This window comes from Silene latifolia, chromosome Y, assembly GCF_048544455.1.
Source record: "Silene latifolia isolate original U9 population chromosome Y, ASM4854445v1, whole genome shotgun sequence".
In the NCBI taxonomy this organism is placed as follows: Eukaryota; Viridiplantae; Streptophyta; class Magnoliopsida; order Caryophyllales; family Caryophyllaceae; genus Silene; species Silene latifolia.
In genome coordinates, this window is record NC_133538.1 from 31,001,972 (window position 1) to 31,074,060 (window position 72,089).

Below are 72,089 nucleotides of genomic sequence, written 5' to 3' on the forward strand. Positions count from 1 at the left end.
CATTTACGCCGCTCTCGTTGGCCGTACTGCCGAGAGTTGGTTGCTATCCCCTTTCGACACCTCTCTCGTTGGTCGTCCTGCCGAGAGTTGGATGTCTTATATGAGTAGTAAATGTCTTGCTTGGTTATAGATATTGATATCTATCTTTTATGCCTTGTGTTGTTAGTCTTGGTCCTATCGGATACTAGGGGTGAGCCATAGGCCCTCTAGTTGCGATAAGGTCATCGGGATCGATGTTCCCATCCGTACTTATGGTGAGATGTAAGCCATAAGTATGAATGTGACATTAATAATCCCGTTCTATGTGCTTGTTTGTTAAGAGGTTTTAAAAGTAACGGCTACAGTTTCTATTTGATCCCTTACTTAACTGCTTCACATGATTCGGATTCTAATCTCATATCTATGTTGTATTTCCTTGAAATGCGTGCTTTTGTATAAATGACCGTATTCTTGTCTTTCATATTATTTAATTGTCTCACATGATTAGTTGAATCTCCATTATGCTAATATCGATCTATCATATCCCATCTCATTTAATTGTCATGTTCAATTATGAACTTGATATTCATATCTTTCGTAAGTGTCTTACATGACTTACCTGTTTTAGTTCTTTGTTATGCTCGTTTCGACATATTGTGGCTGGGAGAACCTTGAGTTACTCCCCACTGACTGTGGCATTCATGTTTACATGAATGACAGGTTGTGAAGACGCTTACGTGGGGAAGACGTGTGGGCTAGCGAGAACTAAACCTTGGACCTTAGTTTGCTAGTTTAGAAACCCTTTTTTGTTTATTCGTGGGATATCTTTTCCCCGCTTTCTAGACTTGGGTTGTAATAACCTAAGTTTGTCTATTGTTGTATTTGTTTCTTTTCATTTTTGGCACCCGCGTGTTAGTATTTAACTAGTAATCTAAAAGTTTTTAAAATCTCATAAATTTCCGCTTTAATTTATTAGTTATGTTTCCTCGTTATCGCGGGGTGTCGCAACTGTGCTTACTGCTACCTCTGTGACAGCTAAGTAAAGGAACAATGGTTCTCCTGGCTCCGATTTTGATAGTAATGGTGGACTGCTGAGGTAGCGATTCAGCTCCCTAAATGCCTGCTCGTGGTCTGCAGTCCACTCGAACTTCTGGCTCTTCCTCAGTATGTCGTAGAACAGTCTGCACTTGTCCGACGATCTTGAGATGAATCTGCTCAAAGCTGCTACCTTGTCAGCTAGCCTCTGCACGTCCTTTGGCTTTTCTGATGACTCCAGCTGTAATACGGCCTTAATCTGCTCGATGTTGGCTTCTATGCCTCTCTGGGTTACAATGTAACCCAAGAACTTTCCGGAGGACACTCCAAAGGTGCATTTGGACAGATTTAGCTTTATTTTGTATTCTCTGAGGGTATTGAACGTTTCTGCCAGATACTGCATATGACCTGTAGCTTTTTCTGATTTCACCACCATATCATAGATATATACTTTCATGGTTCTTCCTATTTGTTCTTTGAATATACGGTTGACCAGCCTTTGATATGTGGACCCTGCGTTCTTCTAGCCGAATGGCATGACATTTTAATAATATATTCCTCTCTCAGACATGAATGCTGTCTTTTCTTGATCTGCAGGATCCATCTTGATTTGATTGTAACCACTCCAAGCGTCTAGGAATGTTAACATTTCATATCCAGCTGTTGCGTCCACCATTGCGTCAATGTGTGGTAGCGGGAAAGGATCCTTGGGACATGCCTTATTGAGGTCAGTGAAGTCCACGCACATTCTCCATTTTCTATTCTTCTTAGGTACCACTACTACGTTTGACAACCACTCTGGGTAGTTTACCTCTCTTATTTTGTTTGCTGTCAGCAGGCTGTCTACCTCCTAGTTGATCACCTTATTTCTCTCAGCTGCGAACTTTCTCCGTCTCTGCTGGATGGGCTTGCATTTTGGGTCCACACTGATTTTGTGTGTTATGATGGACGAGTCTATTCCTATCATGTCGTCATGTTACCATGCAAAACAATCCATGTTATCCTGTAAGAATTTGATTAGGTGCTACCTCAGGTTTCCTGTGCATCCGACTCCAATTAACACAGTCCTCTCCGGGTGCAGCGCGTCCAGGTTGATCTGATCTAGCTCCTCATCCGGAGGCTCAATGTATTCGCCCTAGACGTGCTGCTTCTGTAATTGCTATGCTGGGGGGCTGGCAGTGCACTTTAGTGCTTTCTTGTAGCAACCTCTAGCTTCCTCCTGGTCTCCTCGTATTGTTTTTACTCCCCACGGCGTGGGGAAATTTATGCATTGATGGTATGTTGAGGGAACTGCCTTCATCAGGTGCAATCATGGTCTTCCAAGAATGACGTTGTAGGTAGAGGGTCCATCTATGACTAAGTACATGACTTGTTTGTTGACTCATCCCACGTAGGTTGCGATCACTATCTCGCCCAATGAGTTAGTTGTCTCTCCACTGAACCCTACTAGCGAGATGGTCTTCTTCTGTAAATCCTTCTCGCTGAACCCCGTGTTTTCTATAGTTTTTAGCATGATCAAATTGACCGAGCTACCAGTGTCCACTAGGACCTTTCTAACTAGGCTATTGGCAATTGACAGTGTTATGATGAGTGCGTCGTGATGCTCTTGCCCGTCACGTATATCTCCTTCGTCAAAAGCAACCGCAGGTAGATCACTATGAGTAATTCTGCAAGAAGTTTCCGGTCTGTCTCCCTTATCTCAGTAGCCCGCCTTTTGGCTGCTGAATATGTTAGTCCATTTATATCCAAGCCGCCTGTTATCACGTTTATTATCTTGGTGCATTTGGGTGGAGTTGCAGGTTTTGTGGAGCCTACCTTATCCTGCTGTTTGCCCCCACGTGGTAATAGGTGGCTAAGCTCTCCCTGCTCATATAGGCATCTGATCTCTCTGCGTAGCGTATAGCAGTCCTCTGTGTTATGTCCGATGTCATGATGGAACTCGCACTTCTTCTTCCTGTCCTTTCGCCATGCCTGTTCTTCTACTGGTGGCCTGGGCCACCTTACCCTGTCTCCCATCTCTCTGAGTGCTTTTAGGATTCCTCCGACGCCAGTTGTGAATCCATATTCTGCCAGTGTAGGGAGCTGCTGATTTTCTTCTCTATTGTATATTCTGTTGACTCCCCTACCGTATGGCATGTACCTTTCGTCCTTCTTGCTAGTGGGTTGCTTTCTACTTGACTTTTCCATGGCTGATGTGCTAGATATGCTTGGTGTACTTGGAATGCTGGCTCTGGCTAGGATATCTTCTTCTTATCTTATCGCAGCTGCTGCCTTTTCTTGTAGTGCCTCAAAACTATGACAAGGGTGCATAGTTAGCTGCTTGTACAGGTCAGATTCATGGTTGAGGCCCCTCCTGAAGGCTTCCACAGCTGTCGATACATCATACTCCCGTACTGCCACCTTCTCGTTGTTGAATCTGGTGTTGTACTCTCCAATGGTCTCTCCAGCTCCCTGAACAATTCTGTACAAGTCTCCTGCATGCTTCTGTGGCTTCCGGCTGCTTGAAAATTGCTGGGTGAATGCATTTACCAAGTCAAAACGTGGATATTGACTGTTAGGCAAGCTTACGAACCATCGAGTATCGGCCCCGACAAAGTGTGGATCCAAACCCTTACACATACAAAGAGGCTTCTTTTTACGTGTCCTACACCAATTCTTGTCATCATTTTCTGCTTGTACTGGCTCATGTGGTCAAAGGGATCTGTAGTGCCATCAAAGAGAGTCATTTTGGATTTGTGAATCCCTTTGGCAGGGCAACGATAGATATGGAATCTATAAATGGCGAGTTAGCATAACTATTCGGCGCTGCCTTCTCAAGTGGAGGTGGCAGTCCTGGGACTCTACTCAGCATCTCTCTTAGCTCCAGGTACTTCTGGTTGGTCAGGCTTCCTGAGTCCAGGGACCGTCTGCCTGCTACCTGCTGACTTGGTGTGCTGCTCCCAGGCCTGAACTCTTGAAGGTTCTGATGCGGCGTGGCAGCTAATGGTGTTGAAGTAACAGGTGTTCCTTGATGTCGGGTCACCTGCGGGCTACGTGCGGATCCTACACCAGGTGTCTGGTTAGTTACCACGAAATTATCGACTGAGAGGTTACCTGGTTGTGCTTCCACGCGGCTGGCTGGCTGCCAGCTATCTGGTGTGAGATATCCTAACCCCTGTGGGTTTATCCTTTCTTCGGCTGATACTGCTGTCAGGTCTACTCTTGTTACCAGCTCGGCTGGTATTTGTCGAAGCTGACTCCTGCTGCCTGATGCCTCCTGGGTAAGATCTACTATTGGGGCCCGGCCTTCATTCCTCGTGCTGGCTGGTGTGCTGAACTACTGCTTCAGAAAGTCTATCTACGCCCAGAGTTCCCTGTCCCTTCTCTTTGCTTCAGCTTCTGCCTTTCTCTGGTTTTCTCGCATATCTTCCATGACCTTTTGAAGGTTCTCCGTACCATTAAGCAGGATTTGCGTTGGACTGGGTGGTGGAGTAAGGCCTGAACTTGCTGTGCACCTTGTCTGATCTAGGTTAGGCCGCTACAGCAGGAGTTTTGGGAGGTAGACTGACTTTGGTCATGGATGTGGTTCTTGGGGTGTGTCCGGGAGCCTGAGTTTGTGTCGCTGATACTGGGTTTTGAACTGGATTGGGTGGAATCGACGGCTGACCGCTCCGTGACACGGCTGCTGATGCTTGTTTATCCATTATACGTCTGAGTTAATCAACGATTGACGACCACAATGCCCCACGGTGGGCGCCAAACTGTTTTGGTAATTTTTACCGGATTAGGTTGTATGAGGTCAATGTGGTCTTACTCGTTGCGTATTGTTCATACGATTATGTTTAGTGCTAAACAAAGGAAATTAATACGTGAATAAGGATTTGACACGTGAGGTTTTATGACGCGGAAAACCCAATGTGGGAAACGACCGCGGGAAGGGAGGCACCCTTCCAAATATTGCACTAGCTTGTTAATAGGAGAATGAGTACAATGGAGATGGAATGTAAATCTAACTAGCACAATGTATTATGCGTGTGATCTTGAATGCCTTTCTTGTTTCCTTCCTTGGCTATTTATAGGGTAGGAACCCTAGATATGCTCTACCTCGTTTATGGCAAGGAATATTACTTCTACTGTAATTCTTTCCATAACAGGTCACTTGCCTCTATTCTCCCTGATCTCCCTGAATTCTCCATAAGATCTCCCTGAAGGCTTTCCAAAAACGCGGACCTGCTTTATCATCAGGCCTTCCCTTTGCTGCATTCTCCCTAGCCCAACTCCTCAGACGGATGCCACCTGCCTTTTGTGGGAAATAAATCTGTATACTTCCCTTAAACAAGAAGGATTATAACGATTTAATAAAGATGATCTAAGGTCATAAAATAAAATACATAAACATAAGTAAAAAGATTTAGAATTAACCTTCGGTCTTAGCAAATATGGCCTAAGAAAAATATCAAAATTGATATTCGCCTATTAGTTGCACCCAAGACGATCTGAGATATGCCCTTTGATTATGCTAGAAATCAATCTAAAATTTTCTGTAAAATTTAATTGTCTTTGTGTTCTTGTGATGAGAAAGAGGAGGCTAGGTCAAGAAAAAGCATTAGGGTAGAAATAATTCTCTACCTTTCTTTTTATACAGACCGAAATTTGGAGTCAATTAGGAAAGATAAAAATCTCCTAATTTTCGTCCAAGCTAACCGAAATAAGGAGTAAAATTCTCCTTATTTTTCGTCTTTCAAAAAATATATAAAGTGTGTTAAATTATCATCTAGTGAAGATCGAACCCATGACCTCTTGGCTTGTGTACCCTCACTATTACCACTATGACACATTCAACTTGTTGATATTAAATACAATTGATTATATTTAATTACGAATTAACAGATTAATTTGTCCAAGCTAACATTACATATATTTAATTAAATATAACTTATATATTTAATTTACGAATTGACAGTTAATTCGTCTAAACTTAATATTATTTAATTTTCATTAAATAATTATCTCATCAACACATTGACTAACTTTTTAGTCATTTTGGGCATCAATGTAATTATATTTCTATAACCACATTTCTCAAACACGTCCTATAGGTGTGACCTTTAGGGACCAGTTGATCACCGCCATCTGTATGATAATAACGTCAAACTTTCTAGCAAGCCAACCGTTATTAGGTAAACGTTAATCAACTGATTAAATATACTTAGTATACCCTTGTGAACCTGTAAGAGATTTACAAATGTTATCACACTAATTTGTGGAGGACACCAGCTCCAACAAACTCCCACTTGTCCTCACAAGTGTATGTGCGATAACCGATTCTCATATCCTATAAAATTTCTCCCACTCAATGTAAAACAATTTGCAAATCCGAATTCACAAAGGTCGTATTTTACAAGCGATCAGTATCAAGAGTGGTTTTCCCGACTAGAGAGTAACTTAACTGATAAACGAATCAACATTCGAGCATGGCCATGCATTTCAGTTACAACTCCTCGAGTGGCCTTGAGAAATAACTATACCTGATAAGGGTTGGATATTTTCTTCAACTCGAATCCTGCAGATTTAAGCACAGTATGAAATGACCCAGAAAAAATCTACTTAGCCCCAGTTACGGTAGACCGTGAGAAAGAAACCAAATTCACCCAAAAACTGCCTTAATCTCAAGAGACAGTTGATAGTCAAAAGAATCGACTCTAGGAACACAATAGATGTCCTATCCACGACCTGGCATCGAATGTTATTAAACATTTAGGACTCCATTACGTTGTCACAAAAAGTTGTCCTACGAGGTATCGTCATAATCTCGTATCTGTGATCGATTAGTCAACCGTTTAACTTATGGCTCGTTGAACCCACCATCAATCGACTGCACAATATAATAGCCGGAGTTATCAGCTCACATTGGCGATTACGGACCAAAACAAATATAATGCAATTCAGTTCACTTTGTAGCGTTCAATGTTGTCAGTACAATCCACATGAAAAACAAAATATTATATATATAAAACGATGAAGTTATAAATAATATATGAAAAAGATAATGTATCAAATCCATAATCAAGTACTACAACTCTGGAACATGTTTAATTCCCATGGAATTAACATGCCCTACATGCTTATCATAATTCAATGGTTTGGTGAGAGGATCCGCGATGTTATCATCCGTCGCAATCTTGTCAATCACTATCTCTTCTTGCTCCACGTAATCACGGATCAGGTGAGCTTTCCGAAGTACATGTCTAGATTTGTTGCTAGACTTTGGATCCTTAGCCTAGAAGATGGCACCTCTATTGTCACAATAGATGGTGATCGGGTCATTCGAACTAGGAACTACCGAAAGCCCTTGTAAGAATTGACGCATCCATATCGCTTCCTTTGCTGCCTCCGAAGCGGCATAGTACTCGTATTCAGTAGTAGAATCTGCTATAACACTCTGTTTGGAACTCTTCCAGCTGACCGCAGCACCATTAAGAGTGAAGACGAACCCGGACTGAGATTTTGAATCATCTCGATCCGTTTGGAAGCTAGCATCTCACAGAACCGGTTGCGCATAGCTTAGTATCACCTCTATAAGTCAATACCCAATCCTTAGTCCTCCGTAGGTACTTGAGGATATTTTTGACTGCTATCCAGTGTGTTTCACCTGGAGTCTTTTGGTACCGACTCGTCATACTCAATGCATATGCCACGTCTGGACGTGTGCATATCATGGCATACATGATCGATCCTATTGCAGATGATGCATAAGGAACACGACTCATGCGCTCAATCCTTCAGCGTCGTGGGTGATCGAGACTTGCTCAACTGCATCCCAGTCGTCATAGGAAGGTTCCCCTTCTTGGAGTTGGTCATGCTGAACCTCTCAAGAACCTTATCCAAATAAGACTCCTGACTAAGTGATAACGTATGTCGTGATCTATCTCGGTAGATACGGATTCCCAAAATACGTTGTGCCTCACCCAGATCTTTCATCTGGAAATGGTTCTTCAACCATTCTTTAACCGAAGAAAGGAGAGGAATGTCATTCCCAATCAAGAGTATGTCATCGACATACAATATCAAGAATACAATCTTGCTCCCACTCGACTTGATATATAAGCATGGTTCCTCGACCGATCGAGTGAAACCATACTCTTTTATCACTTGGTCGAAACGATGATTCCAACTCCGAGAAGCTTGCTTAAGTCCATAAATGGATTGCTTAAGTTTGCATACCTTGTTAGGATGTTTAGGATCTATGAAACCTTCGGGTTGCACCATGTACAACTCTTCCTCCAAATAACCGTTTAAGAAGGCGGTTTTCACATCCATTTGCCAAATCTCATAATCATGAAATGCGGCAATCTCTAAGATTATCCGAATGGAACGTAGCATGACTACAGGTGCAAAAATCTCATCATAATGCAATCCTTGCACTTGAGTGAAACCTTTTGCCATAAGTCGTGCCTTATAGATATCTGGTTGCGCGTCTTCAGAACGCTTTATTTTGTAAAGCCATTTGCACTGTAGAGGTTTTACCTTATTAGGTAAATCAACTAGATCCCATACGTTATTCTCATATATGGAGTCCATCTCGGATTGCATGACTTCGAGCCATAGCTTTGAGTCGGAACAGGCCATAGCACCTTTATAGGTTGCGGGTTCATTACTTTCTAGAAGTAAAACGTCATTCTCCTCGACCATACCAATGTATCTGTCCGGAGGATGAGAGTCTCTACCCGACCTCCTAGGTTCCTCAGGAATATTAACCGTATCATCAGTTGGAGGTACAGCTTCCTCCATCTGTTCCTCGGTTGTTGGTTCTGGAATCTCCGACAGCTCGAAGGTTCTATTACTCGACTTGTTCTCGAGAAATTCTTTCTCTAAGAACGTCGCACTAGCCGCAACAAAAACTCGATGTTCGGTTGGCGAATAGAAGTAATGACCAAATGTTCCTTTTGGATAACCTATAAAGTATGTCTTGACCGATCGCGGGCCAATCTTATCCTCGTGTCTCCACTTGACATATGCCTCGCAGCCCCAAACCCGAATAAAGGACAATTTAGGTACTGTTCCCTTCCACATTTCATATGGAGTCTTGTCGACAGCTTTAGACGGACTTCGGTTAAGTATAAGAGCAGCTGACAAAAGAGCATAACCCCATAATGAATCAGGCACTATGGTGTGACTCATCATGGATCGAACCATATCAAGTAAGGTTCGACTTCTCCGTTCGGACACACCATTCAATTGAGGTGTTCCAGGTGGAGTTAACTGCAAAACGATTCCACAGTCTTTTAGGTGTTGATCAAACTCATTTGAAAGTTATTCGCCACCACGATCTGAACGGAGTGCTTTAATCTTTCTACCCTGTTGGTTTTGTACCCTATTCTTGTATTCCTTGAATTTCTCAAAGGACTCACTTTTATGCTTCATTAAGTAGACATATCCGTATCTACTTAAATCGTCCGTGAAAGTGATAAAATATCTATAGCCATCTCTAGCGGTAATTGACATAGGTCCACATACGTCCGTATGTATGAGTCCTAATAGGTCACTAGCGCGCATTCCAACACCTTTGAAGGAAATTCGAGTCATCTTGCCAATGAGACATGATTCACACGTGCCATATGCAGAAAATCCGAATGAGGGAATAGTCCCATTATCGACGAGTTTCTTTACGCGTTTCTCATTTATGTGTCCCATTCGACAATGCCATAGATAGGTTTGATCTTTGTCACCAACCTTTAATTTCTTATTATTCATGTGTAATATTTCCGTGGTTTGATCTAAGATATAAATTCCAATCATGGAAACTGCTTTGCCATAAATCATTTCATTAAAAGATAAAATACAACTATTATCCTTTATTGAAAATGCAAAACCGTCTTTAGCTAGTACGGAAACAGAAATAATGTTCTTAGAAAAACTTGGTACATAGTAACAGTTATTTAAAGATAACTCAAAACCACTAGGGAGTTGGATTACATATGTTCCCTTCGAGGCAGCAGCTACTCGTGCTCCATTCCCGACTCGCAGGTCCACATCACCTTTTTCGAGAGGTATGATGTTCTTTAGGCCTGGAAATGATTACACAGATGAGAACCATAACCAGTATCTAGTACCCAAGTTCCGAAACTTGCATGGTTAATCTCAATCATATGAATATAAGATGACATACCAACAGGAACGACGCGGCCTGCCTTGATGTCCTCACGGTAGACGGGACAGTTCCTCCTCCAATGTCCAGTCCTGTGACAATGGTGGCACTATATGTCACCGCCCTTGCTCTTTGTCTTGCCCTGTGAGCCACTAGTCTCACCAGGCGCACTCTTACCGTTTCCTGGCTTCTTAAACTTTGGCTTACCTACAGCTAGGTCGCCATGAGCCTTGCCCTTACCTTTACTCTTGTTGTGCATCGTGAGAACATCCTGCTTCATGCTCCCACTCAATTTCATATCCTTCTCGGTCTGTACGAGAAGGGAGTGTAGCTCATGAGGACTCTTTTTCAAGTCATTCATGTAGTAGTTCGCCCTGAAAAGGGCAAAACCATCGTGAAGAGAATGAAGCATTTGGTCAATGACAATGCTCTCACCGATTCTACAATTCAATGACTCGATTTCGACATTCTCAATCATGTGAAGAATGTGTGGGCTAACCTAGTTGGCCCTTCTCGAGTTTCGCATCAAAGAAGCGACAGGTATGCTCATATGTAACGATTCTCGGTGCCTTTGAGAACTCGTTAGTGAGCGTGTTGAAAATCTTGTTTGCACCTTGGGCAATGAAGCGTCTCTGCAAATTGGTTTCCATTGCAAAGATGAGTACGTTCTTTATCGCACCTGCTTCCATAACGAAATCACTATAAGCGAGTGACTCGTTGATTCCCCGTATTTGGGCCTGGTTGACCGGTATTGGCTCGATTAAATACCCGAGCTTACCGTCTGCAGCGGCGCATTCCGTAGTGCCGCCTCCCGATCCGCAAAAATTGGACCCATCATTCTTCAACGAGTGGACGATTCATTTGGTCCATGAACATTTTAAGCCAGGACGAACGATCTAGTGTGGCACTAGGCATTGGGATTGCGTTATTTCCTACCATTTGTTGTAACAGTATTATTGATAATAAGCGTGTTCTACACTGCGAAAGAAGAATAAAATAATAAGCATGCATCGTTTTTATTTTAAGTCTAATGAACTAATGTCATAACGCGAAGACTCAAAAACATTTATACAATTGACCTCCCTCAAGAATTATATAAATGACTCCAAGACTCAATTCTCTCAGAATTGATAAGCTAACCTGTTAGCTAATTCTACCGTTAGAATTCCCGGTCGATAAATTTCTCAGAAATTCTATCTTTAGCCCATCATAATCACGAGAAACTCTTCGGACTATGATGTTGAGCTAAACTAAGTCAACACAACTACTTACCCAACGTAGAAGGGGTCATATTAGGCCTACCGACGAAGAAGGGACTCATTGATGTTTTCCCTTATAAAGACTAATCTCAATTTCCGTTTTAGAGGAAGATCCCATCAACTATTTTTAATTCATTTTAAGTGAACTATAATCTAGCATGCGAGAATGATTTAAACTAAGGTGATGGCTTATAGACTGTGACATCTGCATGTCCATGAAAACTAACATACAACTATATGAGTCAATTTTCATGCATTTTAGTAGTAGGTGGTTTGGTTTTAGGCGGAATATGATACAATTACTAGCATGTGAATGAAAAGCAATAAAATGAAAAACGTAAAAAAAAAACAGTAAAAGTCCTAGTGTGGCCTATCCTATCAAAATGAACAATAAATACAAGTTTGGAATCCATCCTTGGACCCGAGAAGCTTGTCTTGATGTTCCATCTCGATCCATGTAGCGGGGGTGAGCTTGAATCTTCATCTTTAGTCTTCTTTGAAATTACAATAAATAAAATTACATAATTGACCTATTAATTACATTCTAATTTCAAAACCCAAAACTAAAAAAAGGAGATTCGAGATCTCATAATTACATAAGAAATCATGTTTCCTTCATTACGAAAACATAATTTGACTAAGGCCACACTAAGTATTACAAAATACAACCGATTGCAAAAATAAATACGTAAATAAAATTCATTCATTCGATTCATTCAACAAAAATAAAAGCATCAACTAAAATAAATTAAACATACATAATACAATACATTAATTATGTTGATTAATTTATCCAAACCACCTATTTAAATTAAATTAAGTGACAATTCCGCAATTTAATCACATTAATTTCATACTTAATCCATATTAAACTTGTAATATGAATTCTATCCGTCAAAATTTTAAACTGCTTTAAAAAAACTCGGTATCATTAAATTGTGAACCGATTCACAATAACTAATTGGCCAAAATAAAAAACAAAATTCCCCTTTTTTTATTTTTGTCTCGGCAAAAAAATAAAACAAAATTTTTTTTTATTTTTTTTATTTTTATATCACGGCCGAAATAAAAAAAACAGTCAATTACCTTTTGTTTTCTTTCTTTTCGGCAATTAGGAAACCCAAAAAAACTTTCCATAAATTTTCTTTCGGCAATATGGCAAAAAAAACAAGAAAACAAAACTTTCCTTTTATTTTTTTTTTCTTTCTCATTCTCGGTTTACCAAAAACAAAACAAATTTTTTTTTTTTTCCGGCAAACCCTAAAATCGTTCCCCTTTTTTTTCTCTTTTTTTGCGGCAATATGCCCTAAAACAAGATTTGATGACTAAATTATTTACCTTTGCTATTAGAACATGATTAGCATATGAAACAATAAACATGATTAATTCATATGCCAAAAACTATATAGCAAAAACAATCTTTTTATCATAAACATGACGATTCCATTTAATTTTAACTTAATCTGCATTAAATCAAAAACTACTAATTCTTCATATGATAATTTTAACTGATTATAAACTATAATATGAAAAATAAAATGGAAAAATATCATCAAATTAAAAAGAAAAAACGGCAAGAAAAACGGCAAACAAAAAAAAAATTTCGAACCAAAAAAAACCGAAACCCTAATTTATTCGAGAATTAGGTTATTGTTTACATACAAATTTTATGAAAATCATCAAAATTAAAATCGTAGCCTAAAGCTCTGATACCACTTGTGGGAAATAAATCTGTATACTTCCCTTAAACTAGAAGGATTATAACGATTTAATAAAGATGATCTAAGGTCATAAAATAAAATACATAAACATAAGTACAAAGATTTAGAATTAACCTTCGGTCCTAGCAAATATGGCCTAAGAACAATATCAAAATTGATATTCGCCTATTAGTTGCACCCAAGACGATCTGAGATATGCCATTTGATTATGCTAGAAATCAATCTAAAATTTTCTGTAAAATTTAATTGTCTTTGTGTTCTTGTGATGAGAAAGAGGAGGCTAGGTCAAGAAAAAGCATTAGGATAGAAATAATTCTCTACCTTTCTTTTTATACAGACCGAAATTTGGAGTCAATTAGGAAAGATAAAAATCTCCTTATTTTTGGTCTTTCCAAAAATATATAAAGTGTGTTAAATTGTCATCTAGTGAGGATCGAACCCATGACCTCTTAGCTTGTGTACCCTCACTATTACCACTATGACACATTCAACTTGTTGATATTAAATACAACTGATTATATTTAATTACGAATTAACAGATTAATTCGTCCAAGCTAACATTATATATATTTAATTAAATATAACTTATTATATTTAATTTACGAATTGACAGTTAATTCGTCTAAACTTAATATTATTTAATTTTCATTAAATAATTATCTCATCAACACATTGACTAACTTTTTAGTCATTTTGGGCATCAATGTAATTATATTTCTATAACCACATTTCTCAAACACGTCCTATAGGTGTGACCTTTAGGGACCAGTTGATCACCGCCAACTGTATGATAATAACGTCAAACTTTCTAGCAGGCCAACCGTTATTAGGTAAACGTTAATCAACTGATTAAATATACTTAGTATACCCTTGTGAACCTGTAAGAGATTTACAAATGTTATCACACTAATTTGTGGAGGACACCAGCTCCAACACCTTTGGGCTGCCCGTGATTGACTTACCTCCACGGCCCAATTCTCTAAACATAATTAAGTGAGCTCATCTCCTATTAGGCTATAGTACGGATTTTAGCCCAAACATTACCTGAAATTACTTTTGATGATACCGATATGCAGGGAATCTCAGACATCCATGATGGCCTGGTTATTACTATACAAATTGGCACTGCACGTGTCCTAAGAATCCTAGAAGATGGTGGTATCTCAGTCAATTTAATCATGTTTGATGTCCTGAAAGCCATGAAGATCGATGAGAACCGGATCATAAAGAAGTCAAATGTCTTGGTAGGATTCAGTGGTGAAACAAAGAACACTCTATGAGAGATTTACTTACCAACCTACGTCGACGGAGTCTGATCATATGAAAGATTTGGAGTCCTAGACTGCCTCTCATCCTACAATGCAATCAAGACTGCATCTCATCCTACAATGCAATATTAGGCATACCTTGGATCCATAATGTCAGAGCCATTCCTTCAACCTACCCTCAGTGCATCAAAATACCAACAGAATGAGGAATAGCAACCATCAAAGGTGAACAAAAATCTGCCCAGGAATGTTGCACTGAAACATTAAAACCTTCCAAGGCAGGTAAGTCTCTCGCTTAGCAATTACAGTACCCTATTAGGAGCACTTATGTGGCAGAAACCTAAATGGAAACAGATCAAGTAGTACTAGGCCCTGAGTACCCTGACAAGTATATACTGGTGGGATCTGATGTCCCTGATAACGTCAAACCAGAACTAGTAAACTTTCTTAAAAATAAGTCTACATGTTTTGCCCGGTCACACTTTGATATGATTGGCATAAATGCTAATATTATTACCCATAAACTCAATATTGACACTTCTTTTAAGCCTGTATAGCAGAAAGGAGAAAGTTTGCCCCTAAACGCAATCCTATCATTAACGAAGAGGTAGACAAACTTCTAGACATGGGAATGATCAGAGAAGTAATGTACCCTGAATGGCTGTCCAATGTGGTCATGGTGCAAAAGAAGAATGGCAAGTGGAGAGTCTGTGTAGACTACACAGACCTCAACAAAGCCTGTCCAAAAGACCCATTCCCACTCCCTCACATTGATGCAATGGTAGATGCTACAGCTGGGCATGAGCTACTGACGTACATGGATGCCTCAAGTGGATTCAACCAAATCAAAATGCATCCAGCTGATCAGAAAAATACTGCATTCATCATGGAAAGGGGCATATATTGCTACACAGCAATGCCCTTTGGCCTGAAAAATGCAGGGGTAACCTACCAATACCTGGTTAATATGATGTTCAAAGACCAAATTGGCGACATAATGGAGGTCTACATAGACGACATGGTGGTCAAATCAAAGAAGGCTAAAGATCATATGAAGGACCTGGAAGTAGTCTTCAAAATCCTGGAAGAGTTCAATATGAAGCTCAACCCCTCCAAATGCCACTTTGGAGTGTCATTGGGCAAATTCTTAGGGTACATGGTGACCAAAAGAAGGATTGAGGCTAGCCCAAAACAAATAAAAGCCATCCTGGAGTTAGAATCTTCTAAGTCAGTCAAAGATATCTAGAGATTGACAAGAAGAGTTCCAGCCCTGAACAGATTCATGTCCAGATCATATGAAAGATGCAGATCATTCTATGACCTTCTCAGGAAGAACAAGTCGTTCAAATGGATGCCTGAACATGAAACAGCCTTCCAAGAGTTAAAGACCTGCCTGGCCTCTCCTCCACTACTGGACAAACCTAATAAAGGAGAACCCCTGACGGTCTACCTATCAGTCACTGAGACAGCAGTAAGTGGAGTCCTGACCAAGGAGGTTGAAGGCCAACAACACCCCGTCTCTTATGTAAGTAAAAGTCTCCTGGATGCAGAAAAAAGGTATGGATTACTTGAAAAAGATGTACTTGCGTTAATTGTATCTTGCACAAAACTCATACCTTACTTTGAGAATCACCCAAAAATAGTCAGGACCAATCTTCCTATCAAATCTGTCCTCAGAAAACCTGAACTTTTAGGTAGAATGGCAAAGTGGTTAGTACAACTCGGTACTTATGACATAACCTTTGAACCTAGGACAATAATTAAATCCCAGGCTTTAGCAGACTTTGTGGTTGATTTCAGTCCCAACCTAAAACCAGACCTTATAAAAGAGTTTAATCAGTTAGACACCCAAAGATCAGGCCAAGAATGGACCTTACACGTAGATGGAGCAACCAATATGAGGGGAACTGGCCTAGGATTAGTACTAAAATCACCATAAAGGGATTTAATAGCCCAGGCTATCAGTTGTGAATTTAAAGCAACAAACAATGAAGCTGAATATGAAGCCCTGATAGCTGGACTCAAGGTATGTATAGATCTTAGCGTGCAAAATCTCAAGGTAAAAACTACTCACTTTTAATTTCCAATCAAGTCAAAGGAACCTACGATGCAAAGGATTCTAAAATGATTCTTTATTTAGATTATGTCAAAAACCTTTCCAAAAAGTTTAGTTCATTTGACATTGATCAAATACCAAGAGACTTAAACACCCAAGCTAATACCCTAGCCAGCATGGGATCAAATTTCAGCCCTGCTATCTTTGATTAGATACCCATTGTTCACCTGCTCGAACCAGCCATTACAAAACCTGACCAAACTTGTCCTATCATTGAGGACATAAACTCCTGGACCAAACCATATTATGATTGGTTCTTACAGGGGATCTTACCCAAAAACATGTATGAAGCAAGGGCCCTTAGAATTAAAGCTTCCACCTATACCATTATAAATAACACTTTGTTTAAAAATTCTCAGGCTGGACCCTACATGCGATGCCTGGAGCCGCATGAGGCCAAATAAGTTATTGAGGACATACATGATGGATACTGTGGAAACCACAAACACTACAGGAAAAACGCGGGAAACTGACGGAAAAATAAAGCCCATACTGACGGCCTTTCCGTCGGTATTTCAATTTACTGACGGAAATTCCGTCAGGAATCAGGGGTCAGCTTATTTCGTCAGTAAAATACTTGTACTGACGGAATTTCCGTCAGTCTTCCAAAAAACTGACGGATATTTGACGGAAAATCCGTCTTTATTTATAGGTACATAGTGACGGAATTTCCGTCAGTGTTTAGCATTACTGACGGAATTTCCGTCAGTTGTGTCTGCCACGTGGCATTCCACGTAAGTATCTGAAATCAAATTAACAGAGGACAAGTGACGGAATTTCCGTCAGTTTTTTAATTTTACTGACGGAAATTCCGTCAGTTTGTGGGACACGTGGCAGTTTCTAGTTAAATCTGGAAAATGGGGAGGAAAACGCAGTGACGGAAATTCCGTCGGTAAAATAGAATTACTGACGGAATTTCCGTCAGATGTATTAAATAACAAAGCCAGAAAACAAGAAACAGGCTGCTTTGCCACGATCGTTTTTGCATCGTTTCAAATACAAAAATTTGCCGCCACCACGATGCCTATTTGCATCGTTTCCAATATAAACAAAACCTGCAAAACACATCCAATCGTCGACCGCCAAGCGGGAATCCATTTTCACGTCGACCGCTAATGCGGGAATCAATAGACAACAAAAGAGAAGGGGACGCAAATTGTTTTACATAAAAACATAGTCAAATTTGTACATTGTCTTACAAATTAAACAGAGAATTGTTTTACCATGTCTTTCATACTTACTAGACGACAATACTAACTAAACTAAAGTTCTAACCTAAAGGCTCTAACCTAAAGGCTCTAACTTAAAGGCTCTAAGTGTTTATAGGGTCAATAAAACTACCACCAATACCTCCAAACCCGTCATCACCACCCCCAAAGTCATCCCGTCTATGTGGAGTAAATTGGGAACACGTGTTTGGGGGTTGAGATGCTTGCAAATCAGCCCAAGCCTTTCTCATTGCCGCCATTTCTTCAAATGTGTTCACGAACCTTTTGTCTTTCAAGAGCAACTCGAGCGGATCGCTCATCATTCATTTGGATGGAAAGTCAGAAATCATGCTAGGAGCATAAGATAAAGACCGTCGGCCAGCTTTGTTAGGAGGAAGATCATACCATATTTGGGCCCCTGTAGGTCCTGTCCCAAACATCCGGTTCTTCTCGTCAAATCCTCCTACAGCCTTGTAGTAGGCCTGAATCTCGTCGTGAGACTGTCCAGGTGGCAATGGCTGGCTCATCTCCTCTTGGAAATCACGCTGAAAAAATAGAAAATCGTCAGAAATGATATATATATACCTATCTTTATAAGAAAGAGATTATCGTTCTTTGTAATAAAAATAAATATTAAATTAAATTCAAGAATTTACCTCAACATCAGCCGCTCGAGGGTTAACCCACTCGCCTTTCTTATTTTTCTTCGTCTTCATGAACATCTTGTGGGGGGTGGCCTCTTGACCCTGAAATTATTATGGAAACAAGTAAAATCAAGTATATTTTTGTCAATCATATATATTAACCACTTTTTAAAAGCAATATAAACAATACTTACCAATTCCTTGAAAGCATCGGAGCAACTCTTCCGACCAAGAGTGTGGGTGCCCAATGCTTTCCCATCTTTCCCACCCGACTTCCTATTTGCCGTGTTGATTTTCGAATGTTTGGCAAAAGTAGCATCATTTGGCCTATTACTAAGGTTCTCCAACCAAGAAACAGGCACCCACTTTGGCGGTTTCTTGTTATATTTTATTCCATTGATAAGAGTGGTAATCCGCCTCGTTACCCTCGCCTTTGCCACTCAGAATAGGATCATACCCACGATCGATGGATCTTACATGAGTCTGTTTCAAAAAACAAGTGTGAAATTAGTTATATAAAACTTTGGAAAATTCTTATAAACTTAAGAAAATTATTATAAACTTAAGAAAATTATTATAAACTTAAGAAAATTATTATTGAAAAACATAATTACCGCAAAGTAATTCCACATCTTCCGACGCTGTGCGTTACTCGCTTCACTCCACCTAGTGAAGTACTCATCTCTGTGTTACGGAAATGACCAAGTAACATATTTCTTGATTGGTTCGTCATCCCACCTGAAAAACACATAAATATTTGAAATTAAAACTGTAAATGTTAAGCTTTTTTAAACTTAAGAAAAATTAACATAAACTTACCAATAATGATCTGGCCGAGCACGGGCCTCTGAGAGAATCACCTGCATGTTCTCCTGTCTATCTGATGGAAATTCAGGATTTTCCTCATCCTCAACCTCGTCGTCCTCCCGATTCCGTTGGGATGCATTTGCCTTACTATTGCTCCCAATCATACGGCGAAAAATGTTCGGCATAATCACTGCATGTTAACAATTCAAATCGTTAGTTCAAAACAACCATTTCTGCAGGGTATATATAAACAATTGAAAAAAACACTATGGAAAACTGTGAACTAATTACCACTTGCCTCTTCTTTAATGCATTTTATTGGGTGAATTGAGAGGTTTCTTATAACCAAATCTTGAAAATTGAAACACACTATTGATGTTAAGCTAAAACGACATGTATAAAACAAAAAACCAAATAGCTTAGAACGATAATTTTTGAACGGGTACTAGGTCAATATGAACAATAATTTTAACAATATTAAAAACAAAACATACAACAATGACTACTTTTTCAATTAACAAAAACTAACATGATTTACTTTTCATTTTACATATCTAGTCTAATTCATATTTATTCTAATTAACATTTAACAATAATCTAATTTTTAATAATAAAATTAAATATCTATTTTAACTCAACATGCATACATTAAAAAAAAAATAAAATTATAACTAATAATCTAAATTAACAACATACATTAACAACATACATACGTCACAACATTGGCTTCTATCCTAAGTCAACATGCATCAACACCAACCCTTTTTCAACAAAAATTAAAACAATAACTAATAATCTAAATTAATTAAACTAATTAAAAAAATTAAAAAGAGTAATATCCGTCAGTTTTTCACAATTCTCACGGAATATCCGTCAGTAGAAACCTCTGACGGATTAAAACAATAACTAATAATCTAAATTAATTAAACTAATTAAAAGGAGTAATACCTAATTAACTTGACAAAAAAAAAATGAAAAAGGAAGTGTAGTGGCGGTGGGCGGTGGCGCGCGTAGGGCGCGGCGCGGGTGACGGCGCTGATGGGAGGCGGCGGCCTACTATTAACAAAAAAAAAAAGATAAATAAGAAAAGGAGAAGGAAAAGGATGAAGGAGAAGGAAAAAGATAAAGGAAATAGCAAAAAAAAGATAAAGTTAATTACCTTATAGTGATGGCGACGGCGTGGTGGTGTTGGTGGTGGTGGTGGTGGCGCCGGAAGTGGAGGAGGGTGGTGGTGGTGTCGGGTTTTAAGGAGGTAAGGGGTTAAGGCGATTTTAATTGATTTGGGGGAATTTTAGTAAAGTGAAGGAGGATCTCTTCGCGAGTTTCAGTTAATAGAAACCACTGACGGAAATTCCGTCAGTTAAATAGAAATCCTGACGGAAATTCCGTCAGTATTCTTATTATACTGACGGAAAATCCGTCACTGCTCACTTTATTAGAAAAATAATGCAAGGACTGTACACGTCAGTTAAAGTAAAACTCCTGACGGAATATCCGTCAGTTGTTTCAAATTACTGACGGAATATCCGTCAGTAGGTCAATTATTGTGACACCCTGTCACACACTACCACCAACTAATAATTGACCAAGTGACGGATATTCCGTCAGTAGGAAAAAGTGATTTCCAGCTGTAATCCAATTTAACGTGCAAAGACCATTGACGGATTTTCCGTCAGTATTATAAGATTACTGACGGAATATCCGTCACAGTTCTTTTGGCGCCTTTGACTTGGTCAACGCGCCAATAGATACTGACGGGATATCCGTCAGGAAACTTTAATGACGGAAATTCCGTCACACATCCGTCAGTAACCCGTGTTTTCTGACGGCCTCTTTTTTCCGTCGGTAGGGCCGTCAGTAACCCGCGTTTTTCTTGTAGTGAAAGGAGGCAGAAGCCTGGCAAGAAAGGTTCTAAAGACATGCTACTTTTGGCAAACCTTAAGGGCTGACTGCCTAGCTTACAGCTCAAAATGTGAAGCCTGTCAACTTCACTCCCCATTCATCCATCAACCATCCGAGCTACTACATTCCATTTCAGCCCCTTGGCCATTCATGAAGTGGGGAATGGACATTGTAGGCAATCTACCCCAAGCCCCAGGACAAAAAGCCTGCATGCTAGCCATGACTGACTACATTTCGAAATGGATAAAGGCGGACTCATACAGACAAGTCAAGGAGAAGGATGTCATATCATTCATTAAGAGAAACATCATATGTAGATATGGCATTCCCTCAGAGATAGTTTGTGATAATGGCACTCAATTTATGGGAAAAAACACAATGGCGTTCTGTGCACATTGGAATATTAACCTGGTGATCTCCACACCAGGCTATCTAAAAGCCAATGGCCAGGCTGAATCGAGCAACAAAATGGTAATCAATTGCCTGAAGAAAAAACTAAAGAAAAGAAAAGGCAGATGGGCTGAAGAAATCCCTCTAGTCCTCTGGGCTGATAGAACTACACCTAAAACATCTACAGGCCAAACACCTTATTCCCTGGTCTATGGCTGTGCAGCAGTGATCCCAGCAGATGTACCAACTACCAGGAGCAGCCTGAACACCGTGGAGGAAAACCAGCCACTAATGTAAGATAGCCTGACCCTGGCTGAAGAGCTGAGAGATGCAGCTAAGATCAGAATAGTCTCCTACCAACAAACAGTAGCCAGAAGCTATAATAAAAATGTGAACATCAGAGTATTAAAACAAGGGGACTTAGTCCTACGTAAAGTCTTCCCAATTACAAAAGATAAGAATGCTGGAAAACTTACTCCTGCATGGGAAGGACCTTACCTGATTGATTCAATAGTCGGGCAGGGAGCCTACAGGCTACGGACCCTGGACAGAGAAATGATCCCGAGATCCTGGAATATCTCCCACTTAAAACTCTTTCATGTATAACCCATTTATCTTATGCTTGAACCAGGTAAGACAATTAACCTTATCTCTTACCTGGCATGATTATATGTGTAACCCCCTGAATAAAATGATCCATGTTCTTTCTATGTTCTTTCTATGTGATTTCCTGCTAGTTGCAATTGCCTGTCATAACTATAATTTTTACCATATATCTCAAATTACCATGTTAAATCCTGAAAACTTGTTTTACGCCTCTATTGCAATTATCTAGATCATTATATTTGCATGCTAAAACAAATATTCAGGATTGAGGGCCACTCCACCCAACCTGAATAGCATCCCAGAAATGCTTCACAAACCTTGGCATTTTTGCCACATCTAAAAAACACATAAAAACTGAGCTCGGTATGAAAAGAGAGGTATGATGGTGAAATAAATCCAGAATACTTTTCTTAAGCCCTCCTGGCAGGTTGAGGGTATAAGCCCTCCTGACAGGAAACTATCCCTCTTACCTAAAAAAGCCCTCCAGATAGGCTAAGAGCCATAAAATCCCTGGACGGATTGAGGGCCATAAGCCCTCCTGACAAGCATTATCTTAACCAATATTCCAAATTGCATTACTTCAACAGGTATTATCTAATCAGACCAAGCACACAACGGGAACAAGAAAGCAACTTAAATTGCACTAAGAGAAAAGCAGGGAACAAAGTTTTTCTAGGGAACATCCCCCCTGGATGGGACAAATACCAACTAGCAAGAAATTCAATGTTTGTCCAGGGAACATCCCCCCTGGATGGGCCAAAAAAAAGTCATCCTAAATAAAACCATCAACCTGTCGTGGAGGCAGTAGCAGAACTTATGCCTTCATCAGCTTCCTCCTCCTCTTCATCACCCTCATCCTCGTCAGCCTCACCACTCTTGTCTTTAGTCGGAGGAGAATCAACCTCATCATCAGCATGCAGCTTGCAAAGATCAGGATAGGTAGGATTGAGGTTAGCCATTTCCTGCTCCGGGTTCCAATACGGCCTGACTTCCACAGGCTCCTTCATGGCCTCAACACAACCATTCCCAAAGAAATACAAGGCATCATCCTTAACCCTGCCCTGCACCGTATCCCTTTCAGCAGCCAGCTCCTCATTTGTCTTCAAGAGATCCTGCATAGCCTGTTTCTCAGCCTTCAACTCGTCCTGGACTGTAGCAAGTTTAGCCTGGATGGACTTCACAGCATTTTGAACAGACCCCAACTTGGATGTTTCAACAACCAATCTTGCCATCCCTACCTCATTCTCCTTCTTCAAAGACTCATTCTCCCTTTTCAACACTTCCAAGTCCGTCTTCAAAGATTCAGCGTCCTTTTTCAGGCACTGCACCTCCTAGTCTAAAGTCTCATTCTTGGCATTTGAAGATTTTTGTTCACGGGCACCCCTTAGCATGTCATTGACATTCTGCAATAAAATCACGAATCAGGCAAACTGGGGCAAAAAACAAACAAGAAAAATAAAACTAAGGGAAGAAGAATTATACCTCCTGCAGCATAGTGACCAAATTAGCAGGACAGTCCCTAGAACGGTACATAGCAGCTATCGCCTGAGAAGACATCTCCTCAGCCTGATACTTATAGTAAGGATCATCTCCCAAGAAAGAATGAGCCTGGATTTGTTCTTTGGAAAATTGAATATCAGCAAGCCTAGCCCTGACCTCCCTGACCTCACTCACACCTTCACCACCAACTCCTTCAGAAACCTCACCTAACCTTTTTCTCTTACTAGTTTGACTGGGCTCATCAATATCAACCACAACCTGAGGAGGAGACACCAATTGAGCCTGGTGAGCAGGGACCTGAATTTGAAGCGTACGGTCACTCTATGTAGCCTCACTACTCCAAAACTTTTCCCCTATAATCTGGGAAACACCTGCCTTTACCAAGACAAGCCAAAGCTAGCAATCCTTGCAAAAGCCCTAGTAGCTACACGATGAAATTCTATATCAGCAATACTAACATATGCTCAGGCGTTAAAATTAACATAGAAAAGACAAAAACTTACTTCCTGATAACGAGGCTCCTGAAGCCTTGGTACTTTTAGCAGCCTTATAAGTACTCAACTTAGCCTTCCTGAAGCGAGGCAGAGGCTCTTGACCAAGACAAGCAGGCCACGCCCTCTCCTCATCTGGCAAGGCTATAAAAGCTGCAATCCGATCAGCCGACCCCTCAGCATCAGGTTCACAAGCCCATTCAACCACTATGGTATAACACAAGTAAGTTTTCATTAAAATCTGATTTACATACTATTATAATTTGAATTGAACGCAGGGAAGAAAATTTACAACCCTCCACAGCCGGATAACTAAGATAATCCAAGTCAGGGGCAACAGAATCTGCCTTGATGAACATATAGGTTGTGGCCCAACCCTTATCATCGCCTAAATCAAAGTTGGTTATCAGATGAGTCATCTTTGCCCTAACTCGAAAATTGAAGTGACCAGTGGTATTACTTTTCAAGTGATAAAACGTTCTTGAAATCTTCAAGGGTGATCACCAAGTTGTGCTTGGCACATAGATGTTCAACAGAGTGAACAATCTACCAAACCATCGGCATAAGTTGAAAAGGAGCAACCTTGACAGCCCTAATAACCTCAACCATAAATGGAGTAAAGGGAAGCCTGCAACACCCCTTGAACGCCCATTCAAAAATAAAAAACCAGCCAAGACTGCACCAGTTAGTCCTGTCTGGATCACTCTCAGGGACCCAGACCTCAGTATCAAAAGGAAGTAAACCTCTGCCCTTTAAATAATGTTTGAAAGAAGGTTTTAATTGATTGGCTTAAGGGAATGAAGCAGACAACGATCTAACAGAGGCAAAACTGATACCCTTGTGTGTGATAGATGGAATTTCTGCAGGGGCAGAAATTTCCATAACCTTATCCTCGAGGATGATTTCTAGAACATTTACCACCATCGGAGGCTGATCAGCCTCAGCAGCCTTTGGTGCAGCAGCCCTTCTTCTTCCACCGGCCATTTTTTCTTGATTAAAGTATGAAGATTATTGAAACAGGAAAATTTGTAACGGCTCAAAGCAATTTAAAGCCGCACAAACAAGCCAACGGATAATGCAAGTGGTTGAGTTTAATCATGACTCTCCTAGGGTTTGATGAACCTACCTCATTTATGGACACTAGCCGTTAGGAAGTTGAAAGGGACTCAAATTCTTTTCCGGTAAAGATTCTCATATTTTTTTCCCTGGCCCGGTTTTTTATCTCCTCATTCCTGGTCAGACCCAATGGAAATAAGGAGATTAGGGGCAACTGTTGGGCTAAGAATTGTCCTGCCTGATCAGACAAAAGTCAGACAAAGAAATACCAAGTCTAGCCTGAACGGAAGCAACTTAATACAAAGCATATTATGCCCAGGCAGGTGCCAGCCAGGAGGGAAAGAAAGGTCAGGCCAACTACCCAGGCCAGACCTGAAGGAATAACTCACCAGCCGTATGTTGGACACTACTAGAACAAGTCAGGCAACAACCAAAGCACAACCAAAACCTAGAAAGACGGTTCCTACTTTCATGGAAGACCTATATATTCAACAGAATCAACAAAGAGCGTGGATCAGTTAACTGAGCAAAGATAGCGGCAGGCGGTTTGTGGAGTCAAACACCTACCTCCGGATAAATAGGGCACGAGGCCTATTATCTAGGAACGTCCAAAACAAACATTAGAGAGTCGTTGCAAACAAGATGAAACTACTTTAAATAGCAAGGAGAAGAAAGGAGAAAGATCATCTATTATTCATTCATTCTGACCATCATTTCATTATTGTAATCACTCTGAGCATATTCACTAAGCATTTAGACTTCATCTCTAGCCTAACATACACATTCCCTATCAGGATACATTAAAAGATAGTATTACTCCCTCCTGGTTTGGTATCCATGGTTTTTTCCCTTATTCCCAGGGTTTTCCACGTACAAATCTCTGTCTTTCACTTTATTGTTCATTCTTTTAGTTATTTATCATACTAGTCAGGCATAATTATTTTAGCTAGATTACCCTGCAATCAAATCCCTGGCAAGACTTTATCTCCGTGTGAAATCTTGCTAAAACAGGTACCATCAGATTTGTACTTCACTTTATAAATCCATTTGCAACCTATAGGTCGCTTTCCTTCCGGTAAATCGACTATTTTCCAAGTACCATTTCTTTCAAGGGCATCAATCTCACGGGCCATGGCCTCTTTCCATTCGTGATGTGCTGCTGCTTCAGCATAATATCGTGGCTCCTCGATGCTGTCTAACTTGGCTAAAAAACTCATGTGAGATGACGACAACTAGTATTGACATAATTAATCAAACGAGAACGAGTACCTTTCTTAGCAGAATACGATGGAGTCGAGTGAACACGTTGCTGGGGGTTTATAATCCTTGTTGACTTGCAGAAATCATCCTTCTTCCAATATGGTTCAAATTTATTACAAGCTCCACGACCAACTTTTTCTGCTGCTTCTTCTTCGACCATCATCACAGCGGGCTGCTCTGTTTCTGTTTCTGTTTCAACAATGGTTGGCTGCTCCGTTTATTCACTTTGGGGTTGTTCTGGTTCAGCCTTGTTGGTGTCAATAACATCATGGGGTTGTTCACTACTCCCCATTTCCCCGGAATCCAGTACACCATCATCACTACTGTAATTGAACATCAAATGGTCGTCTTTATCATCATAAGCAGCCACTTGTTCAACTGGATTTGAAGCCGCTATACCACTGCCATTCTCGTCAATTTCAACAGAAAAGGGAAACACGTTCTCATAGAAAATGACATCATGAGAAACGAGGAACTTTCGTTGTTTTAAATCATACAACTTCTAGCCTTTTTTACCAAATTGATATCCAAGAAACACGCACCGTTTTCCTCGCTCTGCAAATTTGTCTTTTGGCCTATCCTTATTATGCGCGTAACATAAACTGCCAAATGCTCGAAGGCTATCAAGACTCGGTTTTTCAGCATACAAAACTTCAAATGGAGTTCGGCCTTTGAGGATTCAGGTTGGTATTCTATTAATTAAATACGCACCTGTCAAAACACACTCTCCCCAAAAACATAATGGAAGTCCAGCCTGAAAACGAAGGGCTCTTGCCTTTTCTAATATATAACGATGTTTTCGTTCTACCCTTCCATTTTGTTGTGGCGTATCGACATTACTAGTTTGGACAGGCATCCCATGTTCAACATAAAATTCTTTCATTGGTCCTGATAAAAACTCCGTACCATTGTCAGTCTGTATTATTTTTACCTCTTTTCCAAACTGAGTACGAGTCATTTTACAGAAACTTTAATGAAATTGTCAACCTCTCCTTTGTCCTTCATAAGATATACCCATACCCAGCCTACTACAATCGTCTACAATTGTGAGGAAATAATGTGCTCCTAATAGACTACTTGTTCGAAATGGCCCCCATATATCACAATGTAGTAAGGCAAACAAAACATTATTGGTTTTATTATTAAGCAAAAAAATTAATCGTGTTTGTTTTGCACGATAATAGGAATCACAATAAGAATCAGAATTCCAAACTAAATTATTCCCAACTAAAGGAGAAAATAAAGATAGGATACTCTTAGAAGGATGTCCGAGCCTTCGATGCCAAAGTCGGACTTTATTAGGAACCTTTGTACTAGCTGCTACTTCTTCTTTGCTTGTCTTTAGATAATAAACCACGTCTCTGTGCTCACCCTGTCCAATCTGTATCCTCGTAGATCGGTCCTGAATATCACAATGATCAGGAAAAAAATGTCAAAAAACAGTTATTTTCATCAATTAATTGTTGTACCGAAATTAAATCACAAGTCAAATTCGGGACATATAATACGTCCTTTAACACAAAACTATTTGTTATAATGACTCGTCCATGTTCTTGCGCAACAATGTGAGACCCATCCGGCAAGCCTACCCTTGTCGGTTCGCCTTTCCATACACTTGTAAGTAGATTTTGATTACCGGTCATGTGGTGAGAAGCACCACTATCAAGTAACCACGCAGCTAAATAAGGATTCATACCTTTTTCCTTCGTACTACCTTCGCATTTACAATTTAAAAGATGTCAAACTCGCTCGATTTCTTATGCCGTGAGGTTAAGTTGTTGAGAAGATTTGGCTTTCACCTGTGGCAGCAGCATTAGCCGTCTGATTGGCTCACCCATAACCACGGCCTCCACGACCGTATACACGACCACCACGACGTCCCCTCGAAGGATACCCATGCTTCTCATAACATGTTTCTTTAGTGTGATAAAAATTTGTTGCAATGGGTACACTGAGGAGGTTTATAATCAGTCGAAGTATCAGTCGTAGGTGGGGGCCTAGTACCTCGTCCAACTCCATTGTTATGATGTACCGCCATTGCCGCGTCATTCTGCTGCTCTTCCTTTATTCTTGTTACAGCCGTGTGCCTTTCCTCACGGAGAACAAGAGCATAAGCTCGACTTAAAGATGTAATTGTGTCATCCATTAATAAATTGGTGCGAAGATGACCATAAAGAACCGAGTCCAATCCCATAAGAAATTGATGAACTCGTTCCTCTTCGCGTTCCTTTGCCAAAGTCGCGGCAGCACCACAAGTGCATTGAGGAACGCGACTATGGCTTGCCAATTCGTCCCAAGTCGTCTTTAATTGAGTATAGTACTCAACCACAGAAAGTCGCCCTTGTTTGCAATTATTAAGATCGTTCTTCAGTTGATGGAATCGTGGTGCGTTGCTGGTAGAGTAACGCTCCTTTAATTCGTCCCAGATTTCCTTGACAGAGATAGTGAATGTGATGGAGGGATGAAGCTTTGGGCCAATAACATTCCGAAGCCATGCCTTGACCATGGCGTTGCATTAACGCCATGCGACGGACTGTAAATCATCTTCACTGCTCGAGGTTGTGGGTGGCTTCCTCACGGTGCCATCAAAGAGGCCTAGTTTATTCTTTGCATCCAGGCCATTGCGTACGGCATCGGCCCAGATGTCGTAATTCTCACCATTAAAGATCGTTTGAGTCAACATGAGACTCGGACTATCGGAGGGATGGAGGTATAGCGGAGAAGACATGGGAATGGTCTCGGGTGTCTTCTCGCCGTTACCTTTGCCGCCATCAGTTTTAGGTTGTGTTATTATGTGTGAAAAATAAAATTAATCAGGATCTTTCCTGCTTAGATACCGTGATAAACTAAGATATATGGGAAGAGTTAATTATATTTCTTGATTAATGAATGAATGAATATAATAGGCAAGCTATAAATACAAGAATACGGTAGCCCCTTGCACAAGACTCAACTTTCCTAATCATAAAACAATTCTATAATATGGTAAATTGTAATATACACAAACTATATTCTCAAATAATACCTGTTAGGCCTGGAAATCCGCAGACCTTCCTGATCAGTATCTCACCCGAACTGACCGCCAGTCACATCGCTATCGAAACACATGAAGATAGGCGCCAGGCCATGGAAAGGACAACGGTCGAAATATCAGGACGATATTAGACCATATACGCGTGTTATAAAGGAATTATATACGCAGCATTAAGTATGAAGATTACGCAGTAAAAGCAGTAATTAAGGGAGGAATAATTGGCAATTATTACTGGTAATTATGGAGAATAAACCGCAATTAATACCGTATCAGGCAGCCGTTCAAAGAGAAAGCCTATATAAGGAATACTTTGAAGATATTGGGGATATATCATACACACACAGGAAGAAGCACATGCATTGCATAGAGAAATATTAACATTGTTCTTTTCATACAATCTTTCTCCCAAACAATATAGTGAAATCCTCTCTTGGCTTGGTGCCCGTGGTTTTTTTCCATTCAAGGGTTTTCCACATACAAAATTGCTTGTCTTATTGTTATTGTTATTATTTCATTTACAGTTTATTATTGTATCCTGACGACCTGACCATCAGACTACCTAGAGCTAGTTAACCTTACACAACTCTACCCTGACCTGATTTCGCCTTGCGCAAAATCTATACAAAACAATTGGCGCCCACCGTGGGGCATCTAGCTCTTTAAACCCTTTTTTTTTATCTTAGAAAAACTCAAAAAACCCACAAGAATGGCCCGACCCACCGTTGAAGAACAATTGAATGCAGCTCTCTAAAAAATCGTTGAGTTGGAAAGCCTGGAAGAAAAAGTGGCCCAAACTGAAGCAGAAATCCTGCAATTGAAAGAATCTGAGTCAGCCCTGAAGCAAAAATTGGAAAAAAACCCAAGGGGCAGGCTCTAGATTCCAACCAGGAACCCCATTTTCATCAATCATTAAAAACATTGATTTTTCCAGTTTTGGGAGCCCAAATATTCCTAAAGCCATTAACGTAGATGGTGATGATGAACCAAAAGATGATGACAAAGAGAAACCCGATGAATCTGCAGCAGCCATCATGATGGCAGTAGTTCAGGAGATAAAGAAACTCAACGAAAAATTCGATAAGATACCAGGAGTACCGCCAAAGATGGAAGAAGTCGCCCGACACTATCTTTGATTCGCCTTTCATAGACGAAATAGCAAAAGTAGATCTACCAAAAAAGTTAACAATTCCATCCATGAGGGTTTATGATGGAACCACGGGTCCACAAAATCACGTGGCTCTTTACAAGCAGAAAATGCTGGCTGCATCTATTCCCAGCGAGTTCAGACAAGTTTGCATGTGCAAAGGATTTGGAACGACCCTGACTGGCCCTGCCCTGCAATGGTACATCAACCTACCAACTGGCAGCATCCACTCCTTTGCCAACCTGATCAACAGTTTCAACCAGCAGTTTGCAAGTAGCAGAGAGTTGGAGAAACAATCCAGTGACCTTTACCGAGTTACTCAGAAGCCTGATGAAACTCTCAGGACATTTCTTGCAAGATTCAACAAAGAGAAAGTGTCTATACCCAGGTGTAACGTTGGAATAGCAGTGGAGGCATTCAGACATGGGTTACTACCATATAGTGACTTATACATCGAACTCACTAAGTATCCGTGCCACACCTTCGAAGATGTTCAGGCCAAGCCTCTTGCTTTCATCAGGCTGGAAGAAGATAAAAGCTACAAACTTGGATCACCCAGTAGACCAAAGGATCATGAAAGAAGCAATAGGAAAAGCAACATAGGAAACAATTATAGACCTACTCCGTATTCCAGGCCAGATCAGTCAGAAGTTAACCTGGCCCATGAGTATCAAGGTAAGGTTAAAGTTTATCCACCTATCTCCGAACATAACTTCAGTGTTGATATTGCAGGATTAATCCGAGACTTGACAACATGGGATCACCGTTAGATGGCCCAGAAGTCGAAAAATCCAAATCTCAGAAGAGACAATTCAAAATGGTGCGAATTTCACATGGATATTGGACACACCACGGAAGATTGTTTCACCCTGAGGAAGGAGGTAGCCTACCTGTTAAAATCAGGGTACTTAAAAGAACTGATCAAGACGAAGGGCAGGAACGCAAACCAGGATAAGGATAATCAGGAGCATAAGCAGGATCGTAGTTTCCCTCCACCACCACTAATCTATGAAGTAAAATTCATATCTGGCGGTTCAGAGATTTGCGGCCTGGCAAGTTCAGCAGCAAAAAAGATAGCCAGGACGCCGAGGACTGTGTCACCTTGCAAGGCGGATCTTGTCCCGAAAATCACTTTCAATGATTGTGACCTGGTGGGCATCCCTGATGTTCATCATGATGGCCTGGTAATTTCTATGCAGATTGGAACAGCCACGGTAAGAAGGATCCTGGGAGATGGAGGCAGCTCAGTGAACCTGATCATGTTTGACGTACTGAAAGCAATGAAGATAAACGAGAATCAAATCATCAAGAAATCCAGCGTCTTAGTAGGATTCAACGGTGAAACCAGAAGCACCCTAGGAGAAATCCACCTCCCAACCTACGTGGAAGGAGTCTCATCTTATGAGAAATTTGGAGTCCTTGACTGCCTATCGTCCTACAATGCTATCTTGGGCAGACCCTGGATCCATAATGTCAAGGCCGTACCATCAACCTATCACTAGGGCATCAAGATACCAACGGAATGGGGCATAGCCACGATTAAAGGAGATCACAAGATAGCCCAGGAATGCTACACAGCAGCCTTGAAGCCTTCCAAGGCAGGTAAGTCCCTAGCATAGCAATTACAGTACCCTGTCAGGAGCACTTATGTGGCACCTCCCAGAATGGAAACAGATTAGGTAAACCTAGACCCTGAGTACCCTGACAGATATGTTTTGATAGGATCTGACGTACCAGGTAGTGTCAGGCCTGAACTAGTAAAATTCCTTAAAAATAAATCGTCTTGGTTTGCTTGGTCACATTTTGATATGACTGGTATTAGCACTGATATAATTACTCATAAGCTCAATGTTGACCCATCTTTTAAGCCTGTATAGCAGAAAAGACGCAAGTTTGCAGCTGAAAGAAATATCATTATTAACGAGGAAGTAGAAAAACTCTTGGATATGGGGATGATCAGGGAAGTAATATACCCTGAATGGCTGGCTAACGTAGTTGTTGTGCAGGAAAAAAAAGGGAAGTGGAGAGTCTATGTAGACTACACTGACCTGAACAAAGCTTGTCCTAAAGATCCATTCCCCCTGCCTCATATTAATGCCATGGTAGACGCCACAGCAGGCCACGAAATGCTAACATTCATGGATGCTTCCAAAGGGATTCAATCGGATAAAGATGCACCCCTGCTGACGAGGAGAGTCTGCATTCATTACGATCGAGGCATATCTTTATTACAATCGCCATGCCTTTCGGCCTGAAGAATGCAGGGGCAACGTACCAGCGCCTGGTCAACATGATGTTTAAAGACAAAATAGGCGACATCATGGAAGTATACATAGACGACATGGTGGTGAAATCCAAGAATGCAGAAGATCATGTGAAGCATCTAGAAATAGCATTTGAGATATTAGAAAAATATAACATGAAGCTAAACCCTGCAAAATGCCACTTTGGAGTCTCTGCAGGCAAATTTCTCGGATATATGGTCACAAAGAGAGGCATAGAAGCCAGCCCTGAACAGATAAAGGCTATCCTGGAACTACAGTCACCCAAGTCTGTCAAGGATATCCAGAAATTGACAGGCCGGGTAGCTGCCCTGAACCGCTTCATATCAAGATCCTCTGAGAGATGCAAAACATTCTATAACCTACTCAGGAAAAATAAACAATTCCAGTGGACGGATGAGCATGAGGCAGCTTTTCAGGATCTAAAATCCTATTTATCATCTCCACCCTTACTGGCTAAGCCAGAAAAGGGAGAACTTTTGTCAGTATACCTATCTCATCCACGACACGGCGATCGTATGATCTGGTGAAAGAACAGGGGACGGGCGTGAACATCCATCTACTATGTAAGTAAAAGCCTGCTAGATGCTGAGTTGAGGTATGGACTACTTGAAAAATATGTTTTAGCTTTAATTATGTCATATACTAAGTTGAGACCCTATTTTGAAAGTCACCCCATTATAGTCAGGACCAATCTGCCCATAAAATCATCTGCGTAAACCCGAACTTTCGGCGGGATGGCCAAATGGTCGGTCTGATTAGCACATACGACATCTCTTTTGAAACCAGGGCAGCGATCAAATCGCAGGCCCTAGCAGACTTTTTGGCTGATTTTAGCCCTAACCTGGAACCAGACCTGATAAAATAGGTCAACCAACTAGAAAATAAAACCCCAGACCAGGAATGGACCCTATTCATAGATAGGGCATCCAACGCCAGGGGGACAGGGTTAGGACTAGTACTTAAATCACCACAGGGAGACGTGATAGCTCATGCTGTAAGCCGTGAGTTCAAAGCTACCAACAATGAAGCGAGAATATGAAGCCACGATAGCGAGGCTTAAAGGTATGTCTAGACCTCGGTGTTCAAAACCTAAAGGTAAAAACCGATTCACTCTTAATTGCTAATCAAATAAAGGGAATTTATACGGCTAAGGATGCAAAAATGATTTCGTATTTAGAATATGCAAAAACCTTACCGCTAAATTTGCTTTATTTGACATAGATCAAATATCAAGAGACACGAATACCCAGGTGATGCTCGCTCCACCCTAGGTTCAAATTTCACCCCCACTGTTTTTGACAAAATACCAATTGTGCACTTATTAGAGCCAACCATCAAAGAAACTCGAACAGTCAATCCATCAATCGGACAGAAACTCTTGGACTAAACCCTATTATGACCGGTTTCACCGAGAATACTACCTCGAGTAGACATGAGGCAAGGGCTTTTAAAATTAGAGCTTCAACTTATGCTATCATCAATAACACTCATTTCCAAGAGATCGCAGTGGACCCTACCCGAGATGCTCGGAGCCCGACGAAGCCAAACTAGTACTTCAAGAAATACACGATGGATATTGTGGCAACCACAAGGAGGAAAGAGCTTGGCAAGCAAAGTTCTCGGACAAAGCACTCTTTGGCCTACACCGAGGGCCGATCGCTGGAATACTCTTCAAAATGCGAAGCCTGCCAAATTCATACACCAATCATACATCACCATCCAACTCCTCCATTCAATCTCTCGCACCGGCCATTCATAAAGTGGGGCATGGATATTGTGGGAAAACCGCCTGTAGCTCCGGACAAAAAGTATTCATGTTAGCTATGACTGATTACTTCTCCAAATGGGTTGAGGCTGACTCTTTCAGGCAAGTAACTGAAAAAGAAGTAATATCCTTCATCAGGACAAACATCATTTGCAGATATGGAGTCCCATCAGAAATAGTATGCGATAACGGAACTCAGTTCGTAGGGAAAATGACCCAAGCATTTTGACAAGAATGGAATATCAACCTGGTAACATCAACCCCTGGATACCCAAAAGCTAATGGCCAGGCGGAGTCAAGCAACAAGGTAGTCATAAGCTGCCTAAACAAGAAGCTGAAAAGAAGACGAGGCAGATGGGCTGAACAACTTCCATTAGTACTATGGGCAGACAGGAAAACTCCAAAAACTGCAACAGGCCAAACACCTTATTCCCTGGTGTATGGCTGTGAAGCTGTCATTCCTGCGAAAGTACGAGTACCAACATCCAGATGCAGCTTGAACAACGTTGAAGCAAACAAAGACCTAATGCAAGACAACTTGCTCCTGACAGAAGAATTAAGAGACGCTGCCAAAATCAGGATGGCATCATATCAACAAGAAGTCGCCAGGACTTACAATAAAAACGTCAGGGTCATGGTCTTTAAAGAAGGAGACCTTGTCCTACGCAAAGTATTTCCAAATAAAAAAGAAAAATCAGCAGGCAAACTGGCCTCCACATGGGAGGTCCCTTACTTAATTGATTCAATTGTTGGACAAGGAGCATACAGGCTCCAAACGCTAGAAGGGGAAATGATCCAAAGATCCTGGAATGTAACCCATTTAAAATTATTCCATATGTAAAGATCAGGCTACAAACAGGTATAAATTCAATCTCTACTCAACCTAACAACATGCTATGTGATGAACTACATATTTTGCGTGCCTTATCTGTATTTTATATCTGTTCAACTAACCCATCTATTGAATTTTTGAATCCTGAATAATTATACATGATAAAAGATTATATGCATAAATATTCAGGATTGGGGGCTACTCTACTATACATTCCTGAAACAAAAATTTTGCACTTAACTGTGCCTGATGAGTTGGTAACTGCCACCAGATACAGTAAAGAGTCAGGACCAATCAGGCATGAAATAATTGCCTGACCTGACTAAGTTTACTACCAGGTATTACAACCGGCTGGACGCAGCAAGACTGGTGTAAGGGTGTTCTCTCCCAAACACTTAGTCTAAAATGCCCTCTTGACAGGCCGAATACCAAGCCCTCCGGCTAGGCAGGGGACATAAGCCCTCCTGACAGGCCGGTTTTCCCACCCCTTCAACCATTATAGCAAAAAACTATACTTGGTTGAATTACTCATGAATAACAAAAACGAAAATAATGTGCAGGTCATTCAAACAGAATGTTTGACAGGCCTAACAGGATGAAACTCACAAAGAGATATCAAAAGCAGAATAAGCCAAAAGAAGGCCATTATGCCTATATTAATAAAAACCTTTACCCCCAGGGCAAAGGTGCCAAAATATTCATAAAAGTCGGGATAGCCTCCCGACCCAACACAGAAAAGAAAATTATTGTTTGTCCAGGGACATCCCCCTGGATGGGCCAAAATACCAAATCGAAAAATAAATTACTTGCTTCTCCTTAGAAACAAGACCAAAGATCAACACCCTGCTCCCTGCTCTTAGCCGGGTCAGCATCAACATCCTACTCCCCTGGAGAGTCGACCTCCTGTTCATTTTCCATGTTATGCAGGTCAGGATACTTTGAAGCAGCGAAGGCCATCTCAGCTACAGGGTCCCATCTCGCCCTGGCCTCGACAGGCTCCGACATAGCAGTCGCTCTTCCCTTGATATAGAAGTAGAGGGAAGCATCATCCAACTTAAACTCCAAGTCATCCCTCTCTTGGGTGAGCTCCTCATTTCTGTCCAAGGTCTCCTGCAATAGCCGCTTGCTTGAAACTGCTTCTCTCTCAGCCTGTACCCTTGTCAAGTTAGCAGTCAGGTCAGCCCGTGCAAAATCCAGCTCAGACTTCAACCTATCATAATCTGATCTCATCAGATCAATTCTGGCTACCAAAGAAGTACCCTGATAGGTATTATGGAGACAGGTCGCAGCACCCTGATCAAAACCAGAAAGAAAAGTATGAGTAATTTACACCAATAATAGAAAACTACCAAAACAACACACACATAGAAATTATGCCAACCTACCTCCCTTACAGCAGCCAAGGCGCCAGCCAAGAGGTCGATCAATGATCCATCAAGCAAATCTGCAGAGTAGCAGTCTCAACAAGGTCAAGGGTAAGCATGACGTCTGATTTAGAAGCAGCATAATCCCTGATCTTCACCCTAGCAGCCTCCAAATTATCCACCCTGGCTCTCACTTCCCTGACCGGGGCAGAAATGTCAACATCCTCAACTTTCCTCTTTTGGGCTGCTGAACTTGTTTCAGCAGGGGCAGCAGGTGCAGCAGTGACCTTAGCAGCATCAAACTGTTCAGTCAAATCAATAACAGGCTCAGTATCCCCACTTCCCTGGGAACCTTCCTCCTTGTTCTTAGCCAGCCTGGCTGAGAGGTCAGCCATACCAAACCTGGTAAGGCGAATAGACGACCTGGTGGCTGCAACACGAAATACTGTATCAGCAATATAAACCAAACATTATCAGGAAGCCTAGGTAGAAATAAAGGAAAGATTAAGATAAACTTACTGCCTGAGGTGGTAGCACTAGCAGCCCCTGAAGCTTTAGCCGCCCTGGGAGCACCGACAGCCTTCAAACAGCGAGGAAGGTGACCAACCCCACAACAGAGAGGCCAGGACCTCTCCAAAAGAGGAATAGCAAGGAAAGCAGAAACATTAGGAGTAGGATACTCAGTTTCAGTAACCCAGTCATCAACTGCACACATAAGAGGTGTGGCTTATTATAATTTTCATTTTATTTTTCACTAACAAAACATGCAGGACAAAGAAGGAAACCATAAAGACTCACCAAAGAACGCAGCCTCATGATTCAAATACGCCAAATCGGGACCCACGAGAATGGTCCTGACAAACATGTACCAATGACCCGACCTTTATCATGGCCACTTTGTCAAGTTACTCAAAAGAGGAGTAGTAGACGCCTTGACCTTAAAACTTATACGGCCAGGATCTGTTTGTTTTAACAAAGATAACAAGTCTTGGATCGTCAAGAGAAAAAGAAATATTGTGTTTTTTACAGAGATTCTCAATGGAACATACAACCTTCCACACCATTGGCATTAACTGATAAGATGGAACAACAATCTCCTTAATAACCTCAACCATAAGAGGAGAAAAAGGAAGCTTACAGCCTGCCCTGAAAGCCCAGTCATGGATGAAAAACCAACCAGGACAAGCTCAGTCGGCCCTAATGGGAGAATTCTCAGGAATCCAGATTTCAGCATCAGCAGGGACGATCCCCTTATCCTTCAAAATCTTCTCAAATTCAGGTTTCAAACGGTTTGCAGGAGACTGATCCTCATTTAAAGCCTTCGTAGGCTTGAATTGGAAATCACCATGAAATATTGAGATCATCTCCAATGGAGAATCACTCGGCTTATTGATTGTAGGAGACGGAGCAGCAGAATAAGTAGGCAAATTTTCAGAAGAAGTTTCCTCAGGATTCTGAGAAGGAGGAGTTGCAGGAACCGCTGCCCTGAAGATTTTTTCTTTGCAGCCATTATTTGAAAGATTATGAAGAATTGATTAACGATTGAAGAAGTTGGAAATTAAGAGAACTGAAGAAAAAGATTATCAAAGAGAGAAAATAAGAAGAAACAGCTTTGGTGAGTTCAACTTAATAAAGCACGCAAGTATTTATAATGAAGAGGATTAGGGTTTCAGCCGCAAAGAAAGTGGATAATCATTAAGGAAGTTGCAGTAAATATCACACGCGTCAGCAACTACAGTAAAATAGCCGTTATAGGGAACTGACTAGGCAAAATTTAACCGTTGGGTAATCCTCCCAAAAATAAAGTTATCTCCTCATTTTTTCGTCCTAGCACACTGCAAATGAGGAGATAAGGGACAATTGTTAGGCCTGGAAATCCGCAGACCTTCCTGATCAGTATCTCACCTGAACCTGACTGCCAGGCTGTCAGGGTGTCAGGCTATCATGGCACATGAAGAGAGGCGCCAGGCCATGGAGAGGACAACGGTCGAAATATCAGGACGATATTAGACCATATACGCGTGTTATAAAGGAATTATATACGCAACATTAAGTATGAAGATTACGCAGTAAAAGCAGTAATTAAGGGAGGAATAATTGGCAATTATTACTGGTAATTATGGAGAATAAACCGCAATTAATACCGTATCAGGCAGCCGTTCAAGGAGAAAGCCTATATAAGGAATACTTTGAAGATATTGGGGATATATCATACACACACAGGAAGAAGCACACGCATTGCATAGAGAAATATTAACATTGTTCTTTTCATACAATCTTTCTCCCAAACAATATAGTGAAATCCTCTCCTGGCTTGGTGCCCGTGGTTTTTTCCCCATTCAAGGGTTTTCCACGTACAAAATTACTTGTCTTATTGTTATTGTTATTATTTCATTTACATTTTATTATTGTATTCTGACGACCTGACCATCAGACTACCTAGAGCTAGTTAACCTTACACAACTCTACCCTGACCTGATTTCGCCTTGCGCAAAATCCATACAAAACAATACCGAATACCGAAATAATATTCTAACATTTTATGACTAAATCTTCATCATTATTATACTCTTAAATACCGTATTAGTGTTTAATAATCTTCTTATATAATTATCTTTGACTTGGACAAATATTGACTTTATATTTAACCGTTGATGTCCTCTCCAGCCTTGTGCCAATCTTAGACTGCTCTAATAATTCTATCCTCGTCGTAGCTTCAGGACTGTATTTCATCCTGTCAGTAGTGCAAAATAGGAGGCCCAATATTTTGGATGACATCCCGCGATTGGGTCATGATCATTTTTGCATTAGATTTGGAGACATGTCATATGGGTGTACCAGCGAGCATTGCTTAATATTTATTTTTATTTTTAGGGTTATTTCATAACAATAATCCATCCTATTGATGGTCTGCAATAATCACTCCATCCTATCAATAATCTCAATTAAATCCAACCTAAACACCATACCTTCTAATAACGAACCATCTGATATTTTGTGATGTTTATGTGTATCAAATAAACCAAGTTCTTGATTCATCACTTGAAAATATTACACATAAACTTCACATATACAAGCTAGGTTGTCCAAAAACTATCAAATATTCCAACATAAAATTCAAAAAATGTCAGCTGGTTCGTTATTAGAAGGTATGGTGCTTAGGTTGGATTTAATTGAGATTATTAATAGGATGGAGTTATTATTGCAGACCACCAATAGAATGGATTATTATTATGAAATAACCCTTATTTTTATTCGTAAATTGAATGCAATGAAACAATCTGGTGTGGGTCTTAGTGTTGTACGGAGTATGTTTTAGTCATAGTGATTATGATGATGTCAACGATAGCCTAACAAAAGACAAAGATGAAAAGCAGTTAATAGTCGAACTTTGAATACGAATGATTATGGAACAAACTTGTTGAGTATCTAGAGCGTGATGCTGATGATATAGATGTGGTTATGTCATTTCATGCACTATTTTCCCACCTACGTTATATTCCTTTTAGAGGAGGCGGATAACTAACAATATAAGGTGCACTAAAAAAATTCGAAAATTTTAACTAAAAATTTCGAAAATATCAACCGTGGGGGGTTGGGTGGGGGGGTGGGGGTGGGGGTTGTGGGTGGGGGTTGTGGGTGGGTTCCACCACTGGCTATTGTGATGATCACACGCTAGGCATAACTTTTCATATCCACATTCTTTGGATATTTTGATCTTATATGGTCAGGGATGCCTCATTGCTTACATTAAATAAGGCAAGCTTACTGTGATTTTGACTACGTCTTGGAGACGCTCATCATGCTATATGTAAATCCCATGGGCCATGGTCAAGGTTTTCGTGAGGCCTTGTTGAAAGTGTTATGACGGAAGCGTGTTGAGACGATGTAAAAACAATAGCAAAATAAAGAACACAAGAATTTACATGGTTCGCTATCAATATGATAGCTACGTCCATAGGGTCAGTGAAATATTTCACTATGTAGAATATAGAGATTACAAAAGACGAGCTCTCAAACTTGTCTCGCCAAGTTTTCTACCTTTCTCACTTAATTAACCTAGAATATAGTCGGGTCTTTATATAGTATTATTCCACCCAAAACTATATACCTAAACTAATTAGGAAATAAGAGGAGTACGAAACAAACTAAAGTAACCTTGAAGCTTGCAGAAATGCAGGAGTTGAGAGGTCCCGTATTCGACTACCAACAGGAGCGATGATCACTTGGTCACTGCAGCTCTCGAAGAGGTGGCTTACATGGTCCATGTGGTGGTGTGGGAATGCTTGGGCCCGGGGGATTCAACCTCCAATTCATCAAAAAAAAAAAAAAAAAAAAGGGAAGAAACTAAAGTCCTAGCCAATTACAATGACTAATACGGCAAATACTTAACAATTTGGAAAGTAAAATATCTACTAACTTTAGGAAAGTAGAAGGCAATTTCCAATTCCATGTTGGCATCCAACAACGAACGCTACTGCAAACCAGTGAACTACGCGACTCGCAAGTAAAACGCATGCATTGTCCATCCGTTGGAGTCCTTTGTCTTATGCTTAGTTTATTTTTGCTCCATATTTTAATCTACTCTCCCATATCCAAACCAAAAACGACTCGGACGAGTCATATTCTAACTGAAAGTGTACATGAGATTGGTGATTTTTCAGCAGTGTATGTGATAGCTTTACGTTACTATTGTGCGAAGTTTTATTTTAGAATATTGGTTGTAAACTAGAGGAGGAATAACGATGCCTTAAGTGACATATTTGATGTAGTTTGTGCAATACCCTTTTACTTTGAACTTGTCTGCTGTAAACATTAGTACTTTATTTTGTTATCTATCTTTGTCCCTTTGTGGTAAAAGGAGGGGAAGGGGAGAGCAGATAAGAGATAATTCATGTGGATTAAATCAGGGGTCAAAAGAGTTTTCTTCCAAATTTCTTGTCCCTGGAAAGGATGATTTGATTTATGAAGAGAGAGAGAAAATTAGTCACCTCTAATTCTCTTTCCTCTCCGCTGAAGCCCCTTTTGACTTCTTGATTATTACTCTTAGGGATAAAAAATACACTTTTTATCAAAGACGACGTGGCAATCATCTATTAGTGGGCATAAGGTTGCTGGAATTGATGACATGGAGGCATGGGGACATCAGATTAAAAGCAAACAAAAAGCTCACATGTGATAAATATCTTACGCAAGAAAATGTGAGTGGAAAAGTCAACTAACCACATCCTATCTTTATACAACCACCCCCTATTTCCATGGAGTTGACCCTCAGATCCAGGAGCAGAAGCAGGAAACGTTTTTGACTCCTGACCCAGTATCAACCACTATAAAAGAAGGGGAAGAGCAATGAGAAAGGGTATCTCATTCTCCACGGGCATTTCGACTATAAGATTATTCTCCTCCAACAAACAATATACAGCTAATCACCATTGTATCTCCTTATTTTCGTATTTCCGTCTCGATTATAGTGCCAATTTGGTGGGATTCCGTCTCCCCCCGCGGTTGTTCCCACATCGGGTATTCCGCGTCACCAAAATCTTGCGTGTCAATCTCTTTTATTTCGTCGTTCATCCGTTCGTTAAATTAATTATGCTCATACCATCGTTGGCCATAGATTAATCACTATCACTCACATAATTAATTTCAAACCGGTAAATTCTTACCAAAACAGTTTGGCTCCCACCGTGGGGCATAGTGATCATTTTCTATAGCCAAACCTTGCAAAACCGAACCAGCCGTCACAATGTCTGGAACCAGCCCGAATCCTTCCAGCAGCCAGAGCATGTCATCCCTGTCTTCTGGAGCACGACCTATTCCTGCATCTGCAGGACCAGTCAGCGCATCTCCAGCGTCCAATCAGATGACCCACGTCAGCATGTCGCCCAGAACCATGCCTCTGCCTTTGCCTCTGATGCCACCGCAGATACCCAAAGCAGCAGGCGCACCCAGTCAGTCCAGATCCAGCAGGAAAAGCAGCCCCAACAGAGGTGACGCTGCATCCCGAGCCCCGAACCGGGAAGGATCAGGTGCAGAAGTTCTCCGAAGCAGAGGATCTCCAGCGCTTGATCCGATGCAGGTGATGATTCAGGGGATGGACACTCTGCGTCGGGCCGTTGAGGATCTAAGGAAGGACAACCAGAACCTGAGTGCTCAGATCGTGACAGCAGTCCAGCCCAAACCAGCATTAGCACCAGAGGCTCCGACCAAAACCAGCGGTGGAGGATCAGGCCGATCAATTCCATCAGAACTAGTCACTAGACTGGACCTTACAGGAGTAGCACCCAGCGAAACAATTGAGCCCAGAGGATTGGGATGACTATCATTTGATAATCCACCTAGTCTGCAGCAGACAACAGGTAACGCTTTTTTTAGCACCCCATCAGGATCTGACCTTCCACTCTTTTCAGGTACCCCCGCGCACCAGACATCAGGATGGCAATCTGGACCTGTCATCAATGCAGCAATTCCATCCTGCAACCAGTACACCAGTGGAGCCTGGATCGGAGGATTACAGCAGACACCAGGATGGGCAGCCTGGATCCATAATCAGTGCAACACCGGTAACCGGTCATCCAAAGACCAGGCCAATTTTAAGGTGCCTTGGCTAGGAGGTACACCGGTGGTTATTTTCCTTTGTTTCTAACCCTCTTGCGGGAGCGGGTAATTGTTTGAAAGCAACAATACCGGGAGGCGAGGGAGCGATGTATAGGATACCGGTGTAGCCCGTTCGTTCATGAAGAAAGCGACCCGAGAGACGACTCAGACTCCCCATTCGTGGATGACATAGCCCTAATTGGTGTTCCTAAAGGATGTGTGCCTCCAGCCATGACGCTCTATGATGGAACCACGGATCCACTTGACCATATCAACCACTACAAGCAAAAAATGATGGTGATAACCGCAACTGGATCTTTGAAGGAAGCATGTATGTGCAAAGGAATCGGATCAACCTTGTCTGGAGCAGCCCTGCAATGGTTCGTCAGCCTACCCAACAAAAGCATAGCCAGCTTTGCCGACTTGGTTAATACCTTTAACCAACAGTTCGCCAGCAGCAGAAAGCCAGAGAAGCAGACCAGCGACCTCTACCGGATTGTGCAAAGGTTTGAGGAATCTACTCGCGATTACTTGAACAACTTCAACAAGAAGAAGGTGTCAATTCCGAGGTGCGATATAGCAACTGTTATACAAGCCTTCCGCCGGGGATTGCACCAGGATTCAGATCTGTACAAGAACCTGACCATGCATCTGTGCACTACCTTTGAGGAAGTACAATCGATGGCGATTGCTGTCATGAGGTTGGAGGAGGACTCTGGACCCAGAAGATACACTTATGATTCAGACTCAGTATCTAGAAAAGCCCCGGTAGAAAAGAGGAACGAAAGGCCAGGACCTTACAGTAGAAGCGAGAATAAGGTGTCTGGAACTGGAAGCACGGAAGGGAAGGACGACACAGACCTACTCCCAAGAGAAGATTGAAATATTTGAGTGGACAAAGGAACATGAGAAAAGCATTCAAGGAATTGGAACATTATCTCAGCACCCCGTCACTCCTAACAAAGCCAGAGCCAAGAGAACCATTATTCCTATATCTGTCAGTCAGAGAAGCAGCAGTAAGTGCAGTACTAGTACGAGAGCAGGAGGGGTCACAGCATCCAGTATACTACGTCAGTAAGTCTCTGCTTCCTGCAGAGACCAGGTGTACATCGCTTGAAAAACTTGTCTTTGCACTCGTTATGGCATCCTATAAATTACGTCTTTATTTTGAGACTCATATCATTTCCGTAATAACTAATTACCCTCTTAAGAATATCATGAGGAAACCAAAATTGTCAGGAAAGATGGCTAAATGGTCATGCCTCTGAGGCTGACTCTGGATCTGACATCTCAAGGTTTGCAGTGATTCTAAACTAATAGTTAACCATGCAAATGACTCCTATGAAGCCAGGGACTCCAGGATGATGGCGTATCTGGACTTAGCAAAAGAGTTGATCCTCAGGTTTACTACATTCAACATCAAGGAAATTCCGAGAAAGCAGAATGCAGAAGCAGACGCTCTAGCCAGCCTGGGGGCAACTGTAACACCCGCGAATTTCCCATTTTGACAATTATAATTAATTAAACCGTTTGATTACTTTATTTTATATTTTTGAATTATTCAACTTAATTCATTTTATTTCAAACACAATTTTTATAAAAGTAATATATAAAAGCTCATTTATATAAAAATACGTAGTATTATTATTATTATTATTATTATTATTATTATTATTATTATTATTATTATTATTATTATTATTATTATTATTATTATTATTATTATTATTATTATTATTAATGCACTACTTGTCCCCACCCCCTTCTTTTCCTCTTCTTCTTTCACGAGACCTGCAACAACAACAACTCATTAGTAACAAATTACAACAAACAAGCAGATACCACAAACACCATTTTCGTCTACCTTAAAACCAAGATCCCGACTTCGTTTCTCAACCTTTTCCTCTAATTTTTGTACCATTCTCCTCCTTACTTCCTCCTTCATCTTTCAAGGTAATAAAGTCTCATTTTTGTGACGGTTTCATTTTTCGCCGTCTTATAAAAGTTTCGATTTTTGCCTCAATCCTTTCTTTTTCTTGCCCCTTGATAAAGGTCTCGAAGACCCAGTGGAAGACTCAAGCTTTGGGGACTTTTTATTCGAAGAATAAGGAGCGTTTAAGGTAACGGTGATAGGTTACTCGACAAAGTGTCGAAATTTCATTCCTTGTCTTAATTTTGTGCCTTTATTTGTCTTAAAGTTTGGTTCTATTATGCTCCGTCTTCCTCGGTTAATTGCTTTTAAATCCCTCGATTTGTCCATTTCCTGGTAAATTGTAGTATCTGGTTTTATGTGTGTGCTCATGCGTATACCGTCATCACTAATAGTTATCGTTCATTTATAAGAAGAAATAAAGGGGCACGAAAGGATTGGGAGGCGCTTAAGTAATCTTTATATCTTCTTTTGCCATCAAAACTGGACTATGGTTATGGTCATTATTAATCTTTAACCTTCTTGTGGGATGAAAAGTCTAGATTAGTGAAGGCTATTGCATAATGCTATTTAGAATTAAAGTTTCTGGGTTAAAACAATTTTGGTAATGAATTTGGTTTTGGATGGTTTAGTAATGGTTCAGATAACTTTGAACTTTGAGTGTGAATTAGAATGCTCTCACGTGGTGAGGTCAATTTGTTTCGGTATCGGACTGATCGCTATCTCTATCTTTTGGGACTGTTTTTGAGTCAGTCTTTGCAGGTACTTCGAACAGTTTTGGGGACGGGTTGTATGCGTTTCTAGGACTGTTTTGGGACGAGAATAAGGTTGTGTGTGGGTACTATTTTTGGGCACAAAACTATGCTGTTTAGGATTGCTCTCAGACGAGAAAAAGATAGCGTTTTTAGGTGCCATTCACGGCTGTAATTAGTCCGGAGTGGGACAATTTCCATGATGAATATGGGTTATTTGTGGGACGGTCTTATAAGTATTGAGTGGGATGTTTTGGGACTGTTTTAACGTGATTGAGTAGGATGTTTTGGGACAGTCAAGCATCGGTTTTACGTAACTATTTCCCACTGATTAAGCATACAAGGAAGCTCTCGCATAGGAGTCCCCCACTGATAATAATTGCCAGTCTTTATCTTGGCCGCATGCTAGTCTTAACATGAAATCTTCAATAGTTTAAATGAGTTAAGCACGAAGTGTCTCGGGTGAATAATTTGGTAAATGGCAGATGTGTATTAATGAGTGGCATAAGAACTTTGCTGAGTAAAATGGCTTTGTTGAAATTATTCATTAGGCAATTTTCTATAGTAGTGGGATAGGTGAGAATGCACATATATCCGAGTTCTTCCATCTTTGTCGAGTGAACTAATGCCATAAACACCATCTATCTTAATACGCGTCTAATCGGTTATTTACGCTTTGTAAGTAGTAAATGGTTTATCTTACATTTGAATCATTTATAATTAAATTCTTGTTTTGCCCTTTATAAATGATTTATTTCCATTTTAATATGAGTCCAATTTAATTATTTATGCCTTGTATTGTTCTATTGTGAGAGTCTTGGTCATATCGGATACTAGGGGTGAGCTATAAGCCCTCTAGTTGTGATATGATCGTCGGGATTGATGTTCCCATCCGTACTGATGGTGAGATGCAAGCCATGAGTATGAATGTGACATTAATGGTCCCGTGTCATATGATGTTTTCATGATCATTCTTACTCCTATTGTGACTCAAATGTAACGTCTTACATTGTGTGACTACTTGACATTCCTTATTTACCCCTTTCGGACCTTTGGTTACGAGTGTGTGCCATGTTTCCGGATTGGGTTACCTTTCCTTTTTCGGACCTTTGGTTACGAGTGTGTGCCATGTTTCCGGATTAGGTTATCTTTCCTTTTTCGGACCTTTGGTTACCGGTGTGTGCCATGTTTCCGAATTAGGATATCCTTCCGCCTTTCTTCGGAACTTTGGTTACGAGTGTATGCCATGTTTCCGATTAGAGGTTACTCGACCTTTGGTTACGAGTGTGTGCCATGTTTCGAGTCTTGGATACGATTGGTATATCGTTTGTCGAATCAGGTGACGTCCATCCCGAGAGTCTGGATCCAGGTTTAGACTAGGACCGTATTATGATCGTCGTCCTACCAAGAGGTTGGAGTCTAGATGGTTTGTCTTGTGAGTTCGTACTAAGTATATGTCTTATGCTTGTTGAGTCGTGTCAATATGAGTTGGTTGACTTGGTTGTTCTACACCCTTGATTGCATATCCATTCTAACCTACCATTCCTATTACATTAAGAAAGTACTATGCCTATCTCATCTTGATTTTTCATTATATCTCCTTGTTCTTTATTGTTCATATATGATGCATGATTAATATGTTTAATTAAGTGTTTGTTACTTGCATTTCGACATATTGTGGCTGGGAGAACCTTGAGTTACTCCCCACCGATGTATGCGTTCATGTTTACATGAATGACAGGTGGTGAAGATGCTTACGTGGGGAAGACGTGTGGGCTAGCGAGAACTAAACCCTTGGACCTTAGTTTGCTAGTTTAGAAACCCTCTATTTGTTTATTCGTGGGATATCTTTTCCCCGCCTTCTAGACTTGGGTTGTAATAACCTAAATTTGTCTATTATTGTTTTTGTTTCTTTTCGTTTTTGGCACCCGCGTGTTAATCCTTAAAAATCTCATATTTCCGCTATAATTTATTAGTTATATTTTCCGCTTTATCGCGGGGTGTCACAGTTGGTATCAGAGCCTATGTTGCTCCCGACGCACACACGTGTACCCCAAATTTAAATTTGAACTTGACCTTGAATAATGAATGAGAGATGGGTAGAACTAAGGACCTAAGTTGGTAGTCTCTATGTGTATGCTTCGTGATAGGTTCCAACATGTTTGTTGGTTGTCCTCTGCTTTTGTGACCTTGGATTGACAAACCATGAGCTTACCCGTGTTGCGATCAAGACTTGGTGCCTATTGCCGAAGATTGAAGATTTGTCCAAGTTTTCAAGAATGCTTTTTCTTCCTGGAAGATGTTCCTTATTCTTGGTGTATCTTGCCTTATTCTTTACCTCTTGGTGCCTGTCCTTCTTCTAAACTCTCTTTTCTTCTTCCTTGGAAGTTACTCTTGTACCCTCTCAACTTGTCCTTTATTCCTTGCTTATCCTCCCTTAACGCCTTTTTGATAGTTCTCTTTCTTTTGTGGGATGTTAATTGTTGTTGGATAATTTAGCTTTGTGGAGTTTGTTTGTGGTTGACCCATAACCCTTGGTTTTGAGAAGTTGTGATGTTGGAAGGACTCAGGTAGTGTGGTGAGACATACTTAGTGATTCTTATACCTAGTTCTTTGATAAAGTGAGTGTAATTGATTGGTGGATTATGTGTGTTAAGAGTGAGTTGCCTATGTTACTAAAGTTATGGAACTTAGCCTTGTTGTTTATACTTGGAAGTTTGAGTTGAGCTCGAGGTTAGCATAGTCAGTATACTTTTGTGAGTGTTCCGACGATTACATAGGAACCATGTTAGGTGAAAGTTCTTGCTAGTTTTGGAATCTCATTTGGGTATCCACTTCGCGGTAATCAGGATTAGTAGCCAGAGTTCTTGAGATGTAATTATAAGTTGGGATCGATAGATATGGAGCTGAGATGAGTTAGATGTTTTGGGTGGTTGTCTCGTAGTTTGGAGAATGTCACCATTTATGCCTTAGGTTTCCAGAGTATAAGAAGATCTCCTTGGGATGATAGAATATGCAAAAGAACTTTTGAGTTTGGATTTTGATTGAGGGTTGTACTATTTTGAGAAACTCATAGTTTACGCTAGTTGGATATGAGTATAGTTTTGTTAGGAGCTTTGACTTTGACCTTATGGAAGTTGTTTGTGGATGTTTGAGGATTTGGAGTAATGAGATTACACTCATAGTGGAGTGCCTTGTTTCATGGAATTGCTTAGGATGAAGTAACATGAGTGATTTGAGGGAATTCTTGGGAATGTTATGATTATAAGTTTTATTGTTAGGAAGTTTTCAGAACCGCTTAGAATGATGTTGCTGTTTGAGGTTTGAGTACTTGGCATTTTCTTGTTGTCTAATTCCCTTCTTCTTTAATCATAAGCTGTAGATACCCGTATCCGTCGATATTGGAATTTATAGAGAACCCGACAAACACCCGATGATGATAGGACACATGTATTCTTTAGTTGTCACTGCCATTATTTGGAGCTCGTTTTACGAGGTAGAATGGGCGTCGTCGATGAAGTATTTTATTAATTTAAATGATATTTAAATTAATGTGTTTTTTTAAGTGAATTCATTTTATTAATTTAAATGATATTTAAATTAAAGCTTTATTTTGAATTTATTTTCTTAAGTTTATTTTATTGAAAATGAAATAAATATTTGATTTGAAAAATCATTTTATGAGTATTTTTTGATTTGAAAAGTCATTTATTTTAATTTATTATTTGATTTGAAAAATCGATTTTAAAAAGCGAAGAAAACTCGTTTTAAAAGCTTGTTTTTAAGCTCGATTTTAGCTCGGTTTTTGGGCCCGTTTTCTTTGCGAATTGGCACGAATCTCGAATACACTAACCAACCTAGATCAATACCCATCCACCCTTGTTCGAACCCCCTATCCATGGCCCAAATTCTCGTCCCAAACAACCCCAACCAGCCCGCGCATAAACCGAGCCCCCCCCCCCCTGTTTTGGCAGCCAATTCCCGAGCCCAAACCCGCTCCAAACACTACCAAGACCCGTACCCATTAACCCTAACCCATACCCTAGTATCCTACCCATATTATCCTAGCTTAATCACCAAGAAAACCCCCCTCAAACCCTCACAAAAACGGCTGGACAGCGGCCATACGGGATGAAGCCCGATTGCCCCTCCCTCTCTTTTAACCTATTTTAACTCCTTATAAATACCACCCCTTCACCATACATTCATTCCTCTAAGTTCTCCATACATCCTACCATCACCCACAAGCTTTAAACCTCAGAAACAAACCCTAATTGCCTCCCAAGAACCCTAAACAAAACCGACACACAAACTGAACTGTTTGTGTGTCCTCCTCGAAAAGCAACTCGTTCCTCTATCAAACCTCCATCAAAACTCGATTTTCTTGTTCCTAATTAACCACATAACATCCATCTACACATTAGACAAAGATTTACGAGCCAAATTGCCCTTGAGAGTACACGAAATCCCTCGAAAAACAGAGTGTTATACACTCTGTTTTCGCGGTTTATTCTTGTCTGTCCAGTTCTGTTTGTGCTCGTTTTCATGCCAAATAACCCAAAACGAGCAGGGGTTGCTTTAGGATCTCTGTTCTCCTCTCTTTCTAGTTTTCAAAACATCTTTTAAATCGAATTTTCGTCATGAAACGAGGGAGATATCATCGTTTGAAAATCGCTGTCCAGAAAGTTTCAAAAACGCGTGTTTGCTTTGCTCTTCGTCGACGACGGCCTCTCGAGATAAAATCTACCATCGATTACGACCCAAGACGGTGTCAACGATACATGTAGGTTGAGAGTGCATCAAATCCTCTTCTTTTCCCTTTTATTTCGTTTGTTTTATGCTTTTTTTATTGTCTTGTTTTTGTTTGTTTTTCGTTTTGATTATCGATTGTTCTAATTAATTATGAAACTAGTTAGTCCGAGTATGAGTTAAAGTACCACCATGAACACCCGCGTTGACTTGAGATGGGAAAATAAACCGCTACTTCAGTCGGTCGTACACCCCCATCTCATTTACATATCCTCGTGTTCAAGGTAGGGCATAAATAAAACGAGTTTCTAACTTCGCTCTTCGCTTTTGACCCCTTTGTTATTTCGGCCAATTCGACACACCCTAGGACCCGTTGCATTTTAGTTTAACCTCTGATTGTTAACCTATGACGTATTTAGATGACATTAGATCAATTTAATAATCTAATTAGACACTTTAGGGTACGTCGACATATCTTTAAAAATCAACTAACAATTCTGTAAATAATTGAACGCATCTTTCTCTTTCACCTAATTTCTCGCTAGTATAAGAGTGCGTGATTAGCACCTTCTTATTAACACTCGATGAGTTAACTTAATTTGCAAACTTGACCTAATTCAACCCCTTTGGGCCGTGTGGAACACTCGATCTTAAGCGAAGCTTTCTGACCTTTTTTTATCATCGTTTTCTAATGTATCTCCCGTATCGCTTTGCAAATCCATCTAACTAATGAACCCGACCTAGGAACTAGGGTAGCCGTGTCTGTGGCCGTGGCTTTAGGCCGTGGGGTTGGTCATGCCTCTCTTTGTCTCGTTTGTTTTATATCTTTTGTTCTTTGTCGTTTGATAGCTTGTAATTTATCGTTTGCTCATCGGATTGTAATCTTTCGAGTTAGTTTTCTTTTTTACGAGTCAAAACCTCTTCAAAAAACCTTAGTCTTATTTGGTTAGACGGTTGTTCCCCAATGTTTGTAGGAGCGTAGTAAACCGCATGTTGTTTAAAGCAACATGGCCCGGTTTATGCTAATGCATGCTTTGGTGCGTAGCCCTATGTCTAATTCGATGAGATTAAGTGAAAGCACGCATTACGAGGAGTGACCCAAGGCCGTGTGTCATGTAGGCCGTGAGTCACCCCCCCTTGTGCACGGTTTTCTAGGCCAAATGGCCGTGTGTGTTGTCGTGTATTGCGTTGTATATAGCAATTGTATTTAGATCGAGTTGTATCTTTAATTTGTTGTTGTGTCGGCATGAAATGCCTGGTTTGTAATAGGTAGATCCCGACGGCTCCCCCATTCCCCTTAAGCCTTGTTTGCTTTGTATGTTGTTAGATCAATCAACCCACATGCTAAATTACAACTTTGACAAAGTTAGTTTAGTTGCATCTAAAACGACATAGAAATTGTTGTCACATGATAGGGTTAAAACAACGTTTGCATATCATACATCGTAGTAGCTATGACCTTGTTTGAAATCCGACACTTGACTTAGTAGAGGCCGTTATCGACGGGCGGGGTTAGGTGTCCTTATGGGCTTCCTAATACGTACCCTCGCCCCTTACTCAAGATCTATGGTTTGTGGATCCGTCTAAATACCATTGGATTACGAGAGTCATTCAAATCGAGTGATATAGGGTACAAGTCTTTATCTTTAATCACTCGTAGTCGATTGGCTTTATGCTTTTCGATGAAAGGTGTAAAGTTGACTTGAACGGTTCCAAGTTCCCATAAAACTTGGTGGCGACTCTAATATGTCTTAATTCGATTCGAAAGAACCTCGAGTCGATTATGCCTAGTGTGGATCCCGCGGACGCGATTCCCGAGGGCCTTGTCCACGATTTGGCGACTCACTGGGAAAAAGAGGACTAGTTACACTTTGTTTCTAGGGTCTTTTCCTCCGAGGTGAAACTTGAAAAGAAAGTGTTGGAAAGTAAAAAATTACTCATAGTGCTACGATTCATGCATAAACCCTTAAGGACTTCCCGGGCCGTCCCAGCGTTTCTTCGTGATGCGTGGGGGCGACGTCCCACTATGCTAGGAAGCTGCACATTGCTCGCTTCCACTTCACCTCGCGTGGTTCTTGATGGTGGGGACGATCTTCTAGGTACTCTACCTTAAGACACCTTGCTCTATAAGACCGCAAAAGGATGGAGGGCATAGACCTTCTTGTAGAAGACTTGCCGAGACTTAGAGATGTCTAGGAGCATACATCCTTGTAACATGAGAATGACAATGTGCAAATTGTTTTCCCGAGTCTTTTCGAAATTTCCAATGTCCTTTTCAAAACCGAACTTTTGAACAACTTACTTTCAAAATAGCATGGTTTTAAAAACGCGGAATGCTGCCCAAATAGGACTAGAATTTTCGGCCCAAAATGAGCTTTTATAGCCGGCATGCTGCCCATTTCAAATCTCATTTTTGAATCAATCTTTCGTTTTTTTTTCAAAACCAATCCAAAATGCCTCTCGAACCTCAACCAAGCATGAAATGCGTCAAGTCGTGTCCAGGTCATGGCCGTGTTAGGCCGGGTGTGTTTCGTTCTAAGAGTCTAGAACACGACCTTGTTGGGTCACCCAAGCTCACCTCTTGGGCCTTGAGTCATGTTGGTCGACCTTTTGGTCTAGGATAGTCCACAAAAACGCCCAAGCTAGGCCATTTAGGGCGTTTCACCCGAACCTATGGGCTATGTTAGTCCAATCACGGGTTTGGCCACACCGAGTCCGGTTTATAACCGATTTATGACAGTTTAAGTCATGTCGTTTTGTCGAGTCTAAAATGAACCAAGGTCTAGATCCAACCGTGAGTCGAACCTCTGGTTAGTCAATCTCAAGTCGAGTCTTTGTTTGAGTCAAGTTGGGGTCGTGTCCTTAAGTGTGCAAGGGCTCTTACTTTAAATATTGACTCAGTACGGGGTTTTCTTGTAGAAAGGCCGCCAAAAACCCGACGTCAAGCAATGGAAGATGCTATCAACAAGCTCACCGAGGCCGTGAACCTCATGATGACCCGAATGGATGCAATCGAATCTAAGCTGGGTGAAGATTCCGCTTCATCTACCCCACCTCTGACTGATCTGGAGAAACGGTTCAAGTTCATTGAGGACCGTTTGAAACTCTCCCAGGGGAAGAACATTCACTATGAGAATGCTAGGGCCTATGCCCCAGTTCAAGATAAGTTGCCCACGAACATGGTACTCACTGACATCCCAAAGTTCAAGGGCACTGAAGATCCAGTCCACCATGTTAAGGCCTATAAAGGGTACTTAGCACTGAAGGGAGTACCTGCTGACATGCTCTCTGAAATTTTCGCTCAATATCTGGATGAACACCCGAAGGCGTGGTTCTATAATCTGGACCTTAAGAACTTCCCCACTTTCGAAGATATTACGGTGGAGTTACTAAAGCACTATCTTTGACAACGTCGAGATTCAAACCAACATAAGAACTTTGGAGGTTATGACACAAAAGGGAAAAGAGGGCTTTACTGAATTCCTCGCAAGATGGCGCGCTGAAAGCGTGAAACTAGCTAAGAAGCCTGATGAAGTCGAAATGGTAGATAAGTTCGTGAAGAATTTACGACCTATTTACCGTAATGCTCTGAAATATCAGAATTTTGGTTCTTTCAAAGAATTGATAAGAATCGGGATAAAGGTAGAAGATGATGTCATAAGGGCAGAGGCTGAAAAGCCGAAAGGGTACCAAGGGGCCTCATCGTCTAAGGGCAAGGCCCCAGCAACGACCCATTTGGATGAAGCCATCAATCTCTTAGAAGGGCAATCGAAGAAGTCGCAGCGCCAAACACCTAGGGCATTTACCGATATCGGATGCACTTATACATATGCTCTCCAAAGGCTCATAGCCCAAGGAAAGCTGAAGCCTATTGGTCCAACTCCGGACCCTCCCGATCAAAGGTAAATGGTATAAACCAAATGCCTACTGTGCCTTTTATCAAGGGAAAGGCCATGATACTGAAAGGTGCTATCGACTGAAGCACGAAATTCAAGACATGATCGAGAATGGAACACTCCCGATCCCAACTGTTAAACCCAATAACATCACCAATCCATTTGGCGATCACGCCAACTTTGTTTCTGTCGAAGACAATGTCGATTATTCCCATCTTATCTGCCCATGTCACTTGAAAGGGGTGTTTATCGGGAAGATATTTGTGGATTGTTTTGAATTCTTGCCAAACCCGAAGAATGAAATTCAAGTCGGGAGTCTTGCTCCAGAATGTACTCTTCTTGTTAACGAAGTTAATAAAAGACAATTCGATTCACCAACCTTCATCACTGGCGTAGATCCTCAGAGGACTACCTTGGAATGGAGGCAGACCATCACAGGGATCAAGGACAAGAGCCGAACATCTAAGTTGACAACTGAACAAGGGAAAGCTCAAGACCAGATTTGAAAAATTATGAGTCGGTATCTGTTTTCTTATCTTAGTCGAGTCGAGTCTAGGACTTTCTTTTCTTGAAGTTGAGTCGTTTGTTCCGCGATGTCCTAGGATGTGTCCTAGGAATCGTTTCTTCGAGTCTGTTAAGCATTTCTCACTCCAATAAAAAGTTGTAGTTTCGTTTCCAAATTTGTCTTGTTTTCAATCCTCAATCATTCCGAAATATGATAAAATGCACAACACACTCAAAGGCATCCCTGGGATAGAAATATGTCCCGTTTCAAAATGTAAGGTACAATAGGATTCCGTGTTTGATTCCTTTACCTATTCCATGTCTGGCGGTAGAAAACCTCCATCAGAACCAGTGCTTTTGACAAGCTTTTAGATGATTCTATGACGAACCCAAACTAGCTCCTTGTTTCCCCTATCGATGACGGAAGGCAAGCCTTTTCCCCATAAAATCGTCCCCTCTCGAAGAGAGAAGATATCAACCCGTTCTAAGAAGGAATTGTTAATTCTAACCCAATTTAGTTGGCGAAGCCATGTTTTCAAGGTGTATCCATTTATGACTAGGAGAATGAATAGAAGATCATTTTCAAAGAGAGAAAGAAAAAAGATGAAAAAGAATGAAAAAATGAGAAAAAGAGAAAAATTGGAAAGATGAAAAAAAATGAACAAAAAAGAAAAAAAGTCAAATGAAAAAAAAAAAGATGAAAGAAAAAGGGAAAAGAAAAAAAGATGTTGAAGTAATTGCAGAACGCTTTTGGTTGAATGTCGAAGTTACGGAAGCCAGAAGTCAAGTCAAGTACCCATAGTTGAAGTTCAATGGGCGAAGCCCAAAAGCTTAAGTAGTAACCTCTTTATCCCTAAGTCCTTCCTGAGACAGTTACAAGGGGATAGTCGGGAATTTTGAGAATCTTTCCGCTTGTGTTGTTATACCTAGCCTTTAGGGTCTAGACATGGAAATTTGAACCCACATTGTTTTCCAACCAATTTGCACTCGGGTTTCGTCAAACCTGAGACACCATTTTCCAACCACGATGTAAGCCATAACCCATTGGCCTTAGCACCAGAAAATGAACCTTCAGAATGACGGTCCACTATTCAAGCCTTTTGTTGCCAAGCTCCACATCCCAAAGAACCACAACCTTTTGTACCAACCCTAGACATGGGATTTAACGGTACCTTACAGGCTAGAATGGGATACGACGTGATACCTTAGGTGAAACCTTCGAGTGTGTACACACAATCAAAATGCCATGTTTATGCACCATGATCGAACTACGTCGGATTTGATTTCGCTCCACGCGAATACGTAGGCAGTCCTTCAGAATAAGGGATTCAATCCACTCATCAACCAAGTTGTCACCTTGTCGGTTTCTTACGGGTCCTAACCAAGTCCAAATGAAGCCACCTTTGTTTGAGTCGGTCTTAGCACTCGATGTAGGCTAAGATAAGGATGTAGATTCAGATGAGTAGTGTCAAGTCTCAGAATGAGCTTTATCGAACGGTTTAGGCAAAGATGCTCAGTCAGATAGGTGTGGTTTTTTTTTGTTGGGAACAGAAAATATGAAAAGCCCGCTGAAAAGAAAGAAGGCGTGGAAGAAGAATAGTAAAAGCCCGCTGAAAAGAAAGAAGGCGGTGGCAAGAAATGATGAAAACTCGCTGAAAAGAAAGGAGGCGAGGAGAAGAGTGACAAAATGTTCCCAACAAGAGTGATGTGTGATGTCTAAGTGCTTTCATAAAATCAGTCTGTGTTTAGTGTCTAGGCGAAGCTAACGTTGTTGCTCCGTGAGTTTAATCCACCTTGTCAATGCCAAGTGATCTTGATTCCCATGTGCCCTTGGGAGCACGCCCATGCCATACGATATCTGTGTCTCAAGTCCGATGGCCTTGTGATTCCTATTTGCCATCTTTTGGGTGCGCCATAATGGCCAATTTACATTTCTACCCCCAACAAGTCAATAATTGAATTAAAACCCGTGCACACTTAGGGTTTTATTTTCCTTTTTTGTTTAACGGTAGCGGGCTACGCCCACGTTGTTTACGGGTCATACAGAGTGTCTGAGTCGTATTTCGTGCTCACCCGTCAAGGTTCGATTTCAAAATGCCAAATATTTCAGAATTCCGAAATTTCAAAAACTTTTTGCGAATTATGGATAGATGATCCAAGTAGTGGTACATTTCAAGTCAAGGTTCAAATCTCAAAGTTCAAAATCAAAATGATTCGTTTCAAATTCAAATTTCGGGTCGATGGCCCAACATCCAAGGGATTCATTTCAAATTCAAAATTTGGGTCAATGGTCCAATTATTCAAAATTTTCAACTTGTTCAAATTTCGGGTCGATGACCCAGTCATTCAAAATTTAATTTTAGGTCGACGACCCAGCATTCCGACACTTCAACTTCAAACCTCGGGTCGATGGCCCAATATTCTAAGTGATTCAAAATTCAGGTCGATGGCCCAATTATTCAAGATTTTCAACATGTTCAATTTTCGGGTCGATGACCCAATCTTTTAAATGATCCAATTTCAGGATCGATGATCCAAATGTGCTTATGTGATGATTATTGCTAGTACGTTTTTGTGTTTCAAATGTAGCAGGATATGCTTCAACTGGGGGCTCTAAAGTCTTCGACTTTAGAGCCATTACAAAATCAGGGCTCGAAGCCGTTGGCTTCAGAGACCATTATCAAGATATAAAGGATGACATCCACCAAGAATTCAATTCAATACAAGAGTATGAAATGGAGGAATTCCTTAGCTGAAAGCAAATGATGAAAGCGGCGGCAACCTCCTCGGAAAGTCCCGTCCCATTTGGACACCGCCAATGATGATAAATTTTGGGCAAATGTCGGCAGATGATGAATTTCGGACAAATGCCAGAGATGATAAACTTTGGGCATGTGTCGGCGATGCTTAACTACGACGCGGGTTTGATTCCGTCAAAAACGGATACGTAGGCGCCTAAGGATAAGGCTCAATCCACCATTTATGCAATTTATGGGTCGACGACCAACGACGATAATTTGATACAACGAAAGCAAGAGTCAATCCCCAACGAAGTTCCGGTATGATCCTTCTTATGGTCAAGCGAGCTTATATACGCAAGTCTAATGGACTATAAACGACCCGAAGAATCCTCAGGTCGAGAGGGACCTGGGGTATACTTTGACTTTCGCCTTGTCCAAGCCTCAGTCAAAGTGGGGGCTCTGTAGATACCCGTATCCGTCGATATTGGAATTTATAGAGAACCCGACAAACACCCGATGATGATAGGACACATGTATTCTTTAGTTGTCACTGCCATTATTTAGAGCTCGTTTTACGAGGTAGAATGGGCGTCCTCGATGAAGTATTTTATTAATTTAAATGATATTTAAATTAATGTGTTTTTTTAAGTGAATTCATTTTATTAATTTAAATGATATTTAAATTAAAGCTTTATTTTGAATTTATTTTCTTAAGTTTATTTTATTGAAAATGAAATAAATATTTGATTTGAAAAATCATTTTATGAGTATTTTTTGATTTGAAAAGTCATTTATTTTAATTTATTATTTGATTTGAAAAATCGATTTTAAAAAGCGAAGAAAACTCGTTTTAAAAGCTTGTTTTTAAGCTCGATTTTAGCTCGGTTTTTGGGCCCGTTTTCTTTGCGAATTGGCACGAATCTCGAGTACACTAACCAACCTAGATCAATACCCATCGACCCTTGTTCGAACCCCCTATCCATGGCCCAAATTCTCGTCCCAAACAACCCCAACCAGCCCGCGCATAAACCGAGCCCCCCCTGTTTTGGCAGCCAATTCCCGAGCCCAAACCCGCTCCAAACACTACCAAGACCCGTACCCATTAACCCTAACCCATACCCTAGTATCCTACCCATATTATCCTAGCTTAATCACCAAGAAAACCCCCCTCAAACCCTCACAAAAACGGCTGGACAGCAGCCATACGGGATGAAGCCCGATTGCCCCTCCCTCTCTTTTAACCTATTTTAACTCCTTATAAATACCACCCCTTCACCATACATTCATTCCTCTAAGTTCTCCATACATCCTACCATTACCCACAAGCTTTAAACCTCAGAAACAAACCCTAATTGCCTCCCAAGAACCCTAAACAAAACCGACACACAAACTGAACTGTTTGTGTGTCCTCCTCGAAAAGCAACTCGTTCCTCTATCAAACCTCCATCAAAACTCGATTTTCTTGTTCCTAATTAACCACATAACATCCATCTACACATTAGACAAAGATTTACGAGCCAAATTGCCCTTGAGAGTACACGAAATCCCTCGAAAAACAGTGTTATACACTCTGTTTTGCGGATTTATTCTTGTCTGTCCAGTTCTGTTTGTGCTCGTTTTTCGTGCCCAATAACCCAAAACGAGCAGGGGTTGCTTTAAGATCTCTGTTCTCCTCTCTTTCTAGTTTTCAAAACATCTTTTAAATCGAATTTTCGTCGTGAAACGAGGGAGATATCATCGTTTGAAAATCGCTGTCCAGAAAGTTTCAAAAACGCGTGTTTGCTTTGCTCTTCGTCGACGACGGCCTCTCGAGATAAAATCTACCATCGATTACGACCCAAGACGGTGTCAACGATACATGTAGGTTGAGGGTGCATCAAATCCTCTTCTTTTCCCTTTTATTTCGTTTGTTTTATGCTTTTTTTATTGTCTTGTTTTTGTTTGTTTTTCGTTTTGATTATCAATTGTTCTAATTAATTATGAAACTAGTTAGTCCGAGTATGAGTTAAAGTACCACCATGAACACCCGCGTTGACTTGAGATGGGAAAATAAACCGCTACTTCAGTCGGTCGTACACCCCCATCTCATTTACATATCCTCGTGTTCAAGGTAGGGCATAAATAAAACGAGTTTCTAACTTCGCTCTTCGCTTTTGACCCCTTTGTTATTTCGGCCAATTCGACACACCCTAGGACCCGTTGCATTTTAGTTTAACCTCTGATTGTTAACCTATGACGTATTTAGATGACATTAGATCAATTTAATAATCTAATTAGACACTTTAGGGTACGTCGACATATCTTTAAAAATCAACTAACAATTCTGTAAATAATTGAACGCATCTTTCTCTTTCACCTAATTTCTCGCTAGTATAAGAGTGCGTGATTAGCACCTTCTTATTAACACTCGATGAGTTAACTTAATTTGCAAACTTGACCTAATTCAACCCCTTTGGGCCGTGTGGAACACTCGATCTTAAGCGAAGCTTTCTGACCTTTTTTTTATCATCGTTTTCTAATGTATCTCCCGTATCGCTTTGCAAATCCATCTAACTAATGAACCCGACCTAGGAACTAGGGTAGCCGTGTCTGTGGCCGTGGCTTTAGGCCGTGGGGTTGGTCATGCCTCTCTTTGTCTCGTTTGTTTTATATCTTTTGTTCTTTGTCGTTTGATAGATTGTAATTTATCGTTTGCTCATCGGATTGTAATCTTTCGAGTTAGTTTTCTTTTTTACGAGTCAAAACCTCTTCAAAAAACCTTAGTCTTATTTGGTTAGACGGTTGTTCCCCAATGTTTGTAGGAGCGTAGTAAACCGCATGTTGTTTAAAGCAACATGGCCCGGTTTATGCTAATGCATGCTTTGGTGCGTAGCCCTATGTCTAATTCGATGAGATTAAGTGAAAGCACGCATTACGAGGAGTGACCCAAGGCCGTGTGTCATGTAGGCCGTGAGTCACCCCCCCTTGTGCACGGTTTTCTAGGCCAAATGGCCGTGTGTGTTGTCGTGTATTGCGTTGTATATAGCAATTGTATTTAGATCGAGTTGTATCTTTAATTTGTTGTTGTGTCGGCATGAAATGCCTGGTTTGTAATAGGTAGATCCCGACGGCTCCCCCATTCCCCTTAAGCCTTGTTTGCTTTGTATGTTGTTAGATCAATCAACCCACATGCTAAATTACAACTTTGACAAAGTTAGTTTAGTTGCATCTAAAACGACATAGAAATTGTTGTCACATGATAGGGTTAAAACAACGTTTGCATATCATACATCGTAGTAGCTATGACCTTGTTTGAAATCCGACACTTGACTTAGTAGAGGCCGTTATCGACGGGCCGGGTTAGGTGTCCTTATGGGCTTCCTAACACGTACCCTCACCCCTTACTCAAGATCTATGGTTTGTGGATCCGTCTAAATACCATTGGATTACGAGAGTCATTCAAATCGAGTGATATAGGGTACAAGTCTTTATCTTTAATCACTCGTAGTCGATTGGCTTTATGCTTTTCGATGAAAGGTGTAAAGTTGACTTGAACGGTTCCAAGTTCCCATAAAACTTGGTGGCGACTCTAATATGTCTTAATTCGATTCGAAAGAACCTCGAGTCGATTATGCCTAGTGTGGATCCCGCGGACGCAGTTCCCGAGGGCCTTGTCCACATAAGCGTTACTGTTCATACATCTTTTCCTTGCTTCATCATACTCCTCTTTTAAGTTTGATGCTAGTAATCTATAAAACTCCACCTTTGACATCCTTTTAGACTTTACTTCAATTCTTGCTCTATGAAATTCATCATAGCTCTTTTGATTAGTTAAGTTTGAACTCTCTTAACGTACTTTGTTTATATGATATCTAAGTTCTTTCCTTTTCATACAATTTCTAAACGTTTCAAGCTATCATTTTTGTTTCGTTGTTAAAAGTTTATGATTACTTTACAAAACCTTACCTATTTTAAAAAGATTTGAAAGTGAAAATTTGATTTAGTCCCCTATTTGTTATTTGAGTATAGACTTCTTTAACATGATTTTAATTGCTAAACCCGAGACTCCTTTAAATTTTATACAATTCCTGTTAACTTTAATCGATTTAAAATTTCTTGGTGAAAGTTTAATGTTATATTTTCAGGAATTTGACACCTCTTTTAGTTTAAAAGTGAAACTTTTATTTCTATTTTGGCTTTTGCAAAAGAAAATTTGATTAAATTACCTTTTCTTTTGATTTTAACGTTGTTAGGATGTTAGAACTCGTTATTAGAGACGTTTAATAACTTGTTCTACACTTGTCGGCGAGTGATTTTTGTCTTAAATTTGTCTTTGACTTGGAAAGTTAGCGTTCTTGTGTGCACGACAAAGGCAATTTCGTTCCATGAATGAGACTTATACTTTTGAAAACTTTTCATAAATGTTTTTGAAAGTATTTTGATTTTTGATTTATACAAATGATTTGCCTTTTGACCTCATCTATGATTTGGAATGTGATGTTCTTGAATGCGCAACGAGAGCACTTTCGTTCCTTTGATGAGAATATGGTTCTCTCGAAAAATTTTATTTGAAACTTTGGAAGAATTTTAATTCTTACGATAAGTAACCTTTTTAAATGTTTTGGTTACCGACTTCAAAAGTCCAGTTATATCTTTATAAGACTTTTCATTTCTATCTTCATGTTTCGAGGACAAAACTTTTTAAAAGATGGGGTGATTGTAACACCCGCGAATTTCCCATTTTGACAATTATAATTAACTAAACCATTTGATTACTTTATTTTATATTTTTGAATTATTCAACTTAATTCATTTTATTTCAAACACGATTTTTATAAAAGTAATATATAAAAGCTCATTTATATAAAAATACGTATTATTATTATTATTATTATTATTATTATTATTATTATTATTATTATTATTATTATTATTATTATTAATGCACTACTTGTCCCCACCCCCTTCTTTTCCTCTTCTTCTTTCACGAGACCTGCAACAACAACAACTCATCAGCAACAAATTACAACAAACAAGCAAATACCACAAACACCATTTTCGTCTACCTTAAAACCAAGATCCCGACTTCGTTTCTCAACCTTTTCCTCTAATTTTTGTACCATTCTCCTCCTTACTTCCTCCTTCATCTTTCAAGGTAATAAAGTCTCAATTTTGTGACGGTTTCATTTTTCGCCGTCTTATAAAAGTTTCGATTTTTGCCTCAATCCTTTCTTTTTCTTACCCCTTGATAAAGGTCTCGAAGACCCGGTGGAAGACTCAAGCTTTGGGGACTTTTTATTCGAAGAATAAGGAGCGTTTAAGGTAACGGTGATAGGTTACTCGACAAAGTGTCGAAATTTCATTCCTTGTCTTAATTTTGTGCCTTTATTTGTCTTAAAGTTTGGTTCTATTATGCTCCGTCTTCCTCGGTTAATTGCTTTTAAATCCCTCGATTTGTCCATTTCCTGGTAAATTTTAGTATCTGATTTTATGTGTGTGCTCATGCGTATACCGTCATCACTAATAGTTATCGTTCATTTATAAGAAGAAATAAAGGGGCACGAAAGGATTGGGAGGCGCTTAAGTAATCTTTATATCTTCTTTTGCCATCAAAACTGAACTATGGTTATGGTCATTATTAATCTTTAACCTTCTTGTGGGATGAAAAGTCTAGATTAGTGAAGGCTATTGCATAATGCTATTTAGAATTAAAGTTTCTGGGTTAAAACAATTTGGTAATGAATTTGGTTTTGGATGGTTTAGTAATGGTTCAGGTAACTTTGAACTTTGAGTGTGGATTAGAATGCTCTCACGTGGTGAGGTCAATTTGTTTCGGTATCGGACTGATCGCTATCTCTATCTTTTGGGACTGTTTTTGAGTCAGTCTTTGCAGGTACTTCGAACAGTTTTGGGGACGGGTTGTATGCGTTTCTAGGACTGTTTTGGGACGAGAATAAGGTTGTGTGTGGGTACTATTTTTGGGCACAAAACTGTGCTGTTTAGGATTGTTCTCAGACGAGAAAAAGATAGCGTTTTTAGGTGCCATTCACGGCTGTAATTAGTCCGGAGTGGGACAATTTCCATGATGAATATGGGTTATTTGTGGGACGGTCTTATAAGTATTGAGTGGGATGTTTTGGGACTGTTTTAACGTGATTGAGTAGGATGTTTTGGGACAGTCAAGCATCGGTTTTACGTAACTATTTCCCACTGATTAAGCATACAAGGAAGCTCTCGCATAGGAGTCCCCCACTGATAATAATTTCCAGTCTTTATCTTGGCCGCATGCTAGTCTTAACATGAAATCTTCAATAGTTTAAATGAGTTAAGCACAGGGGGAATGTCTCAGGTGAATAATTTGGTAAATGGCAGATGTGTATTAATGAGTGGCATAAGAACTTTGCTGAGTAAAATGGCTTTGTTGAAATTATTCATTAGGCAATTTTCTATAGTAGTGGGATAGGTGAGAATGCACATATATCCGAGTTCTTCCATCTTTGTCGAGTGAACTAATGCCATAAACACCATCTATCTTAATACACGTCTAATCGGTTATTTACGCTTGGTAAGTAGTAAATGGTCTATCTTACATTTGAGTCATTTATAATTAAATTCTTGTTTTGCCCTTTATAAATGATTTATTTCCATTTTAATATGAGTCCAATTTAATTATTTATGCCTTGTATTGTTCTGTTGTGAGAGTCTTGGTCCTATCGGATACTAGGGGTGAGCTATAAGCCCTCTAGTTGCGATATGATCGTCGGGATTGATGTTCCCATCTGTACTGATGGTGAGATGCAGGCCATGAGTATGAATGTGACATTAATGGTCCCGTGTCATATGATGTTTTCATGATCATTCTTACTCCTATTGTGACTCAAGTGTAACGTCTTACATTGTGTGACTACTTGACATTCCTTATTTACCCCTTTCGGACCTTTGGTTACGAGTGTGTGCCATGTTTCCGGATTGGGTTACCTTTCCTTTTTCGGACCTTTGGTTACGAGTGTGTGCCATGTTTCCGGATTAGGTTATCTTTCCTTTTTCGGACCTTTGGTTACGGGTGTGTGCCATGTTTCCGAATTAGGATATCCTTCCGCCTTTCTTCGGACCTTTGGTTACGGGTGTGTGCCATGTTTCCGATTAGAGGTTACTCGACCTTTGGTTACGAGTGTGTGCCATGTTTCAAGTCTTGGATACGATTGGTATATCGTTTGTCGAATCAGGTGACGTCCATCCCGAGAGTCTGGATCCAGGTTTAGACTAGGACCGTATTATGATCGTCGTCCTACCAAGAGGTTGGAGTCTAGATGGTTTGTCTTGTGAGTTCATACTAAGTATATGTCTTACGCTTGTTGAGTCGTGTAAATATGAGTTGGTTGACTTGGTTGTTCTACACCCTTGATTGCATATCCATTCTAACCTACCATTCCTATTACATTAAGAAAGTACTATGCCTATCTCATCTTGATTTTTCATTATATCTCTTTGTTCTTTATTGTTCATATATGATGCATGATTAATATGTTTAATTAAGTGTTTGTTACTTGCATTTCGACATATTGTGGCTGGGAGAACCTTGAGTTACTCCCCACTGACTGTGGCGTTCATGTTTACATGAATGACAGGTGGTGAAGATGCTTACGTGGGCAAGACGTGTGGGCTAGCGAGAACTAAACCCTAGGACCTTAGTTTGCTAGTTTAGAAACCCTCTATTTGTTTATTCGTGGGATATCTTTTCCCCGCCTTCTAGACTTGGGTTGTAATAACCTAAATTTGTCTATTATTGTTTTTGTTTCTTTTCGTTTTTGGCACCCGCGTGTTAATCCTTAACTTATAACAAAAAAAATTTAAAATCTCATATTTCCGCCATAATTTATTAGTTATATTTTCCGCTTTATCGCGGGGTGTCACAGCAACGTTCAAAGCAGAAGTCATCTCCACAGTACCAATTGTCCATGTGCTGGAGCCAGCGATACTCATACCTGAACCGGAAGCAGGAGGGTTCTGCAGCACCAGCGATGAAGAAGATACTCGAGACTGGAGGAAACCATACCATGACTGGCTGCAGAATGACATCCTGTCAGCAGATAAAAAGAAGGAAATCCCTCGCTGGACCCTACCTCAGATTCCTGGATCGGGAAGAATCTCAGGCTGTTTTGCATGCTCTCCGCAGTGGAGAATGTGGAAATCATGCAGGGGGCAGGAGCTTGTCCAATAAAATAAAGTACCGAGGCAGAGATATTTCTAGCCCACAATGCGCAAAGATGTTGTAGGATTTGCAAAAAGGTGCGACGCCTGTCAGAGGCACGCACATGTCAGTCACCATCATGGTCAGCAACTAGGTACTCAGTCTACCAGATACAGCTCAGTCAGGTTCTAGATTTTGCTTTGAACATTCTCTGATTCTGAATATTTTTCTGGTTCTGAAATATTTTCTGCATATATTCTGAGTTCAACATTTTCTGGTTCTAAAAATTTTCTGCATATATTTTAAGTTCAACATTTTCTGGTTCTGAAAATTTCCTGCACGTATTTCAATCTCAACATTTTCTGGTTTTGAAAAGACCCTACATGTATTCTGACCCTGATATTTCCTAATTCTGAAAGTTTTTCAAGTTATTAAACCACTTTAATATTTTAAGTGAAGAAATTCCTTTTTATAAATATCTTTCAAATAAATGGCCAAGTGAATAAAAATGCAAACTAATCTGACAGGATTTGTATTCACTACAGACGGCGTGTGTCCGTGGCTAAGCACGTACAACCGGGACAATCAGTCTCCCGCGATGCATTAGCACCCACGCAAGCCTGGATTCTCTGAACGAGTGGGCATACTAGACCCCTTAGCAAGCAATCAGACAGCGATGGCCAAACATACAGCGTAAAACGTGCATGCACAAATCAAAAGTACGCCATAAACGGCAAGATACAAAGAAAACGATAGAACACCTGCGACACTCGCAACACACGCTAAAACGTGATCATTCTCACGACACATTGATAAACATTGCATTCCCGACATATAAGTTCATAACGTGTCTGCATTGGTTAGATCGCTAGATCATGCATTACAAGGTCATCGCATACACCTAGGTTGCATTACTAACATTTCTCAGGTACCAGCTGCATATAAACTGCGTAAGCAAGTTTTGACAGAGGTTTTCAGCACCAGAAGCACATATGCCGACTAGACATAGAACAGTAGAGTAAGGAGGAGGCTAGACCTAGCATCCATGAGCTGGATCCATCATTCACCAGCAGCGTGGGATCCAGATGCAGAGTTAGACCCAAAAACAGGAACAAACTCAGAGGCAGTAGTTCGAATACCAGGAGCAGCAGAAGTCACTTCTTCCTCGGCATCTGGCGCGTCAACAGGAGCACCTTCCCCCTCCAGACCAGATAACACGTCCAGGTTCTGACCCACAGAAAATTCTGCAGCCAGGTTTCTCTCTTCTGCTTCCAGATTCCAGCACCTGCACCTTGAAGGCTAGAGAAGCTTCAATATCCAGAGCCTGTGAGAGGCAAATCTCAGCATCAAAAGTGCGACCCTCAACATCATAGAAACTTAAATCTCTCGAGAATCTGAACTTGCTAAAAGCTCCAGGGAAACTCAGCAGCAGGAGAACAAGATGCCAGAGTATATCCAGAAACAGAAGCATTTCCAGAGGCAGAAACACACCCAAATGGTGGAGCAGACCAACAGATTGGGGGCATGGTTGCAAGTGAAGTAATCTCAATAGAAGTAGACTCTGACCGAAGCAGTAGCAACTCTATTTCTGGCACTAGATCGAGATGCGTAACTGAGATCGCTTTCTCTTCTCAGCAGGCTTAGGAGGAGCCCAGTGGCCCCTTTTCCTCCTTTGAGTCAAAATCATTTCCAAAGTAGCCTTTAGCTTAGCAGATCCTCGAAGAAGTTGAGAAGTCAAGAAACAGCAGCAACAGTACAACAATAAAGCAGAAGCAGAGCAACATGTCAGATGACATAGCAACCAGAGCCTGAAAGACTAATTTCCCTCCCCATCTTGAGGCTGAGAAGGAAAACTGGGGGCAATTGTTAGGTATAAAAATACGCTTTTTATCAGAGACGACGTGGCAATCATCTATTAGTGGGCATAAGGTTGGTGGAATTGATGACATGGAGGCATGGGGACCATCAGATTAAAAGCAAACAAAAAGCCCACATGTGATAAATATCTTACGCAAGAAAAGGTGAGTGGAAAAGTCAACTAACCACATCCTATCTTTATGCAACCCCCCTATTTCCATGGAGTTGACCCTCAGATCCGGAGCGAGAAGCGAGAAACGCGTTTTTACTCGGACCCGAGATCAACCACTATAAAAGAAGGGGAAGAGCAATGAGAAAGGGTATCTCATTCTCCACGGGCATTTCGACTATAAGATTATTCTCCTCCAACAAACAATATACTAGCTAATCACCATTGTATCTCCTTATTTTCATATTTCCGTCTCGATTATAGTGCCAATTTGGTGGGATTCCGTCTCCCCCCGCGGTTGTTCCCACATCGGGTTTTCCGCGTCACCAAAATCTTGCGTGTCAATCTGTTTTATTTCGTCGTTCATCCGTTCGTTAAATTAATTATGCTCATACCATCGTTGGCCATAGATTAATCACTATCACTCACATAATTAATTTCTAACCGGTAAATTCTTACCAAAACAATTACCTATATATACAAAGGACGTTTGAAATATTCAAAGAAAAATTCCCCAAACACTCATAAAACCTAATGCGGTGTTTATTTTGTTGTGACTATTTGTTACTCATTCATATATTTCTTCTTTAGGTGAATAAGAAGATGATATAATGATGATATGCAGTCCTTTGCTGGTATTAATGTATTTAATGTTACACCAAAGAGAGAGAAATTACAATTTCCCCTAAATCAAAATCCCCAAATTAAAACCTAATCTGATCCACCACATCCAACCACCACTCCACACTCGCGCTCCTCTGCCGCCAGTTGTCCGCCGGAGATGAGGCGGCTTCTTTGCTCATCTCTGGCGGATTGATTCCCCTACCTTCGTTTTTTCCACTACCTGTCAGTGGTTCACCTTGGTGCGTGAAGTGCGATACATCCTTGTCTCACCTTGTATGTCGCTAATGTGGCTCATGCTCAATCTTTTATGCTCCGCCATCTTCAGCCTTTTTGATACCCGTCGTGAGGTGTCAAAAATAAGATTTATAATTTCCAACTACAACTATAGCTAGCGGCAGTCGGGTCGAACCACAGAGAGGCAGACGTAAATTCTAGTTGTTTAAATTCAGTCTAAGGTAACAATAAGGTGGGGGGGTTTGATTGGATTGGTCTATAGCTAATGAGCGATAAATAAAAGTAAACTAAGCAAATAGATGAAATCAAATATAAAAGGAGGTACTAAGATGGTCGGTTCGTTATAGCTTCGGCGGCAACATACTAAACAGGTCTAAATCGAACACAAGTGAGGCGGGAAACAAGAGGTCCTCTCGGTCCACTCTTAACAAATAGCATCTTTCGATCTCGCTATAGGTCCCTAATATCACTAATACTGACTCTCGTCCTGAAAAGTGACTAACGGTCTAAACTCTACCTATCTTTCGATCTCAGCACAGTTTAGTCATCTTAATTGGTGATCTAACAACTTTCCCTATCTCACGATCTAATGGGTCAGTCATAAATTAAGCATCTAACTGGTCGCATGCATTCGATTCGTTAAATACATCATTAAAATCAATTAAAACGAAAGGTAACCTCACGTGGTCAGTCGATCGACCGGGTAAGGCAGTCAATCGACTGACACGCAATTCATTCCAATTTAATACTACGCCGCCTACGCCATAATTTCCCTACATCCTAGCACAAACTATTTAGCTACTCATGTTGAAGGTGATAACAACAATAATACTAGGGCATAAAAGTATTGAATTCATAATTAAAGCGGTGGGACAAACAATTAACATGCAACAATAAAATGGTTTCGGAATCTAACTAGCAATTCTATACTAATAACGAAATAGAATTGAATTGAAATAGGGCGAGAAGAATACCGAGAATAGCGAAAGAATGATTAAGAAGAAGAGCGAAAATTCCAATGCTAACAATATTTCAAACCCTAATAAAACTCAATATTCTTTATCTAAAACTTAATTTAAAAACTTGATAAAAATCGGATCCTCAAAACTGGTGTTCTAAGTTACGTTATATAGCAAACATACGTAACTTTTATTTCTAAAACCTAAACTCAATGGGCTTGCGCTTCCTTGGTCTTTTAATTCTCAAATTGGGATAGCGGTTAGTCGATCGACGAGCATGGCGGTCGATCGACCGATCTTCGATATCTGATAGCTTCGGAACCCGCAGGTTGGTCGATCGACTGATAGCAGTAGTCGATCGACTACTTGAGCTGCTACTTGACTTCTATAATCTTTTGGATTTGTCTTTTGGGCCTTGAATTGCGCACCAAGCTCGTTCCTCGGGTCAATACTTCACGTCATATGCAATGCAGGATACTCGGGGACGGATTTAGCTCGATTTCCGCTGAATTCTTCACATTTCTGCAATAATGTACAAAAATACGGAAGTAGACGGAAATAGGGAGAAATGTAGCATAAACTATATAAATGAGCTCTGAAATGCGTGTAAAATGGGATGTAAAACATCATATAAAAGACACGCATCAAACTTCCCCAAACCAAACCCTTGCTTGTCCCCAAGCAAGAACTAGACTCGATCTAATGACCTAATGGAACGAGTTCAATCTCAGAGCGAAATGCAACATGTAAAGCCTAAACCAATTTAGTGCACAACCAACAATCAATTAGCAAATGAATCATGCAAACGAGTTATGGAGCCATTAAAACTCATCAAATCAAATCTGTAGAGACTTATCAAATTAGACTCTCACGGGTCGCTCAAATCACTCATAAGCACAGGTGAATATATAAGAGGATAGAAAGAATTGGTTTTGTAAAGACTCTCACCTAACTACGACCTATAAGAACATGCCTGCAATATAATATGAAAGCAATCTCTACAACCGTACATACGCATTCCAACCAACAAGAGACCATGACACATGCCGAGGTATATATGTGGATATGTGAGGTATGGGTAAGAAGAGGCAAAACATTTATGGAAAAGTGGAGGTACAGGTGATCAAGCTAGTACCAAAACGGAACCATATGGCAACATCCAACTTCTTGCTCAAAAACAAATGAAACGGTGCTATAGCAAGCACAAATCTCACAATCTCCAGGTATAAAAGTAATCAACTAACTCCCCATAAAATGTGAATAATACATGGAAGCAAAAACCGCCAAAAGATAAAGGCTTGAATTATGCAAATTGATTCTTTCTCTTTTTCTCGAACCTCAGTCGATCGACCAAAAGGGGCAGTCGATCGACTGCACGAACAGTACAGAACTCTCTTTTTTTTCTCTTCGAATCATTTTTTCATCTTGTTTTTTTTCTTTTCTTTTCAACTTTGTTTCTTTCCTTCCTTTATTTCATCTTCCCAATAACGTCTCAACAGAGCATATGCCACCAAAAATGAGTAACAACCCCAAGAACACAGACTACTAGCTTGACAAAGGACAGGCTAAATGTAGGATGTAGTAAATGGGACAAAAAGGGATATTTTTGGCAGTGTGGAGCTTATGGGCAAAAATGAGAAAAGGAAACCTCTACCACATGTGTCAACTAACCACAGACCGAATGCGTACAGGTATTAAGCAGATTAAGTTCATATTTATGCATATTGATATGACCTGTCTTATAAGGAGTACTACTCACATTCCTAAATAAACTGGTCATAGATGTCACCAGTTATAGGCTCTAAATCTCAGAAATATGATGTAGTTTACCAATTTTCAAAGTCAAGTCTCAAGTCCAGCAAATAATTAACGAAAACTCGTAGATATGCACTTATACGATTCTACTAATAACATGTTAATCAAGCAGGGCTCAGGCAAAACAGGTGCAAAATGCAATATCATCCCTGAAATACTACCGTTCCGACTCGACCTATATGCTAAAATAAACGTGCATTTTATGGAAATTTTTGAAATTTTTCAATTTTTTTTTTGAATTTCGTATAAAATGAAATGAACAATGCAAAACAGAATGTAAATGTGAATGCAAGCAAATG